Source organism: Spinacia oleracea, chromosome 4 (genome assembly GCF_020520425.1).
Source record: "Spinacia oleracea cultivar Varoflay chromosome 4, BTI_SOV_V1, whole genome shotgun sequence".
Classification (NCBI taxonomy): domain Eukaryota; kingdom Viridiplantae; phylum Streptophyta; class Magnoliopsida; order Caryophyllales; family Amaranthaceae; genus Spinacia; species Spinacia oleracea.
This window is the reverse complement of record NC_079490.1, coordinates 82,644,888-82,716,976: the sequence shown is the minus strand read 5'-3', so window position 1 is coordinate 82,716,976 and position 72,089 is coordinate 82,644,888. Positions and strand designations below refer to the sequence as shown.

The following is a 72,089-nucleotide window of genomic DNA, read 5'->3' as shown; positions in this document are numbered from 1 at the left end:
TGATTTTTTTTTGTTTCGAAGAATGACCTTGATTATTATATGTTTTTTTTATATATATTGCTTTGAAAAATGTACACATATTTTTTGAGACGAGTCTAAGTTTCGACATTTGCTTTCACTATTTGGGCTCTAAAAGTGCTTTGGGCTTGATCTTGATTACAACAGGGCCCCGTGTCTACTAACACGGTTTTAGGTATTTTCCTGGTTCGCGTTTTGAAAGATTTAGGCCTTGGGCTGCATTATCGACTCCCCAGGCCAGGCGTTAGAGATTTCGGCGCCCAGCCTTGGGCGCTGAAAATGCTACCTTAGCAGCCTTTTTTATTTTTCCAGATTTCTCAACGCGTTTCCGAATGGGATCAGGATGATTTCGTGTATATATAGGGGGTTAAGTACGTCTTTCTTTTTCACCACTACCAACCTTCTTCTCTCCTACAATTATCTAGCTTTATTTTTTTCTACTCTTGCCATGTCGATTCCTCCTTTCTCCCTCCAACGAGTTGTTAGGCGCTGGCTTAGAGCCCTTAATTCCACATAAAAGATTTTGCTGAAAGGATACCACTTAGAGGCACTCTTAGGCTTACAACAAATTAACATTGATTATAACTTTCTGTATGCCGCCCTAAACTTTTGGGATTCTGATCACCATGTTTTTGTTTTTCGGGGCAATGAGGTATGCCCTTTGCCAGATGAATTTGCCGCAATCCTTGGTTATCCTACCAATGCTACTCCTGCTACCCCTGGCACTGTTGAAGAGGGTAAAACAACTATAGGGGCTTTCCTAGGACTAGATGATGACACGCTTGCTGAGATCGTTGTGGGTGATAAGGTTAATTTGGCGAAGCTTGCAAAACATCACTTTAGGCCTAGTAAAAATATGACTGAACAGAAATTGAATATCCGGGCACTTGTATTCTGCTTGTTGAACCACTATTTACTATCGAATAACAATGGTGAGTTTGGTGACATAAGGTTGATTCCCCTGATCAGTCAGATGGAGAGTTTCTATTCCATTATGCCGTTGATTGTTGTCGAGACCTTGTTGGGTGCGGATGAGTTAAAGAAAGATGCCAAGTCTGAAACTTTTAAGGGGAGCCCCCTATTGCTGCAGGTAATTGATCGTTTATTTGCGCGCATATAATTTTTATTATTATTTTTTCTTTTCGTTTGCCTCTGCCTGGAGCTGATTTTTGGCGCCCAGGGCTTGGTGTCGGAATTTCTGGCGCCTGGTCCTGGGCGTTGAAAATGCATCCCAGGTCTTATTATTTTTTCTGATCGTACCCGTTTTTTTCGCAGACTTGGCTCATGGAACGACTTAGGCTTCTAGAAGCTTCTGCCGATCCTAAACATTATCGCCCTATAGCCTTAGGCAACCGAAAGTATTTGCACCAAGGCCAGGACGAGGCCGAATGGGCCTCCTATTTTACTCATGGCATATGCTCTATTAAGTGGGTGGTACCGTGGTGGGGTTTGACTAATATGATGGGGGGTTCCGAGACGTTAGTTCATGTTTCTTTGTTGGGATTATCTCGGCCTATTTACATCTTTCCTTACCGAGTCATGCGACAATACGACTTAAGGCAGACTATCTAGTTTGCTGATACGGTACCACCTAAAGTAGCGGTCTTTTCACGAGCACGGGGTTCAAGCGTGGGCTAAGTATTATGGTGGCTTCCCACGTTGGACCGTGACTATAGATGGATTTGTGGGTCTTTCCGAGAATTATAAGTTGTGGATGAGTTTCGATGATAAGGCTGTGAGAACTAAGGCTCGAAATGAAGAGCCGGCTGAGCTTTTGATACCTCGAGGTAGGGCTAAGTATGAAAACCGTAATCCCGCTAACCCTCGCGACAATGGTATTAAGACTGTGAAAGCTCGTCCTGATCGAAAGCGAAAGGAAATTCTTCCCCGTTCCAGTTCTAGGCCTAAAAAGGTACCTAACATGAAGGGGCCTGCTGTTCGCAAAAGAAATGCAAGCTCTCGCGGAGATCGTCGCCGTAATAATGTATGGGTTAGGAAAGTTCAGCCCCCAGTAGAACCAGTGGCTGATCCAATTGATGTCGACAATTCTTCCCCTACTATTGTTTGTGCCCTTGAGGCTGAGCGGGCAATAGTTGTTCAGACTGAAGATGTTTCTGAGGCCTTTGCATCCTTGGAAGTTAGTGTCAAGGAGCCTGTTCTTTTGGAGATCGACATAGGGGCAGCGCAGAAGCCTGTGGGGGTGGACCCTGCGAACATTGCCCTCTACAAAACTCTATTTGATGATCCGGAAGAACTCGAGTAGTGTAGTTCTTGCTAGGGTGTGGGCGCCCTTTATTTATTTCAGTTGTGTTTGTTTTTCATTCCTTAGCACTTTTGTTTTCCTTCTTATTATTTTTAAATATTAATAAAGGCATAATTTTATTTTTCTTGTTTCTTTGCTTTCTTGTTCTCGCTTTGCTTCTCTTTTTTATTCTCTCATTTCCAACACTTATGCACATTATGTTTTTTTTTATTGGACCGAATCCATAAATAGGATTGCCTACGTATCCTTGTTAAATAACTTTAACTTAGAATCAGGTCGCGCGTAGTTCTATCTAGAATGAATTCTAGGATGCCGAATTTGATAAGTATGTTCTGAGATGGAAACATATTATTTGAAACGGTAGAATAGGCGAAGTTTATTTTAATCTGCTGCTTTGCCGTAAGTCGAAATTTGCTTTATGATTTTTTTTTGAGTACATGTATTTTGCGCATCGTTTTTTCATGTGTTTTTTTGTGGTATGTATATCTGAATATGTGAATACGTGTTGTACCCCCCCCCCCCCCCAAGTGTTTGTTATTTTTTCGTGTATGTGCGGATAAAATGACGAGCACTTATGGGTAAACTTCGGCAAGCAGAGAGTTTCAACGCCCAGGCTGGGGCGTTAAAGATTTCGGCGCCCAGCTCTGGGCGCTGAAAATGATTTCTGCGGTGATTTTTGGCGCGTTGCTTCTTTTTCTATATGTTCTTGCTTTTATTTCTTTTTCTTTGTTTTGTTTTACTTTTTATTCGTCAGAAATCAATTTTGACGCTATTTCGGAAGCTTTTTGGACTTTTAGCGTGAGATGCATTTTCGTCCGGATTAATTTTTTCTATTCGTGACTCGAAACGGCTTTGAAAATGGGGTTAGGGTGCGAAAGATATGAAGATCTTTGTGTAGGCTTTTTGGGTGGATTGAGGTGCATGTTGTTAATGAAGGGTATGGTGGGGTTACGTTTTATTAATTTTCTTTTTAAGCAACATTTGCATTTGTTTTGGATTTGATTTCCTTTGGTTTCTTTGGGTTTCACGGGTTAGACCCTTATATGTTTTGGAAATATGATGGGGATGGTGTGGTTTATTTCGGAGTTTTCGGGGATGGGTTTCGATGTCACGATTCAAGACCGAGTGGGCCTTGTTATTGGGCCTAGAGTGGGCCACTTCCTTACATTTTTATATTTGCAAGTATGATTAGTGCTTATTTAATGTTAGAATAAAAGTTTTTAGGGGAAATTTTACGCCTTTATTAATTTGGAAAGTAAGGAAAACACACTGAAATAAATTAGCCTATATTCTAAGGGGTCTTAGGACCATTTCTAGAGCCTTATTCTTTCTATCATCTAAAGAACTACTAGGCGCTTTGCTAAAGTGCTCTCTACGGCTTAAGCCTTGGGTTTAGTCTCGTAGAACCTTGTTCCTTCGCCTGCACTCATCTTAAACTCTATTCCCTTTGTGTTGACCCACTGATATGTCTTCACCCATCCGTTCTCGGCCTCTTCTAGTGTTGGTGTAGGAGCGATTAACCGGGTTGGATGGAAACCTTCATCTTGCAGGGCTAGCGTGGTTATTACAGTCTCGTCCTCCATAGGCCTTGATTCGTTTAAACAACGTCCATAGAGCTTGGTTGTCCAACACTTCAGCTGTTTCAGTCTTGGTGAGGTGGGGTGCCTCATCCAAAGTATGACAGTCATGGAAAATTTCAAATCAGGGTTTTAGCAGGCCATCCTGAACAAAGGGTTCAGGGAAGTCGCAGCATGGGTGTTCTTCTCCTTCTCGGACAAACATACCGTTAAGGGTTCTTTGGTATGGGGAAAGAAGGGTGGCTTGTTTTGTACTGTTTTTGTGAGGTCATCCTCGATCTTTATTCCTACATCATAAACCCTCTTGAAGGTATCAAAGCCCAAGTATCTAAGATGTTGTTTATAAGATGGGTCTAGTTTGTCAATGAATTTTTGGACCAATTCAGTTTCAGGAGGCCTATTGATTAGTTGGGCCGCTTGGTCCCTCCATCTAGCGAAGTAGGTCGTGAAACCTTCATTTTTCTTTTGGAAGAGGACTTCCAGCTCGCGCATGGTGACTTGAAAATCCATGTTTGACGAGTATTTCTTGATGAAGACATTGACAAAGTCCTCCCAAGTGGGGAAGAGCTTAGGGTCCTGGTGGTAGTACCATTTGAGTGGCACAGGTTCCAAGGACAAAGGAAAGGCAGGCAGATACATGGACTTGTCCACACCTTTCAAGTTCATGGCTTTCACAAAGCTCAAGAGATGATCACGGGGATTGTCCGTGGCTTTGAACTTCGGTAAGTCGGATGAACTCAACTTTTCCGGTAGTTTGCCGGGAAAAGGTTCAGGATCGAGGGAGAAATACTTGCTCCCCATAGTTTGCTGCAGAACCATTTTTTCGATCTTCTTCTCGTTATCAAGGTCATGTTTGGCTTGCGCAGCCGCTAAGGATTCGTTTTCCATTTTCAGTTGATTCATAAGTAGGGTCATTTGGGCCATTTGGTCCCGCAGCTCTTCCATGGAAATGTTTGAGGGTGCGAATCGAGGTTGGGGAATGGAAGATCCTTGAAAGGGGGAGTGACGGATGGAGCTTGGAGTTGCTAAACCTTGTGTTGGTGATGTATCTTCGAGACGTACTAACCTTTGATTTTCAGATCGACGCCAAGTGGCAGAACCAGCCCTATGCATAAGACAAGCTAAAGTTTAGGCCCAAAGTTAAGCATTACTTAGTCTAGACTTTTGATGTACTCTTCCTATTGGTTTTCTATTCTTACTCTTGTTGGTACATTTTGGCTTTTCTTTTGGTCATTCTTTAGATTTTCTAAACACTTGCCCGCGTGACATTCAAAGTAATATTAATTGGCATGCTTGGTTTTGGTGTCGAACATTGTCGTCATAGGATGCCTAATGACGACACAAGGAGTTATTTATTTTATAAGTCGTTCTTAGAATTGAGTGCCTTTTTCATACGTCTTCGTAGCAAATTTGTTACGAATTATTTATTGCTACGTATATTTTGTGCGCGGGCACCGAGGCTGCGGTGCCTGGCCAAAAGGCCAAGCAGCAACTTCAGCGCCCAGCAGGGGCGTTGAAATAATTGTCGCCCAGCCAGGGGCGCTGAAAATGCGTCCCTGACTGGTACTCGTATTCTGTTCGTCTATTTTTTTCGTAAATACGACTTAATTTTGCCTGCTTTCCCAATAACGTCCTTTGCGCGTTATGCAGCGTCGTGGGATCCGTTACAGGCCGTCCTGGGCGTCGCTTATTTTTGTGGCGATCGCCCGAGATTGCGGGACACGTATTTAGGTATAACTCTTTGGCCAATTGGTGTTTATGAATGTTTGGGCAATTTTTAGGGTCGTTGGTTTTCTAGCATTATTTGTCACACATAATCACAACACAATCACGTAATTCGCTACACATAACTAACATTACAACATGAAGCAAAAATAATATGTCACGTAGTTTATGATAGGCTTCTATGGGTAATATTTGCGTCGGCTTGGTACTTCTTCTATCGTAGATCCAACACATGCCCCGGTCCAGGTAGTGCATTCAACAGACGAATTTCGTCCCAAGAGGCCAATCACGATGTAAGCCAAGGGGGCATGCACCAATGAGAGGGACCTTAGTGGGCTAGCGATTGGGTTTGGGACGGGTGTACTACTAGCGAAAAGTGCTGAGTGGACAACATTCGAAGCGTATGCACCCCCCGGTTGGCGATGGGTATCCTTAGTCCCAACTCCAGAGATGAAACATGCCAAGGGAGCCGAGATTCGTTATGCGGTTCTGTCCGTTCACATTAATATGCTGATTTTCAGGTCGTCCCAACTTGATAAGGAAATAAACGCGAAGTAGGATCGTTTCACCCTTTGGCTAATTTGATTACCTACGAGCACGAGTATTTCATTAACGTTCCCCAGTTGAGTCGCCACTGTGAGGGGGTCGAAAAAGCACGAGACTAATGCGTGACCTCGTCCCTCGTGGGCGTGACATTGTCAGATCAAGTGTAATTGGATTTCCTGTGAGTTTACACCCAATCGACTAGTAATATAGGAGTCGCCATTCAGTTTTTAACGACAATGAGAAAAACTGACAAAACCCGGTTATCGTGACATAAAGGGAGTGCAATTACGTTCGACCACGACGGCCATAGGTTCCCTTGTGATCCCTGGTGTGGGGATCGCTCAACGTACACCCGCAGGGCAGAGATTGAGAGTTCGGGGGACTGTAACTACCGAGAGGAGTGCTCATCGATAACTCCAGAGGCAGATTATCCTTACTAGCCCAGCATAAATAATTGAAGGGACATGCGTTAAACTATTAAACTATTCTGAATTGATTTTAGCAATATGCAACACATAACACTAAATCGATCGTGATTATCTTATTTAGATTGATTTAAGGTACCTAGCATGATAATTCAATTGTCCAAGGTATTATCTTATTAGGCGTGATAGATCAATCAAGTTAATACTTTGACAATTTTATAAAAGGGTGATGAAAGCGATTAAATCATATGAGGGACACATTACAACGCACCCTTGAAAGGTGCGTTACGGTTCTCAGAAAACTAACCACTTGGCTTTGCTATTTCTCCTTTTATTTAACGAATCTCGGGTTTCTAAGCAGTGTTCCAGTATTTAGGCTTAGTTCATCAGCTACAAGGGGCAGGATGCGTTCTGTTCGACTTTTGGGTCGATTGCGACAAAACGCCGGATCAATTTCGCAGCGTGAGGCTAGGCTTAAGGCTAGAGTCAATACTCAGGTTATGGAATTGTGTGTTGTGTGTTCTTTTCACGTCAGTTTTGAGGCTGTGTTTATAGGGAAAGAATTTGTGGAAAGATAGATTTTAAGATACGAATCCAAAAAGATTCAGGAAATAAAACGGCCCCAGGTATTTTCAGCGCCCAGGGCTGGGCGCCGAAGATTTCGGCGCCCAGACCCAGGCGTTGAAAATAGGATCTGGGCCGAGCCTTTTTGTCAGATTTGGACTCTTAAACACGGAGCTTTTGAGACTTATCCGAGTTTCTTAGTGCGTATTAACTTATGACGGAATGCGTCTGGGCCCGTTACGAACTCTAGGTTCGTTAGGAATTTAATTAATACGTAACTCTTATTTTCGAATTATAGCAGGAATAGAATTCCTTTTGCCAATTCTATCTCTTTTAGGACTTATGTTGGAGTGCAACACCTAATTCTGACAGATTTCTATCTTTTATGACTTTGCCACTTTTAACAACTATTTCTTACGGCAGTTACTATTCTTAGCAGGTTTCTATAAATAGCAGTTTTGGCTGAAATGAAAGGGTGATTGAGATTCGTTATTTTATAGGAGATGCGTTGCCAAGTGGAGATTTATGTTCTCATCATCGAACCTTCCCTTTCGGGAATGGGGACAAAAGTAGGTGTCTACAAGAGGCCTCTGCGTTCTTTCTCTTTCGCCCTCCTCGTCTTTGTATTTTAGCTTCCATCATCGTTCGTTCCTTGAAGCAACAAAAGATTGTAGATTGGCGTTTATGAATTGGCTATTGCGGCTCTAGAAGAGATATAGAAAGTGGCGAAATCCGATTCTGAATTGGCGAGAAGAACTACGTTAGTTTGTATGTATCTCTTCAAATTTTATGTTTAATTTTCACAATTTTTCTGTTTAGGTTTTAAACCGATTATAATGGAATTTTTTTGTGTTGTTTTGAGTTCTAAATTAGGGTTCTTGATTTGGGAATTCGGTTAATTGGGGAATTTGGTTGATTTTTATCATGCGTGTATTTGTTGATTCCAATGGGTAATTTCGGGTTATTTATTAAACATTCAATTGTTCTGGATCAAGTGGTTGTTCGGTGGTGATGTTGAGTTTTAATTTACTATTGTTCTGTTGTTGTTGGTTTATTTCAGTTTCTTGTTTCTATCCTGCTGCTATGTGTTATTTTGTTGCTCTTTGCTATTCTGCTACTATGTTCTATATTGCTATTTTTGGTTTGGATTTGGCATTAGGATGACAATCATAACAGTTATATATGGTTCTAGTCTATATGTGTAACACCCTAATAATTCCTTGCTTTTGTAAAACCATTTTCCAACTTAAAATAAAGGAATTACTAAAGTATTACCGCCACCGTGATAACGGTTAAGGCTATTACCAGAATTACGCAGCGGAATTAAATGTCAACTAACTTTTAAAAACCATAATTAATGAAACATTGAGGCCTCCTACAATTTGGAACCATAATGGCCCAAAACCCAAAATAAAAATAATTCAAACATTTCAAACGTAATTAAAATATTAAATAAAATAGTTTCAAAGAATGAAAGCATGCAACTCTCTCAATCATCCCAAGCCACATGATTTCGATCGTACTTGATCTACCAACCTGCTATATTAATCTACTCCCCAACAATGTAAGTGCAAATGATGGATCATCATAGGGTCATTAAGGCAAAGGCCATGACCAGAAACACACAAAGCACGTAGTCAGCAAAAGCTGAGTACTTACAAGCATAGAGTAAATGAAGCTAAAACATGCATCACTCACTAAGTACTAATCAACATGCAAAAGCCATATAATAACAATTCAAACAATCATGAGATACAAGACTCGACTCTTGACTCGACTCTTGACTCACAATTTAATTAGAATAAGCTTCGAACGGGCCAAAAGAATAATCCACAAAGGGAAAAGGTGATGGGAGCCAACCAAACACCAAATATAATAATAATAAAATCGGGCCATACCGAGTGTCGGGCCATACCGACGGAATTCCTGCGCATAATATAAATGAAACAACGTCTTGTATCATTAGTAAGAGTACGAGCTTTCCGGCAAGACTCCCCCTATTGTTCATACTCAAGGTATATACGTTCCAAGAGTTTTGAAGCTTGTTCCGGTTGCACTTTACGTTTATTAATATTTTAATAAAGGCGAACTCAAGACTCGACAACATGCATACATACAATTAATAAACAACAACCAAAACAATCTTATTTTAATGCTTTAAGACTTGTGATCAACCAAGCGAGACACTTGTGATATTACTACCAAGGTCCTCCTCACCAAAGTGAGACTCCACATCATGCATATTAACATGAGGGTTGTGCCCTTGCACGACAAATCCTAATTCATTTCATACATAGTATTCCCAACTGAACCCTACATGTGCGGTGGCTTACGTGAGCTAACCCTTCACATGTGGTAAAATAAATAGTACGACGAGGTACAAATACATGGCTCAAAGTATGCTAGACATCCCGTACAATAGCATACAAATAATTAATCCATCCCTTGCATGTGAATTGAACCATACATGCATAAACATTGAACAACATGATTGACAATGAAATCCATACTCATAATAATTTCAACATGCTTGTTCAACAATAAATTCAATAAATCCAACATCACAAATCACATGCTCGTTCACCAAAATAAACATGATTCCACATAATGTAATTCACATCATCAACACTCATGTAATATAATTTACAAAAAGGTGTGGTCGCCCTAGACTTGTACGTACCTTGAATACCTAAGCGTAGGGGCCACTTTGCAATAACGAGCACTCAACTAGAAATCACCTCCTATCATCAAAATAATGGACCTTAAATTATTTCCATGTTCATTAAATTTCCAGCAACTTTATAAAAATTAAAACTTCCTTTAGACTTTAGAATTCAATCGTTTTTCAATAATAAAATCGTCTCAATTTGCAAAATCAATCCCTAGTACAAAAACATACTTTTTCCGCCTTTAAATCAATAAAAATCGACACTTTAAACCTTTATTCAAATGTGAAAATATAATTGATTATCATAATTAAAATCATCACCTAATTATGCTAATCAATTGACTCATTAGGTCTAGGTTAAAACCCTAACTTGAAAATCCCAATAACACTAGTTTAATATCATAAAAATCAATGCTTTATTAAATAAACAAATCTGAAAATTCATCCTTTAATAATTAAAACAACCCTAATGAATCACAACACACAAATCCTCAAACTACGGTATTCATAACCGGTTCCCAGCATTTTAATTACTCAAAACATTATTAACATAATAATTTAAAATACGGAATTTAGATAGAATAGGTAAGGAAGAAGAGAATTATACCAATCCGGCCTATAGCACGGAATAACCACAAATTAATGTGATTGGGCGAAAAAGAAATCGAATACGAACACACACACACACAACGCACAACTCGTGTGCGTGCGTGCGCAGCGACGAAGAGGGACGCAGCAGGGTCGCGCGCGCGCGGCTGGGCGCAGCGCGAGGGAGAGAGAGCGAGTGAGCGAGAGGGGTGCTCGGCGTTGTGCGCGAGGGAAGGCGAGGGCACAGCGCGCGCTTGGCGCGAGGGAGCGAGCGAAGGGAGGCGAGGCACGCAGCAGCGTGCAGCACTGCTGGGCGCGGGACGAGAGAGGAAGAGAAGGAGTGTGCGAGTGTGTGGGCAGCAGCGACACACCACACAACAACAACACACGCACGGCAGCGAGAGGGAAGCAGCGAGCAAGGCTCGTGCTTGCTGCGTGCGGACCGAGCCGGACAAGAGGAGAGGGAAAGAGGAGTGTTGGGCAAGAAATCAAAGGGAGGGTTTATGAGATTTTAGGGGTTCATTTAATGATGGGGAGTCCTATTTATAGGCTCCTTATTATTAATGGGATAGGCTTAGGGAATTAGAATTGGGCTTAGGGAATTAAATGATTGGGCTAGCTTAGGACTTGAATTAAATACTTTTGATTGGGCTCGTTTAATAAAACGAATTGGACTTTTCATTTAAAACCCGAAGCTTTAAAATCATTTGCAACTCATTTAATTTCCCGACTCAAGAATTAAATTCGTTTCGTAATTAATTAAAATAATAAATATTCTAATTAAATTAAAATACATTAAATAAAATGCATTTAAATATTATTTAAACGATAATAAATCGTAAAATGCTTTATAAATATAATAAAATATATTTATAAATATTATAAAAATACGAGGTATTACAGTCTACCCTCCTTAAAAGAAGTTTCGTCCCGAAACTTGGGTTCGGAAATCAAAATTCAACTCAAAACTTAAGACTTTCTGAGACTTTCAATACGTTCATTTACAAAAGTTTTAAGTTGTTGTACTCTTTACATGATTAAACAGGACAATAATAAGTGCAAATTCAATAGAAAGCACCAAATTGGGCATAAAATAGGGAAAAACAAGGTAAAAGCGCGAAATTCTACCGCACTTTACCCCCTTAAAAGACACGAGTTACGACCCCGTAACTCAACTAACCTCAGGAAAAAACTCGGGATATTTCTTTCTCATTTCGTCCTACGCTTCCCAAGTGGCTTCCTCAGATTCTTGATTAGACCACAACACTTTGACAATTTTCACATCTTTAGTACGCGTACTACGCACTTTGCTATCAAGGATTTTGACAGTTCTTTCCTCAAAGGTTAGACTTTGGTCTAATTCTATGGTCTCCGGTTGCAACACATGCGATTTATCCGGGATATATTTCCTTAACTGAGATATGTGGAACACATTATGCACTCTATGCAAGTCCATAGGCAAGGCTAGTCTATAAGCTACCTTTCCAATTCTTTCTAAGATCTCATATGGGCCTATGTACTTAGGGCTTAACTTCCCTTTCTTCCCAAATCTCATGACACCTTTCATTGGTGACACTTTGAGCAACACTTTATCACCTATGTTGAACTCTTCATCCCTACGTTTCAAGTCTGCATAACTCTTTTGGCGATCCTGCGCCGCTTGAATCTTTGATTGGATGGTTCGGATTTGGTTCATGGTGTCCTCTATCATTTGAGGTCCCAACACTAAGGTTTCACTAATATCGTTCCAACAAAGTGGACTTCTACACTTTCGTCCATACAAAGCTTCAAATGGTGCCATTCCAATGCTAGCATGATAGCTATTATTATAGGAAAACTCAATCAGATCTAGGCTATCTTCCCAACTTCCTTGGAAATCAATAACGCATGCCCGAAGCATGTCCTCCAAGGTTTGGATAGTCCTTTCAGTTTGTCCATCCGTGGCTGGGTGGAAGGCTGTACTCATTTTCAATGTTGTACCAAAACTCTTCTGCACACTTTTCCAGAAATTTGAAAGAAACCTTGAATCCCTATCTGATACGATATCCTTAGGAACTCCATGTAACCTCACAACATTCTTAATGTAGGCTTTAGCAAGTTGTTCCATTTTCCAGGTTTCCTTCATTGGTATAAACACTGCTGAGTTGGTCAACCTATCTACTACAACCCAAATTGTATCATTCCCAGTCTTTGACTTAGGTAAACAAGTGACAAAGTCCATAGAAATACAGTCCCATTTCCAGCTTGGAATCTCTAAAGGTTGGACCTTCCCTTGAGGTCTCCTATGCTCAATTTTAACCTTCTGACAAGTCAAACATCTAGCCACAAATTCAGCCACTTCGTTCTTCATCCTTGGCCACCAATAGACCTTTTTCAAGTCCTTATACAACTTGTCACCACCTGGGTGCACAGAATATGGCGTATTATGCCCTTCTTTCATCAATCTCTCTTTCAGTTCTCCACACTTTTGAGGCACGCACCACCTGCCTTTGTACCTCAAACTTCCATCATCATGGATTCGGAAATCTATCTCCTTACCTTGCGAAATATTTTCCTTGATTCGTTCCAACTTTACATCACCAGCTTAATTCTCTCTAATCTCATCAAATATTTACGGTTGGATGGTTAAGGCATTCATTATTCCCACAAGGCTTTCACCACTTACTATTTCAAGGTTCAAACGCTGCATGTCCTTACACAGCTCGTTAGCAACTACTAACGCATTAACACTATGACTTGATTTCCTACTCAAGGCATCCGCAACTACATTGGCTTTTCCCTCATGGTACTGGATATCCAAATCATAGTCCTTAATTAACTCCAACCACCTTCGTTGGCGCATATTCAAATCCTTCTGTGTGAAGATTTACTTCAAACTCTTGTGGTCCGTCAATATCCTACACTTCACACCATACAGATAGTGTCTCCATATCTTTAATGCAAATACTATAGCCGCTAGCTCTAAATCATGGGTAGGGTAATTAGATTCATATGGCTTTAATTTCCTTGACGCATACGCAATAACTTTCCCGTTTTGCATCAATACACACCCCAAACCATTCTTAGAGGCATCACTATGCACATCGTATGCACCACTCTCATCTGGTAAGGTTAACACTGGCGCGGTTGTCAATCGCGTCTTTAAGGCTTGGAATGCTTCTTCACACTGGTCACTCCACTCAAACTTGGTTTCCTTCTTCATCAAGGTAGTCATGGGCTTGCCTATCCTAGAGAAGTCTTGAACAAATCGTCTATAGTAGCCAGCTAATCCCAGAAAACTACGAATGTCAGTCACACTCTTGGGTGTAGGCCATTCACTAACAGCTTTGATCTTAGCAGGGTCAACTGCCACTCCTTCTTTTGACACAAAATGTCCCAAAAATGCAAATCTTTCCAACCAAAACTCACACTTTGAGAACTTGGCATACAACTGGTTATCTCTCAAGGTACTCAACACCAATCTCAAGTGTTCCGCGTGATCTTCTTCACTCTTTGAATACACTAGGATGTCATCTATGAAAACCACTACAAACTTGTCCAAATAGGCATGGAATACACGGTTCATTAAGTCCATAAATATTGCAGGGGCATTGGTTAACCCAAAAGGCATAACAGTGAACTCATAATGTCTGTATCTAGTTCTGAATGCAGTCTTTGGTATGTCATGGTCAGCGATTCTCAATTGATGATAACCCGAACGCAAATCGATCTTTGAAAAGATTCCTGCTCCTTTTAGTTGGTCAAATAGGTCCTCTATCCTAGGTAATGGATATTTGTTCTTGATTGTGACCTTATTGAGCTCCCTGTAGTCTATACAGAGCCTCATACTTCCATCCTTTTTCTTCACAAACAACACTGGTGCTCCCCAAGGCGATGCACTTGGCCTAATATAACCGTTCTCCAATAGATCCTCTAGTTGGCTTTTTGATTCGTTCATTTCTGCTGGAGCCATTCGATAAGGTGCTTTTGAAATAGGGGCGGTTCCAGGCACTAAATCTATGGTGAAGTCAATAGGTCGATTGGGAGGCATCCCCGGGATCTCTTCTGGAAATACATCAAGGAATTCATTGACTACTGCAATATCCTCAGGCTGATCCTTGATCACATGCTCTACGTTCCTTATATTACATAAGAAAACTGGGTTCCCTTTACTGACTAGCTTCACGAGTTCCATTTCCGTGATGATTCCTATATTCTTAGGTTTACCAAAACGACGATATGACACTACTTTGCCTAGGCTAGACCTCAAGTGAACCTTCTGCTTCTCACAATCTATTTTGGCTTTGAACTTGGCCAACCAATCCATCCCTAGAATTACATCTAGCTCTCCTAACTCGAATTCGATTAGGTTAGATAAGAATACGGTCTTGGCTATGGTCATAGGCACATCTCTATGGATTTTGGTACACTTCACTACACTACCAGTAGGTATGACTATAGGTACTTCAATCGATTCAGGCTCTTTCAACCCTAATTTCCCCAAAGCATCTACTGATATAAAAGAATAAGTCGCACCAGAATCAAATAGAACTTTAACTGAAACGGAATTAATAGAAAAAGTACCCGCTATGACGTTAGAGGAAGTCTCCGCTTCTTGCCTAGATATCACATTCAACTTTCCTTGGGCAACTCCTTTGTTATAGCTACCTCCATTGGTGTTCCCATTGTTGTTCTGATTCCCATTCTGCTGTTGGTTCCCTCCAGGCTTTCCATGGTTCTGGTGATTGCCATTGCTATTGCCATTGTTACCACTTTGGTAGTTTCTTTGATTTCCACCTACATTTCCCCCATTCCGGTTCTGATTATTCCGGTTATTGCCTTGGTGGTTACCTTGATTAGGCTTTCCATTCTTAGAATAGCATTCATACTCCCTATGGCCTAACTTCTGACAGAATCTACAAGTCACCAAATTCCCATCACAATCTTTTCCAGGGTGATTCATGTTACAGCGCCTACATTCGTAGGTCCGTACTCCATTCCTTCCAGACTGATTTCCACCACCTTGGTTGTTGCGATTACCACCATTGTTAGCCCTAAACTGGAAATTCCCATTTCCTTTGTGTTTCTTAAAATTCCCCTGATTCTGATGGTTATTTCCTTGATTCGAGCTTCCACCATCCTTTCTCTTTTCAGCACTACCATTCTTCCTTTGTTGTAACCCATACAGGTGAGCACCTTTTCCGTACAGGGTGTCTAATGATGTAAAGGTCTCTCCAGACAACAACAACTGTAAGTCCATGGTCAAACCATTCTCGAATCTTTGAGCCCTGAGCTCTTCCGTTGCCACCACTTCAGGTGCAAACCTAGACAGCTCTATAAACTTAGAATAGTATTCCGTCACAGACAGACCTCCCATTTTGAGTTCAATGAACTCTTGCGCCTTTTGCTTCTTCAGGTAGGGTGGGTAAAACTTGTTCCTTAGTGCAGTTTTGAATGCTTCCCATCCAAAGTTAGGTGTGGCTCTAAGGGTAGTTTCACATCGTTGCCACCACAAATCAGCTTCACCTCTCAGGTAGTATACAGCACTATTCACCCTAAGGTTTTCGGGGCAATTCACAGCTACAATGAGTTTATCAAACTCTCTCAACCAGTTCTCCAACACACTTGGTTCAATCTCTCCGCTATAGAGTAGAGGCTTGCTTTGAGCTATTTTCTTAAACATTTCCCCAACCGGGTCATGCATTGGGTTTGCTCTGGTTTGAGCTAGGTCACGAACTACCTTAGCTAGTTGTCTAACCACTTCAGAAATCTCTTGGCTAGCCATATCCCTTCTCCTGAATAAATAAAAAGGCTAACTTTAATATTGGTTGGACATGACATCACTAAGGTACTGGTTCTACAACGAACCTACTCACAACAAGAACACACTTAAGCGCCACCTAGGGGGAAGAGTTGGTGCCACTTTCGGGCCTTCTCACCCCACTATTCGATGCAAGTAAATTTAGATGGTTGCTACTAAACCACCTTGCACATAAAATTTCATTGAAGAAATAACAAATAATCCCTTTGCGATACCCACAAGACTTAGGATTGAGAATTAAACTTAAAGGATAACGGAAAAGGAAATTCTATTCTTTTATTAAAACTCCAATGAATAAGTCTTACATCCACTAATGCCATAACATTTATTCTCCAACTATAATAAACTAAAACCATAAATAGTAGCTTTGCCACTTTATTAATCAACGAAAAATAAAACTAAGGATTACATTTCTCTAGAGACTAACGTCATCACGATGATCATTTCTTTCCTTGTATTGCTCTGGAGTAAAGTCTTGATCATTAGGATCATCCAAGTCTTCTTCCGGATCTGAGTCTTCATCCATAGCCTCATCATTTTGCTGTGGCTCACTATCAACCACATTATTCTCTTCAAGCTCATCTTCAGATCCACTGGATATCTCAATGGTTGGTTTAGGAACTATAGGGTAAGGATTCTCAATCTCTACCACATCATCATCACTATCCTCCTCAACATCACTAGCTTGCTCATCATGGATCATGCCATCCTCACCATCACTTTCTATTCCTCCATAGCCCATACCTAGACCCGCGGAATACTTTCCATCCTCATAGCTAATTTCTGCAACCTCTAGGATAGTAGCAAGAACCTCAGAATCATACTTCCACCTACCATCACTAGTCCCATATTTGTACCAATTAGGGTTACCATCACCATAATGCATGTCACTGAACCTATTCTTGAGGTCTATGTAAGGGTTCTTATGGGGTAAACAATGTATAATCATACTAGCCATCATATCTTTGTGCCTAAGGTGGGGCATATTCTTGGTCGAAGCCAAATAGTCACAAGCAAACACGATCTTCTGAACATACGTGCGAGGAGTCTCATTATCCATCTTCTCTAAGTATCCTAGACTGGTGAACATAGAAGGTAGCATCCTTAATTCCTGAAAATTCACAACTCAAAAGTCTTACTAACGCGTTTCCATATAAATTTCCAACCCCAAAAGGATACAATAAATAGTTCGTGGAGCCATAAAATTTCAATGCACAAATATATGCTCAACATGAAATATGATGCAATTAATCACATGAAGCAAGATAAAACATGGTTAAAACATATAAATGGCACTTAATAATCACATTGTCACATAATATGCATTCTTAGACTAATATGCCCTTCTTAGTCTACCCATTTCTCACTTGAAAATAATATTAATTTTCGAAATTAATCAAGAAATAACTCCTAACTTTGTTGAAATTATTTAAATTAAAATCGAAAAATTATTAAGAATTATTGATTAAATAAATAAATAAATAAATAAATAAATAAATAAATTTTGAATAAATAATAAAGATCCGGAAAATTTAAACATAAATTCGAAATAATATTCGAATAAAATAAATAAATAAATAAATGATTAAAATAATTCGGATAATTAAATAAAATAATTTCAGAAATTAATAAAGTAAATTTGAAATTAATTCGAAAAATTCGAAAAAAAAAAATCGGAAAAATAAAAAAAATCCGAAAGGAAGTTTTTTTTTTAATTAATATTAAATAATAATCCGACTTTTCCACTAATTTCAAACGACCCAAAATAATTGATATTTGACCTTTAAAATATTGAGTACTCAAAATAATACGTTTTGACTTTAGGAAAATGATTTTCGAAAATCCTAAAGTTCCGCAATCGTAGTTTAAAGATTTACCACTTTGCACTATTAGTTAATGCAAAGCAGCTCTCAAACTAGAGCTCTGCAAATACCACTTTGTAACACCCTAATAATTCCTTGCCTTTGTAAAACCATTTTCCAACTTAAAATAAAGGAATTACTAAAGTATTACCGCCACCGTGATAACGGTTAAGGCTATTACCAGAATTACGCAGCGGAATTAAATGTCAACTAACTTTTAAAAACCATAATTAATGAAACATTGAGGCCTCCTACAATTTGGAACCATAATGGCCCAAAACCCAAAATAAAAATAATTCAAACATTTCAAACGTAATTAAAATATTAAATAAAATAGTTTCAAAGAACGAAAGCATGCAACTCTCTCAATCATCCCAAGCCACATGATTTCGATCGTACTTGATCTACCAACCTGCTATATTAATCTACTCCCCAACAATGCAAGTGCAAATGATGGATCATCATAGGGTCATTAAGGCAAAGGCCATGACCAGAAACACACAAAACACGTAGTCAGCAAAAGCTGAGTACTTACAAGCATAGAGTAAATGAAGCTAAAACATGCATCACTCACTAAGTACTAATCAACATGCAAAAGCCATATAATAACAATTCAAACAATCATGAGATACAAGACTCGACTCTTGACTCACAATTTAATTAGAATAAGCTTCGAACGGGCCAAAAGAATAATCCACAAAGGGAAAAGGTGATGGGAGCCAACCAAACACCAAATATAATAATAATAAAATCGGGCCATACCGAGTGTCGGGCCATACCGACGGAATTCCTGCGCATAATATAAATGAAACAACGTCTTGTATCATTAGTAGGAGTACGAGCTTTCCGGCAAGACTCCCCCCATTGTTCATACTCAAGGTATATACGTTCCAAGAGTTTTGAAGCTTGTTCCGGTTGCACTTTACGTTTATTAATATTTTAATAAAGGCGAACTCAAGACTCGACAACATGCACACATACAATTAATAAACAACAACCAAAAAAATCTTATTTTAATGCTTTAAGACTTGTGATCAACCAAGCGAGACACTTGTGATATTACTACCATGTTCCTCCTCACCAAAGTGAGACTCCACATCATGCATATTAACATGAGGGTTGTGCCCTTGCACGACAAATCCTAATTCATTTCATACATAGTATTCCCAACTGAACCCTACATGTGCGGTGGCTTACGTGAGCTAACCCTTCACATGTGGTAAAATAAATAGTACGACGAGGTACAAATACATGGCTCAAAGTATGCTAGACATCCCATACAATAGCATACAAATAATTAATCCATCCCTTGCATGTGAATTAAACCATACATGAATAAACATTGAACAACATGATTGACAATGAAATCCATACTCATAATAATTTCAACATGCTTGTTCAACAATTAATTCAATAAATCCAACATCACAAATCACATGCTCGTTCACCAAAATAAACATGATTCCACATAATGTAATCCACATCATCAAAAATCATGTAATATCATTGACAAAAAGGTGTGGTCGCCCTAGACTTGTACGTACCTTGAATACCTAAGCGTATGGGCCACTTTGCAATAACGAGCACTCAACTAGAAATCACCTCCTATCATCAAAATAATGGAACTTAAATTATTTCCATGTTCATTAAATTTCCAGCAACTTTATAAAAATTCAAACTTCCTTTAGACTTTAGAATTCAATCGTTTTTCAATAATAAAATCGTCTCAATTTGCAAAATCAATCTCTAGTACGAAAACATACTTTTTCCGCCTTTAAATCAATAAAAATAGACACTTTAAACCCTTATTCAAATCTGAAAATATAATTGACTATCATAATTAAAATCATCACCTAATTATGCTAATCAATTGACTCATTAGGTCTAGGTTAAAACCCTAACTTGAAAATCCCAATAGCACTAGTTTAATATCATAAAAATCAATGCTTTATTAAATAAACAAATCTGAAAATTCATCCTTTAATAATTAAAACAACCCTAATGAATCACAACACACAAATCCTCAAACCACGGTATTCATAACCGGTTCCCAGCATTTTAATTACTCAAAACATTATTAACATAATAATTTAAAATACGGAATTTAGATAGAATAGGTAAGGAAGAAGAGAATTATACCAATCCGGCCTATAGCACGGAACAACCATGAATTAATGTGATTGGGCAAAAAAGAAATCGAATACGAACACACACACACACACACACAACGCACAACTCGTGTGCGTGCGTGCGCAGCGACGAAGGGGGACGCAGCAGGGTCGCGCGCGCGCGGGCTTGGCGCAGCGCGAGGGAGAGAGAGCGAGTGAGCGAGAGGGGTGCTCGGCGCTGTGCGCGAGGGAAGGCGAGGGCACAGCGCGCGCTTGGCGCGAGGGAGCGAGCGAGGGGAGGCGAGGCACGCAGCAGCGTGCAACATTGCTGGGCGCGGGACGAGAGAGGAAGAGAAGGAGTGTGCGAGTGTGTGGGCAGCAGCGACATACCACACAACAACAACACACGCACGACAGCGAGAGGGCAGCAGCGAGCAAGGCTCGTGCTTGCTGCGTGCGGACCGAGCCGGACAAGAGGAGAGGGAAAGAGGAGTGTTGGGCAAGAAATCAAAGGGAGGGTTTATGAGATTTTAGGGGTTCATTTAATGATGGGGAGTCCTATTTATAGGTTCCTTATTGTTAATGGGCTAGGCTTAGGGAATTAGAATTGGGCTTAGGGAATTAAATGATTGGGCTAGCTTAGGACTTGAATTAAATACTTTTGATTGGGCTCGTTTAATAAAACGAATTGGACTTTTCATTTAAAACCCGAAGCTTTAAAATCATTTGCAACTCATTTAATTTCCCGACTCAAGAATTAAATTCATTTCGTAATTAATTAAAATAATAAATATTCTAATTAAATTAAAATACATTAAATAAAATGCATTTAAATATTATTTAAACGATAATAAATCGTAAAATGCTTTATAAATATAATAAAATATATTTATAAATATTATAAAAATACGAGGTATTACAATATGCTTGCTAGAAAATCTCTTAGTGGTGTGAAATGATTGAGCACTTAATCCCCATTATTCCAGTTAAAGTCCCAGTTGAAAGTTAAAATACCTGCTTGTGGCATATTAACTTTTACCTAATTTTGTTCCTAGGGAATAAATTCATTCATAGCGCACAAGACAGTGCCTTAAAACAATCTAGATCTCAAAGTCCTAGAAAGAAAATTGTCAACCATAGAGAACGTTAATAGCCACATATCAGAACTCACGAATTAGTAAAGCAAACCTGGAAGTACGCTGATTATACTGTCAGGAGACACAACATCAGTGAACTCATGTAGGGAAGTCTCAACAACAGAAAAATCATTACTGACCAGATTTACTAGATGTTCTTCTATTTGACGAAGCTTCTGTCAAGTTCAAGAAAGGTTAGTAAGTATAATGCATCACTAACAGGAAGAATGCGGTATCAGGAACGACATGCAATAGAACATACAATGCTAAGTGAATAATGTTTTGCAAGCCCACACGCAAGCATTTCAGCACCACTGAGATATTTGCTAGTCAGAGCCAAATATTCTGATGTTATCCTGATAGATGGTTCTAGTTTATATTCTTGCTATGTTATATGTTATCCTGATGTTATCCTGTAGAATGAAATTGTGCTTTAACACATGTATGAATGTGTCTGTATGTGATTTGCTTGATTTGAATTAGTCGTGGCTACTCTTTTCTGATGGTATTATCTCTTTTTTTTTATGGAAGCTGGAAGTCAATTTACCGTAAGAAAGAAAGTATAGGGAGGTTTGTCCACCTCAATTACATCAGAAATAAAGTCTGGTGGAATATCCGAAAAAATAACTTGGTTACACATGACATTAGTAGTTCTACAGTGCTTAGCTAAGCAATCTGTTAATCTGTTCCCATCTTTCTGTTCATACTCCAGTTTCAAAGATTGATTCCTTCTCATAAGGTCCCTGCAATGTTGTACAATCAAGTAATTAACATCTCGAGCTATTGTGTAGACAGGGGTAGATGAAGAATGTGCTCTAGAAAATTAGGACATAAAACATCCCTATAATCAAGAGGAAAATATTTACTGTAGACTGCAGAATTCAATCAACATCAGAAACACATGTTTTCTGCGCGAAATGTTAGATCTTGGTCATGAGTTTGCTGGTCCAACAGTGATTCCGTAGTTTGTCACTATAGTAGAAGTGGCTAATCTATAGATGGTTGATCTTCCTCTTTTGTTTTCTTTTGGGTATATGCATGAAAAATCTGACCATGTGATGTTACTGGGTTCTTTCTGTTAGATATATGGTTGCCAAAATCCTGGTGTAAAATTGGTTGTCTTTGATAAAAGTTACAGAACATGTGTTTGATTAACGTGGTAATTTTCTTTAATGGGAGACTAAAAACTGAAGCTGTACACGGCTGTCACAATCAACTCTTATTTTGACATGAGCATGTGTTTAAAGTCCGTATGTAACAAAGATGGACGAATATCTCTAGTTGTTTTGGCAAGGGTTAAGTTGTTTGCTCATAACTAAGCATTTTCTCATCGAGATATTTTAATGGAGACCATGGTGTTGTAAGTGTGATGGTATCATTGTTTTTGCTGATGAATTGTTTTCTGTACATCTCTAGCAAGGCATTATGAGAATGAAGTATCTTGTGCTGTATTTTTTACACAAGCTAGGAGTCAATTTACCAATATTGTTTGTTGTCTTTGGAGAAGCATAATCAGCTTTGCACGTAGCAGTGAAATCTTATGGGTTAAAGGTAGATTAGATTTTTAATCACAGTATTCAAGGGAGTTTCTAAAAATAAAGCAAGTTTTTTAGTTTGGTTGTTTCATCATGGAAGATAGATGTCTTACAGTATTATGTTATCTAGAATCATACTTTTTTCCCCTTTTCTCTTGATTCTAGAAATCTATTTCAAACAGACTGGAGTGAGCTGTACCTTACACTCTTGCAGTACCAAATCACAGCCAACTTGAAAACCATTTGTTCATTCATAGTCCAATATTATTTCTTCATTGTTTGTAATTTGGGGTCACGAGTTCTTCATTTTGAATTATGTGTTCATATCTTTTTGTTCATGTATGGTTTTAGACATCACCTAAATCTGTTTGTTCAAATTAATCATATTATTTCATTATAACTACATTAATCTGTTTGTTCAAATTAATCATACTATACGAGGGTATTGCAATTGGAGGAGATGTCTTTCCTGGATCAACTCTCTCAGACCATGTATTGAGGTTTAACAACATTCCGCAAGTACCTTCATAACCTATTGATTCTTCTTTATGTGAAACGTTGCATCCTAGGGCTATTTTCTGGTAGGGTTGATTCACCCTCTACCAGGGTGATGATTCGAGCTGAGCTTAAGCTTGACATACTTTAACTTCGCTCGCAGTAGTCCTGACTTCTGACTTGAGTTCAAGTCAACCCCTATCTTGTCGAGCTTGGAATCATTAGGCCCTGCTTTTGACCTCTTGCAACTCAGACTTAAGCTGGAACTAATAAATTGCAGCCAATCATATACTGTTTCAGATTGCTACATTACCTATTATTCTATTAATGATTTTTTTGCCATAATCTTGATAACCTTAAAAGCATTCTATGATTTTTTATTCTATTATTATATTAACCCATTTATTCTTTGATAAAAGCCGCTCCTGACTTTTCCAAGCCAAAATTAGGTTTATTTAGCTCAATTTGTTATGAGTCTGCATTGAGCTTAAGCTGGAGCTGTATTCACTTGACCATGCTTTGGCTAAGCCAAACTTGAGTAGTTGACTAATTTATAATTGGAATGGGGTAATTATCGTACACGAGTAGGCTTGTGGAGATCAGGTAAGGACAGATGTTGGATAGGGTAAGGTTGGAGGGGGGAATCATTAATAATGATTTCTAGAGTGGAGACTTGTTAAAAGAGTAGAACTTAAGATTGTGTAAAGACTGATTGTGGGAAGCCGAAGAGAGTCACATGAGGGGAGATTAGTTCATATTTTGTTGGTAAATAATAAGTAATAACTTTTCTAATTTAATGATGATAAGTTTAATTTGTTCAAACCTATTCGCTTCCTTTCCATGAAGTAGGAGATGGTCGTCCCGTTGTCGTCCCGTTATCGCTTTTGGGTCAATTGGAAACAACCTCTCTACATATGCAGGGGTAAGGTTGCGTACACCCGACCCCCCCTTACCCCGCTTCTTGCAGGAGCCTCTTTGAAGCAATGGGGTGATGACAATGACAATGATGATTTCATTATAATTACATGCATTAATTTTTCTATTATATTGACTATTATTTTTTTGTTTACAGGATGGTAGATAGAAGGAGACTGGTAGATAAAAGGATGGAAGGAAGGGCATATATTGAAGTTATTTTGGACAGATAAATTAAATACTAGATAGGTTCTAGATTGCTTGAACTATTAGTGCTTTTTGGAGATTCATTAGCTTTCTTAATTGATGTATTTATATTATAACAATGATTTTTGTTATGGATATTTTATTTTGATAATAAGTAAAACAAAAATTTAAAACAAATGTTTTCTTTTAGCAGTGTAATATTTTGGTATAATATTATCATTTTAATTAGCTACTAAATAAACGCGTATGAAATTGTTGCTATAAGCTCACATTAAAGTGACGCAATAGTTGTAGCAATAAATGTTGCTATAGACTCACATAAAAATGTCGCAATAGTGTAGCAAGAAACGTTGCTATATAATCATGTAAAAGTGTCGCAATAGCGGTATCAAGAAATGTTGCTATAGACTATAAAAGTGTTGCAATATTAGAGCGATAAACGTTGTCAAAAACCAGTGATAGTGTTGCTATAGATAATAAAAGTGTTAGCCTAAAGACTAAAACCGTGCAAGTATGTAGTGGGACTACATGGAGTTCCTAAGGATATCATGTCAGATAGGGATTTTAGGTTCCTTTCGAATTTCTGGAAGAGTGTACAGAAGAACTTTGGTACGATATTGAAAATGAGTACAGCTTTCCATCCAGCCACAGATGGACAAACTGAAAGGTCTATCCAAACCCTAGAGTATATGCTTAGAGCTTGTGTGATAGGTTTCCAAGGTGGATGGGAAGATAGCCTTGATCTGATTGAGTTTTCATACAATAATAGCTATCATGTCAGTATTGGAATGGCACCATTCGAAGCCTTGTATGGGCGAAAATGTAGAAGTCCCTTATGTTGGAGTGACATTAGTGAAACCGTTGCATTAGGTCCCGAAATGATATAGGACACAATGAACAAAGTTAGGACTATTCAATCCAAAATTCAAGCCGCGCAAGATCGTCAAAAGAGTTATGCATAATTGAAACCTAGGGATGAAGAGTTCCAAATAGGTAAAAAAGTGTTGCTTAAGGTTTTACCAATGAAGGGTGTAATGAGATTTGGAAAGAAAGGAAAGCTAAGCCCAAAGTATATAGGCCCATATGAAATCCTAGAACGGATAGGAAAGGTGGCATATAGACTAGCCTTACCCATGGACTTGCATAGAGTGCACAATGTGTTCCATATATCTTAGTTGAGAAAGTATGTCCCGGATAAGTCGCATGTATTGCAACCGGAGACCATAGAATTAGACCAAAGCTTAACCTTTGAGGAAAGACCAATCAAAATCCTAGATAGCAAAGTGCGTAGTACGCGGACTAAGGATGTTAAGATTGTCAAAGTGTTATGGTCTAACCAAGAATCCGAAGAAGCTACCTGGGAAGCCGAGGAAGAAATGAGAAAGAAATATCTCGAGCTTTTCCCGAGGTTAGTTGAGTTATGGGGACGTAAATCGTTTTCTTTAAAGGGGTAGAGTGCGGTAGAATTTCACGCTTTTTACCTTATTTTCCCTTACTTTAAGCCTAACTTAGTGCTTTTCAGTGAAGTTTCACTCTATATTGTCATGTTGAATTACTTAAAGAGTACAACAACTAAAATTTTTTGCAAGAAAACGCATTAAAGTCTCATAAAGTCTCAAGTTTTGATTTTAAATTTGTGATTTTCGTGCCAAAGTTTCGGGATGAAACTTCCTTTAAGGGTAAACAGTAATACCTCGTATTTTTCGGAATTTTAAATATATTTTAATGTATTTATAATGGATTTTACGAATTTAATTACTTTTAATGTGATTTAAATGTATTTTATTTTAAATAATTTAATTATTAATTATTTACGAAAATCGTATTTTATTAAATAAATTAAATGAATTAATTTTTCGCGATAGTTGGGTCGTATTTCAAAACTATTTTAATTATATACCGAGCCCAATCCAATTCCGTTGGTAAACCCAACTAGGGTTGCAAGCAATTAATTCTAATTAAACCCAATTGCAAGCCCAACTCAATTTCCTAAAACCTAAGCCCACTAGGGGTGGGAAACTTATAAATTTAACCCTCCCTTCTCTTGATCCCCTCACAAAAATTCAGAAAATCTCTCTCTCCCTTTTTGCTCTCTTCGTCCGCCGCTCCTCCTTGCCGCACAACACGAGCTCGCTTCTCGTTGTGCGCTGCTCACCTCGCCTCACCCGCACACACGCAGTTGAGCATTGCTCGATGCTTCCTTGCCTTGTGCTCGTGCGCAACGCCTCTCCCTCGCCCCTCTTCGTGCACGTTGTCGTGCCTCTCGCACATGACCCGCACACTCCCTTTGTCTATCTCTCTCTCTCGCGTCGCACAGCAGCACAACCCGCATGTTGTTGCTGTGCGATGTCGTTATTGTTCTCGAGCGAGCCAGCGCCCAGCGAGGCCTCGCCCCGCGTCGCTACCCTAATCACTCGTGGACGCCCCCCGCTGTAGACACCTAAATCGTGTCTCCCCATTGGGATGATGACGATACCATTATCCTTATTAGGCGGTTGGAGAAACTCCCTGCGGAAGTCCCAATTGCTAAGAACATTTCCAAAGTCCAAGAGCCAAAATCCAATCCCCGAGGCCGTTCCCATTCCGGAACTCGGTACAAAATACAATTTCCAAAAATCAATTTCAAAATCCAAGTACAATCTCACCCAATGGACTATCCCATTGGTTCTACAAGGCCTTTTCCAGTCGAAATGACACTAAGCAATCCAAATTCGGGCGCCGACCCACAAAACCAAGCAAGCCGGGCCTTGTCCCGTAAAACCGAATACAAAAACCCGAAACGGCTTGTTTTTAGACGCAAATCAAGCCTTAATCATCAAGAAAACACTACGTGCCAACTTCGTACAATTCATACGAAGGTACACCATTACAAGCCAAAAGCAAGGACGACATCTTTCGTCCTTGTTTGGCAGCTTCTGCGCCACGTCAGCAGCGCCTAGTGCTGGCAGCTGCGCTGGACGCTGGCGTGAGCTGCCATTTAGCAGAAAATTTTCCTATTTAAACCCCTAATTCTGAGCATTATGGGGGAGGAAAATCGAAAACACAACATCGTAATACAAAAATTGTCACTCAAATCAAAATACAAAAATCCTCCAAAATCACATACAATTTCCAAGTTTTAAGCAATTGGGAGCTCTAAAACGAATTCTTGCCTAAACCTAACTAGGTAATTCCGAATCCCAACCCTAATCTATCATGTTTCCTTGATTATTTCTTTCAAAAATGATTAGTAAGTTGGGACTTTTAATCTTAAAAGTGTCACTTACAACAATCATACATTTCTTACAAAATCCAAACTTTATGTGATACAAAAATGCAAACTTTCAAGATTCAATGATGTTCAAGGTTATTTGTAATCACTTCCTTGAACTAGAATCATCTTCAAAACATGGAGTAATCAAAGATGATGCCTTTCTAATGTTTAAAGGTTTAATCTTTGAGATTCAAGACTCCACTTTTCAAATTTCAAGTTCAAGTTTCAAGATCCAATAATGTTTAGGGTTGTTTATAATCACTTCCCTACACTAGGATCATTTCAAAATAAGAGCATATCAAAGATCAAACCTTTTCAACATTAAAAGGTCCAATCTTTGAGATTCAAGACTCTTAAGTTCAATATTTCAAGTTCAATATTTCAAAGTTCAACATTTCAAGTTCAATATTTCAAGTCCAATATTTCAAGATTCAAACTTTTCAAGTTCAAGTTCTATGTTCAAAATCCAAGACACTTTAGGTCGAGCAACTTACCTTAAAGTAGAGATTTTTGCTTTGAATCCGTGTCGGGCGCACTTATTCTTAAGGAGTCGCTTGGCGTTTGTGAGGGGGGGGGGGGGAAGCACGAGGCTAATGCATGACCTCGTCCCTCGTAGGTGTGACGATTCTTTTTGTTCAATCAAGTGTAATTGGATTTCCTGTGAGTTTACACCCAATTGACTAGTAATATAGGAGTCGCCATTCAGTTTTTAACGACAATGAGAAAAACTGACAAAACCCGGTTATCGTGACATAAAGGGAGTGCAATTATGTTTGACCACGACGGCCGTAGGTTCCCTTGTGATCCCTGGTGTGGGGATCTCTCAACATACACCCGCAAGGTAGAGATTGAGGGTTCGGGGGACTGTAACTACCGAGAGGAGTACTCGCTCGTCGATAACTCCAGAGGCAGGATATCCTTACTAGCTCAGCATAAATAATTGAAGGGACATGCGTTAACTATTAAACTAATCTGAGTTGATTTTAGCAATATGCAACATATAATACTAGATCGATCGCGATTATCTGATTTAAATAGCATTAAGGGACCTAGCATGATAATCCAATTTCCCAAAATATTATATTTGTTAGGCGTGGTAGAACAATCAGATTTAGTTAGTTTAACAGTTCATAAAAAGGGCGAGGAAAGCAATTAAATCATAGAAAAGGGACACATTACGACGCACCCTTGAGAGGTGCGTCACGGTTCTCAGAAAACTAACCACTTTGACTTTGCTATTTCTCCTTTTTATTTAACGAATCTCAAATTATGGGACAGGATACGTTCTGTTCGATTTATGGATCGATTGCGACAGAACGTGTGAACAATTTCGCAGCGTGAGGCTTAGGCTAGGGGTTGGAGTCAATACTCATAATATGAATTGTGTGTTGTGTGTTCTTTTCACGTCGAACTTAAGGGTCTATTTATAGGAAAGAGTGGCGTAGAAAGATAGATTTTCAGGAATTTGAATACGAAACGGATTAGGAAAAGAATCCGTCCCAGGTATTTTCGGCGCCCAGCTCTGGGCGTCAAAGATTTCGGCGCCCAGGGCTGGGCGTTGAAAATGGGGTCTGGCAGAATTCTTTGTCATATTGGACTCTAGAGTACGGAGTTCATTAAGAGACTTAATCCGAGTTATTTGGTGCGTATCAATTTACGACGGAATGCGTCTGGGCCCTTTACGAACTCTAGGTTCGTTATGAGTTTAATTAATACGTTAACTCTTTTATCGAACTGCGATAGGAATAGAATTCCTTTTACAATTTCTATCTCTTTTAGGATTTATGTTGGAGTGCAACACCTAATTCTGACAGGTTTCTATCTTTTTATTCTTATTACTTTTAGCAACTACCCTTTACGACAGTTACTATTTTTAGCAAGTTTTCATAAATAGCAGGTTTCTATAAATAGCAGGTTTCGGGTGAAACGAGAAGGGTGATTGAGATTCGTTATTTTATAGGAGATGCGTTGTCAAGTGGAGATTTATGTTTTCATCATCGAATCTTCCCTTTCGGGAATGGGGACAAAAGTAGGTGTCTACAGTTAGCCCCCACTTTGACTGAGTCTTGTAGTAAGACGATGGTCAAAGTATTAGACGGAGTGCGTCACACAAGCCATGGTGACCTGTTTTTTGCGAGGGTCTCACGAGCCCCCGAGTGATAACATTTGACTTAAGGGTCATCACTTTGAAGTGTCGACATATCCCTCACGTGTCATTGGGATTTGTCAACTGATAGTATAGAAACTTCCTCACTTTGTCATTGGAAGGATCTAAAGGTGCGTAGAGACTCCCTCACTTTGTCATTGGGAGTAGCTACAGATGTTTTCGAAATCAAAGCTGTAAAGTGTAATTGGGTCTGGCCAAGCCCAATCACGAGGTAAAAATGTTTTTAAAGATTCTCATTTTTAGGGTTAGCTAAACGAGAAAACCCCCTTGTTTTTATGGGACGTAAAACGAAGGAAAATCTAGCACATCGTTCTTCTTTTTTTTTGAAAAAACGGAAAACCAATACTTTAATTTTTGGAAAAAAGGAAAAACTACTCACATCGCTCTTTTTTGGAAAAAACGGAAAACCAATAACTACTCACATCGCTCTTTTTTGGAAAAATGGAAAACCAAAAGCTACTCACATCATTTTTGGGAAAAACGGAAAACCAAAGGCTACTCACATCGTTTTTGGGAAAAACGGAAAACCAAAGGTTACTCACATCGTTTTTGGGAAAAACGGAAAATCAAAGGCTACTCACATCGTTTTTGGGGAAAACGGAAAACCAAAAAAAGTTATTGCTGCAGTGACTAAGGACCTGCACGGTTAGTGACGCAGACCCCGCCGGCTAAAGATGGCGAGCCTGTCCGCTAAGGGTGGACACCCCGTCCGATAGAAGTGGAAGAATCTGTTTTTGAAATTTGAAAATAAGGACCTACGCGGTTTGTGACGTAGACCCCGCCGGCTGAAGATGGCGAACCTGTCCGCTAAGGGTGGACACCCCGTCCGATAGAAGTGGACGAATCTATTTTGAAATTTGTTTTGTGTTTATTTTTTGAAAATAAGGACCTACGCGGTTTGTGACGTAGACCCCGCCGGCTAAAGATGGCGAGCCTATTTTGAATTTGAAGATTCTATTTTTTCGAAAACTGAGGACCTGCGCGGCTAGTGACGCAGACCCCGCCCGCTGAAGGTGGGCGAGCCCTGTCCGCTGAGGGTGGACGTCCCTGAATTCGTTTTTTTTTTCTTGATTTGGAACTCGGGTGGTTCGTGGCGCGATCTTGCCTGATTGAGGTGGGCAAGTCCCTATTGCATTTGCTCTTGTGATTTCTTTTGAGAATTTCTTTTTGTTCATTCTTGTAGGAGCGAATTCTTTCGAGGGATGCTCGGATTTAGTTGGAACCTAAATGTGGGTCGACAACGTACTTAGATAGACCATTGTCTTGTGGCTATCATCTTTTCATGGTTTTGAGCTAGTCTTTTCGGCTCAATTTTGCCACTACTTGGGTCCTTGATTAGGGGACTATGTATAAGTATCAACGGCGACCTTTGCCTTGAGGTCGTAAACCGGTTTTATTTTTTGAGACATCCAAACACGGGACTTCGTACAGCGTAGTCTGGGAATATTGTTTTGAGTTTGCATAATATATATTTTCTTTCGAGCCCCCTACGCATTCGTGCTTGACGGTCATTTCTTGTCAAAGGGGTTCCTTGGGGATACGCAACTTGTGATGTCCTTGATCATGTTTGGGATTGTACTCGTAAGTGCGAGCGATCTTTATAGTGGCGTGCTACTCTTGACAAAGTCGTGAGGTGCGACTTTCAGTAAGGAAATCGGCAGTTTTCGAGTCGAATGGATGCGGCAGGGCCCAATAGAAGTTAGGGCCTTTTTTGAGCCTGGGTTCATTTTCGGCGCCCAGGCCTGGGCGTTGAAATTATTCACGCCCAGGTGGGGCGTTGAAAGTGTTGTTTGGGCTGGTCTTTTGATGACACAGTTGGCCTCTTGTTCATTCGTTTATTTCACTTGGAAGTTCTATGTATTCTCTTTTCTTTTGTTTTTTCTTTGTTTTTAGAACGTGATGATTTTCTTGAGAAGCCGTAGCCGATTGGTGGACTACGGTGCTTGTCGCTTTGGGGCGATTATTTTAAGGAACTATTGCTCTTAAGGCGTACAGTTATTGCGATACTTGGGCGAGTCTATATGGCCCGAGGAACATACCTTGAGGCGTAAGACTTTGACCGCTCTTGTTGTTGTATATTTTTCCTTTTGAACGCGTTCGTGAATGTTCGATACTTAGAATGATGATATGTATGTGCGAACGAGCGTTCATAGAATGGCCGTTGTGTGCGGTCCATTAATCAGTTTGCTTGAATCTTTTTTTTTTGAGCAATGACTGATTTTGAATAGTTTGCTTAGAAGCTTGATAGGGTTCAGGCCCATTCATGAAGTGGGCTCAAACATCGTACCCTTTCGATTGTTCAAACATTTGCTTCGAGATTTTTTTTATTGTTATGGTTGTTTAGTAGCTTGGAGCCCCCAAGTATGCATGTTGGGATGCTTCCTTTTGGCGTACGTTTTTTGTAGGTTCTTTCGAGAAAGATGCCCTGGGTTCCGCTCGTGTAGGTGCGAGCTATCCCTTTCGTGGTAGGTAATATTTTGCTACTTTCAATCCTTAATGTAGAAGTCGTGTGGTTTGCATTTTGAATTTGGGGCGATAAGTAGTCTTTGCCTCTTTTACACCTGTTCTTGGTCGTGCCCGCATTAGCGCAATATGCCTTATTCTCTTTTTTTTTAGACTTGTACCATGGGCCGGGTGAACTTATGGTGCGACGTAGGCTTGTATGGCCTAACGGCGTGTCTTAGAACATTCCTCCAGGTGTTGGGATATCGTTATTATTTTTTGTATTGGAGTACTTCACCACGCCTCGTTTAGGTGTTCGAGCAAGTGTAGCACCTTCCGCGTGGGTATGCACGGCTTATTACTTCGTTCGATGCGAGGATTCATAGGTGTTTCTTTCTTATTTTTATATCTAGGCAAAAATTGGCTAGCAGATAGAATCAGCGCCCAGGCTGGGGGGGTAAAGATATTGGCGCCCAGCTCTGAGCGTTGAAAATTATCTCTGGGTATATTTTGACAGTTCTTATCCTTGATTTTTCTTTCGCTTTTGCTTTGGAACGACGTAGACTGTGTAACGGGCGCTTTATAGGGCGAGCGTTAGGTGCAGTAGTTTGATCGGAGTTTTGGTGACTCGCGATTTTCAGTGACCCTTGTTAGTGGGGTGACTTTATATACTCTAAGTAGTGCTTAGAATTTGGGAGGGGTTGTAGCCATTCTAAGGTTCGTTTTACACGATTAAAGCTTATGATTGTGCCCCTATAACATATGTATAGCATTAGCGTCGAGAATTTGCGATGAAATCGTCATTTCGAGCATTTTTAGAGTGTTTTTCTCAAGCCCCCAATTGTAGCTACGGGATTGGCTTGGTGCTATAAGGCTTGGCATACGTTTTAATACATTCATGGTGACATGGATCATGAATAGTTTGAACCAGACTCGTTTAGTGCGAGGTACGTTCGAGTAGTGATTTGCTACTTGTCGTATTGTGCGATATTGCCATGGTCAAGGTAGTCACATGTTGAAGTGTGCCTTGACTAAAAGTTAGGTGCCTTTCTTTACCCATAATCATATTTAGAAATCTTTTTGACTCACTTGCAACATCGAGATAAACGCATACTTATCTTAAACCAACGACACTTTATTATGTTCGAATAAGTCTTTGAAATTTATTTGAAATCCGAGTCCTACTGTGTACAATCCGAGGTGTCCTAAGTAAGTTGACTTATAGAAGGGTTCGTACATGATTACATAAGTGAATAAAAATACTGTTACGATTTTTGGAATGTTGTCTAAGGATTTGCTGGAAGCCAGGGTGCAGGCGTCAAGATGTACTTGTGCCCGTTTGGCATATACTTTAGGCTTTTAGGGCCATCTTTTCCAGAATTGCGGGAATATAAATCGTTTTCAAATTGACTTAGATTTACTTGGTGTATGTCTGCACAAAAGGTCAAGGTATACTTAGTTCTTTCCCTAGCTCTTTCATTTCAATTTTTTAGCCCCCAGTTGCTATTATGTCTTCCCATTAATGATGCTTTTAGATTTCGATTTTAGATGCCCGTGTCATATGTCTGAGTAGGGTAAGCCTTGGTTAGGTGCCAAGTCCTATTGACAATGTCTGATTTTTTTTTCAAAGGAGATTAGCAAGCATTCGAATTACCATGAACGGGTGTCCTGAGTTCGAAGGAACGATGGGGCGATGCCGTAGAACAATCTTTTTCGTTGCAAGCTTACTGCCTTTACTACTTGTTGGCAATCATGACTGTGTCTAGTGGTGAAAGGAGGTCTTTAAGCGAATGACTATGTCTAGTGGTGAAAGAAGGTCTTTAAGTGAGTTAGTCCGCTTTAGGGAGGGTCAAGTCGAGTACTTTAGAGGTCATGGACGCTTGCGCTAGCCCCCATTCAATTGAGGCAAAGCGATCTTTTGAGTCTTGGCTAAGTGCCTAGGAGTGTGAGTGCCCCTTCTGGCAAGGGTACGTGCCCTTATTATTTTTCGATGTGTGCTCGTTTTGGCATCTTGATGACTTGGATTCTAAATTTTTTTTTCTTTCGACATGGGTTGCAAGTAATTAAATTTCAATAAGGGACTCTATTTCTTATTCTTGTTATTCTATAGGCTTTAACGTTTTTGCAAATTGGTTGGACCGAATCATGGATTGCCTACGTATCCGCCTTAAATAGATTTAATTTGGAATCAGGTCTTGCATAGTTCTTAGCCAGAAAATGGTTTCTTAGAATGCCGAATTCGATAAGTATGTTCTGAGATGGAAACATATTATTTGAAACGGTAGAATAAGTGAAGTTTATTATTATTTTAATCTGCTGCCTTGCCGTAAGCCAAAAATTTGTTTTATATTTTTTCCGAGTACATGTATTTTTTGGTGGTACGTATATCTGAATACGTGCTGTACCCCTCCAAGTGTTCGTTATTTTTCCGTGTATGTGCGGATAAAATGACGAGCACTTCTGCACAAATTTTAGCAAGCATAGAGAATCAGCACCCAGGCTGGGGCGTTAAAGATTTCGGCGCCCAGCTGTGGGCGCTGAAAATGACTTCTGGGCGGATCTTTTTTGGTGCGCTAAATGCTCCTTTTTCTTTTAGACTAACTTTAGAGGCGCTTTGCAAAGTTCCTTTTTTTATTATTTATTACTTTTTTGTACTTTTCATTTGTCTTCTTTTTTTATTCGTGACTTAAGACGGTTTGAAAGACGGTTTGAAAGCGATAGGATAATTTGTGTATGTATTGGTCAAGCATGAGGATTATATTTGTTAGGACTCATAATTTGCAGTCTCGAGCTAGTGTCATGAGTTTACATCAACCAAGGCCAATGAGTAGCATGGGGACGGCTCACGGGTATATCAACAGGATGTATCCACACAAGTTATATGGTCATTATGCTAACGGTGGTGTAAGAACAGGTTTGGGCTTTGGAAATAATGGGCATGACTCACGTGTCAATGGCCGTGCGTGGTTTGTAGTTGATAACAAGTTCAAAAACAAGAGTTGAGGTAATGGTTTCTTGGGTTATGGCAATGAGAACATGGATGGGTTAAATGAGCTGAACAGGGACCCCAGAGCGAAGGCGTCTAAGAGAATAAGGATTGGAAAGGGTAGACATCGTAGAATTTTATGATTTGGATTGGTTGACTCAATTCTTTTCCTTCGTTTACTTGGGTAAATTTCGCACTTTGGGAGGTACGGGCTAAGTATTTCATGGCTCGCTCTCTTCGCTCTCCCTTTTCTCTTTCTATTTTCTCTTTTTGCTTGGGATTTCTCCCCAACATAAATTTTTTTATTTGGGCTAAGAGGTAGATGGTTGTGGTTTTTGAGTCACGAGGCGAGACTGAGTGAGCCTCGTTTGGTAGGCCTATAGTGGACCTTTAATTTTAGTAGGCCTAGGGTGGACCGTTAGCTTTAGTAGGCCTAGGGTGGACCTTTAAGTTGTCTTACTTTGCAAGCGTATTTAGTCGTTTCTTAAAAATGTGCAAATAGCGTAGATTCAAAATGTTGTTTTTACCTTATTGAAATTTAACGAAAGAATTACATCGAAAATAATTTTTTACAGTTTTCGGGATTTAATTGGAAGTTGTGGTTTAGGCTCGAACTTTCATTAATCTTTCTGATTATAACCCGTGTATGAATACAAGGAGGTGGCCTAGACTCAAAATAATGACGTGGCGTAAGCCTATAATACTTGACCAAGCGACTCTCAGACTTAGGCTAATTGGACCATAACTTTCGTTGGTTGACACTTTAGATTTTAACCCTTGGGTGTTCATTTGTCACGCGCCATTTTGCTTAATGTTGGCAAGGTAGTTAGTTGGGGAGATCAAATTTTTATTTTTGCAAGACTAGAATCATTAGTGCGGCTTCCCTCTTAGTGTGTATTGCTTTACCCCAATGGTAGCCTTATGGTATGCCGATTTGGGTATTTTCATGGTTGGTCACGTTGCATTCATGGAAAATCTTTTAGTCCGTACTTAGGAGTATTTAAAGGAGCGAGTGGCTCGAGAGGACCATGATAGTCGTGACCCAATGTGATCATAAGCCTTGGGGCCATTAATTTTTTTCTTTGCCAATGGTATTAACACCTTAGGTTCACTTTGGGGGTTGTGCGACTATGGGGGAATGATTTCCAGAATGTGACCGTTTCCATTTTGCAAATACTATAATATATTCTTTTTATTGGTGAGAGAGAGTATTGAGGCCGTGGATTCTTAGCAAGGGATGACAATTACATATGGGTGCTCATTGATTTAAATGTTAGGAAGGGAGACTCAATATGGTTTAACCTTTTGACTTGCAGAACGACACCAAGCATTAGGACCGATTCTATAGATAAGACAACTAAGACTTAGAATTAGATTGTACTTTTGGCATAGCCTAGTCTAGACTCGGATTTTTTTTTTTTATTCGAACATTATTTTTCCTTGAAGACTCCATTTGAACATTATTTTTTGAATACTTTGCCCATGTGACATTCAAGGTCGTTTAATTAGCATGCTTGGTTTTGGTACCGAGCATTGTCGTCGTAGGAGGCCTAACAACGACACAAAGAGTTATTTTTTTTTTTAGTCGCTTTTAGAATCGAGTGCCTTTTCATACGCCCTTGCAGCAATTTTTACGAAAAGTTTTTTTTGCTACGTATTTTCTTCATGCGTGGGCACCGAGGTTGATGTGCCTGACCAAAAGGCCAGGCAGCAACTTCAGCGCCCAGCGTAGGGCGTGAGAAATATCGGCGCCCAGCTAGGGGCGTTGAAAATGCGTCCCTGGCTGGTTCTCGTTTTCTGTTTGCGTCTACTTTTGTTTATGCGACTTTGATTTTGCGTGCTTGCCTAATAACGTCCTTTACGCGTTGTTCAGCGTTTGTGGGATTCGTTACAGGCCATCCCGAGCGTCGCTTATTTTTGTGGCGATCGTTCGGGTTTGCGGAACACGTGTTTCGGTATAACTCTTTGGCAAATTGGTTTATGAATGTTTGGGCAATTTTTAAGGTCGTTGGTTTTTCAAGGATAGTTTGTCACACACAATCATATATTTCGCTACACATAACTAACATTCCATCATGAGGCAATAATAATATGTCATGTAGTTTATGATAGGCTTCTATGCGTAGTTATTTGCGCCTGGTTTGGTACCGCTTCTATCGTAGATCCAACACATGCCCCGGTCGAGGTAGTGTCTTTAACAGACGAATTTCGCCCAAGAGGCCAACCCACAAGTGCAAGCCAAGGGGGCATGCAGGCGAGAGGGACCTAGTGGGCGAGCAATTGGGTTTGGGACGGGTGTACTACTAGCGAAAGTACCGAGTGGACAACATTCGAAGCGTATGCACCCCCCGGTTGGCGATGGGTATCCTTAGTCCCAACTCCCAAGATGAAACACCAAGGGAGCCAAGATTCGTTATGCGGTTCTGTCCGTTCACATTAATATGCTGATTTTCAGGTCGTCCCAACTTGATTGGGAAATAAACGCGGGGTAGGATCGTTTCACCCTTCGGCTATTTTGATTACCTACAAACACGAGTATTTCCTTCACTATCCCCAGTGGAGTCGCCACTGTGAGGGGGGGGGGGAAAGCACGAGGCTAATGCGTGACCTCGTCCCTCGTGGGTGTGACGATTCTTTTTGTTCAATCAAGTGTAATTGAATTTCCTGTGAGTTTACACCCAATTGACTAGTAATATAGGAGTCGCCATTCAGTTTTTAACGACAATGAGAAAAACTGACAAAACCCGGTTATCGTGACATAAAGGGAGTGCAATTATGTTTGACCACGACGGCCGTAGGTTCCCTTGTGATCCCTGGTGTGGGGATCTCTCAACATACACCCGCAAGGTAGAGATTGAGGGTTCGGGGGACTGTAACTACCGAGAGGAGTACTCGCTCGTCGATAACTCCAGAGGCAGGATATCCTTACTAGCTCAGCATAAATAATTGAAGGGACATGCGTTAACTATTAAACTAATCTGAGTTGATTTTAACAATATGCAACATATAATACTAGATCGATCGCGATTATCTGATTTAAATAGCATTAAGGGACCTAGCATGATAATCCAATTTCCCAAAATATTATATTTGGTAGGCGTGGTAGAACAATCACATTTAGTTAGTTTAACAGTTCATAAAAAGGGCGAGGAAACCAATTAAATCATAGAAAAGGGACACATTACGACGCACCCTTGAGAGGTGCGTCACGGTTCTTAGAAAACTAACCACTTTGACTTTGCTATTTCTCCTTTTTATTTAACGAATCTCAAATTATGGGACAGGATACGTTCTGTTCGATTTATGGATCGATTGGGACAGAACGTGTGAACAATTTCGCAGCGTGAGGCTTAGGCTAGGGGTTGGAGTCAATACTCAGAATATGAATTGTGTGTTGTGTGTTCTTTTCACGTCGAACTTAAGGGTCTATTTATAGGAAAGAGTGGCGTAAAAAGATAGATTTTCAGGAATTTGAATACGAAACGGATTAGGAAAAGAATCCGTCCCAGGTATTTTCGGCGCCCAGCTCTGGGCGTCAAAGATTTCGGCGCCCAGGGCTGGGCGTTGAAAATAGGGTCTGGCAGAATTCTTTGTCAGATTGGACTCTAGAGTACGGAGTTCATTAAGAGACTTAATCCGAGTTATTTGGTGCGTATCAATTTACAACGGAATGCGTCTGGGCCCTTTACGAACTCTAGGTTCGTTATGAGTTTAATTAATACGTTAACTCTTTTATCGAACTGCGATAGGAATAGAATTCCTTTTACAATCTCTATTACTTTTAGGATTTATGTTGGAGTGCAAAACCTAATTCTGACAGGTTTCTATCTTTTATTCTTACTACTTTTAGCAACTACCCTTTACGGCAGTTACTATTTTTAGCAGGTGTCCATAAATAGCAGGTTTCTATAAATATCAGGTTTCGGGTGAAACGAGAAGGGTGATTGAGATTCGGTATTTTATAGGAGATGCGTTGTCAAGTGGAGATTTATGTTTTCATCATCGAACCTTCCCTTTCGGGAATGGGGACAAAAGTAGGTGTCTACAGCGTTCGGATCTCATGTGCTAAAATTCAAGTTCAATACCGCACTTTCAATTATGCAAGTTCAATTCCGCACTTTCAATTATGCAATTTCAATTCCGCACTTTCAATTATGCAATTTCAATTCCGCACTTTCAATTACGCAATTTCAATTTCGCAACTTTACTTGCCTAGTCCTTCTAGGCAATGTGGTTTCACCTCCTAGTCCATTTCTAGGTGGTCTTGTACTTTACTAATTTTGCACCTATTTTCCATTGTGATGTTGCTTTACTTGTTTATTGCTTTCATCACCTAACATGCTAAATACAACAAAATACAAGATTACACCACGCTTAACAAAGATAATATCTTGGACAAACCGATCTTAGGTTCCCTTAAATTAACTTTAAAGCAAAGTGGTCACATTACAAAGTAGAAATTGTATTTGTTCTAAATTCAAACCCACATAGTCTAAACTAGGGTATTTTCGAAAATGTTGTGCCACGCATTTGAATCATTTTTAAAGCTCGCGGAATAAGCATCTCGTTCCCTTGCCCGGATCTCACCCATCCGTTTCTAAGATTCAATGCCTTATCCTAATAGAGTCACTTTTTGGTCTTTCCAAACGAGACCCTAAATAATGTTTGGTGGCGACTCCTTCAAAATACAAAGATACAAAGATTCAAAAACCGCCCCCGTAGGAAGGGAAAAAGCAATGAAAATACCCCCTACACCCGCGCTGCACCTATTGCTGTTGTCTGTCCCTTGTGCCGCACACACACAATGTGCTCATGTGTGTTGTGTGTTGGTGTTCCGTATACTCTGTATACTTTTTATCCTAATTCAATTTCGTATTTAAATTATTACATTATTATTAATGATTTTGATTATTTAAACTGATGGGAACGGTTATGAACACTGTATATTGATGTTTTTCATATTTAAAAATCATGAGATTGATTTTAATTCGGAAAGTAATAATTTTCAAATTTAATAAAATATTAAAGTGTCAATTTTTATTATCAACACATGGTTTTTATGATGGTTTATTCCTAGAGTTTTAATCCCAACTTAATAGGCAATTGGTTTACATAATTTAATGACGATTTAAATTATGGGAATCCAACTTAATTTTCAGATTTAATATAAGGCCGTAAACTGTTGATTTTAATGATTTCAAAGGCCAAAAGTCAATGTTTTTGTACTAGGACTTTAATTGACCAATTGAGACTAGTAATTTATTAAGGAAAGATTAATTTCTAATCAAAAAAAAGGTTTTAGAATCTATAATAGTTGCTGGAAATTTAGTAAACATGGATAATAATTAAGTTTCTTTATTTTAACTATAGGAGGTGATTTCTAACTTTGGGTCGTGATTCACAAAATGGCTCCCGTACTTAGGTATTCAAGGTACGTACATGACTAGGGTGTCCACCTATTCCATGAGGATTATGTGATGTTTATTAATTGTGAATCATGTGAACTTAAAGTGTTGAGAATTCATGTTTGATGTGTGAACAAGCATGTTGTGAATTATTTTTATTGAATCTATAAATTCTATGTGGACAATCATGTTGTGATCTTTTATAATCGTTGAATTATGTTAAGCATGTTGTTCAAGTTTATATGCATGCATGAGTGTTTCACATGCAAGTTTTTATGGTTATGTTATCGTACGGGATGTCTAGCATACTTGGAACCTGGTGAATATGCCGCAGTGCATTATTTATTCTACCGCCGAGTAGAATATGTTTGGGAAGTTTATGTGAATTGAACTAATGACTATTCGTGCTATGGGAATACCCCGCTTATTAACCGGCAATGTCGGGTTATCTCAACGGTGTTTGGGAAGGAAGAATGGGAGTAATATCACTTGAGTACTATGTTTGATCACAAGTCCTAAAGGATTAAAATAAAGTGTTATTGCTTAATTGCTTGTATGTTATGCTTGTGTTGAGTCTTGAGTCGGTTTGAACATAAAACATTAACTAACGTAAAGTGTAACCCGAATGAGCTTCAAAACTCTTGGAACGTATATACCTTGAGTATGAACAATGGGGGGAATCTTGCCGGTAAACTTGTACTCCTTGAATGATACAAGACGTTGTTTCTTTTTTTTTGTTTTACAGGAATTCCGTCGGTATGGCTCGACTGTCGATAGAAAGTCCGACTTTTATTTATTTGGTGCTTAGAGGGCTCCCAACACCTTTATCTTTTCCTTTGTGGATATTTTCTTGTACCCGTTCGAAGCTAATTCTTATTAATTTGTGAGTCAAAAGTCGTGTCAAGTGTCGAGTCTTGTCTCCATGATTACTTGTTTATTAAATGGCTTTTGCATGTGGATTGTTATTAATTCGAGTAAAGCATGTTAGGATAGAATGTTACTCTAGCTTGTTCGTACTCAGCTTTTGGCTGACTTCGTGCTTCATGTCTTTCGGTCATGGCCTTTGCCTTAATGACCCTATGATGATCCACCATTGCATTTGCATTGTTGTGGAGTAGATTTCAAATAAACAGGTTGTGAGAGATAACTTGCGGAAGAAGTTATCATGGGATTGTGATGAGAGTTTATATTTTCCTACTTCCATATTTTATAAACTCTATTTTATTTTATAGTCATGACTAAACAACCTATTTAATCATTAATTAATGGATTTTAACGGTTTTTGTTTTGGGTCGTAACGGTTCCGACTTTGTAGTCACACCATTAACTATTTATTATGATTTGAAAGTTAGTTATTTCCGCTGCGTAATTCTGGTAAATAGCCTTAGCCGTTATCACGGTGGTAGTAATATCTTAATAATTCTTTTATATTAGTCGGAAAAAGGAATTATAAATATAAGGAATTATCATGGTGTTACAAAGACCTTTCAATTCACTCATCTCTGTTGGAGCCATTCGGTATGGGGCTTTTGAATTAGGTGCAGTTCCAGGTATTAACTCTACGGTCAAGTCAATGGGTCGGTTGGGCGGCATTCCCTGGATCTCTTCCGAAAACACGTCCAGGAATTCATTTACTACTGCGATATCCTCAGGTTAATCCTTCATTACATGCTCTAGGTTTCTCACCTTGCATAAGAAAACAAGGTTCCCTTTATTGACTAGCTTCACGAGTTCCATTGCCGTGATGATTCCTACACTTCTAGGCTTCCCAAAACGACGATAGGATACTACCTTTCCTAAGCTAGACTTCAAGTGAATCTTTTGTTTCTCACAATCAATCTTGGCTTTGAACATTGCCAACCAATCTATTCCCAAAATTACGTCTAGATCTCCCAATTCAAACTCAATTAAGGTGGATAAGAATACGTTTTTCGCTATGGTCAAAGGCACGTCTCTATGGATCTTGGTACACTTCACTATCTCACCGGTTGGTATCACTATGGGCACTTCAATTCTTTCAGGTTCTTTCAAGCCTAACTTCTCTAAGATACCCATTGATATAAATGAATAAGTTGCACCAAAATCAAATAGTACTTTAACCAAAATGGAGTTAATAGAAAAAGTATCGGCTATGACGTCAGACGAGGTTTCAGCTTCCTGCCTAGTGATCACATTCAGCTTCCCTTGGGCAACTCCCTTGTTATAGCCATCTCCATTGGCATTCCCATTGGTGTTTCGGTTCCAATTCTATTGGTAGTTTCCCCTAGACTTCCCATTACTTTGGCCATTATTGTTGTTGTTACCGCTTTGGTAACCTCTTTGGTTCCCACCATTATTTCCATTGTTCCCTCCATTCCGGTTTTGGTTATTCCGGTTGTTGTTCTGGCGGTTGACCTGGTTGGTTTTCCCATTCTTAGCCCAACACTCAAATTCTCTATGGCCTAGCTTCTCACATAACCTACAAATGATTAGGTTTCCATCACAGTCCTTTCCGGGGTGATTATTATGGCAACATATGCACTCATAAACTCTTGTTCCATTCCCTGCTGACTGGTTCCTATTCCCATTGTTGTTGTGGAAGTTGTTCTTGTTTCCACCATTGTTCCCCTTGAACTGGAAGTGATTGTTCCCCTTATTCTTCTTAAAATTCCCTTGATTCTGTTGGCCACCACCCTGATTCTGGTTACCAACATCCTTCCTCTTTTCACCAACTCTGTTCCTCCTTTGATGTAGTCCATACAGATGGGCAGCTTTTCCGTACAGGGTGTCGAGAGAGATAAAGGTTTCTCCAACAAGCATCATTTGCAAATCCAAAGTTATTCCGCTCTCGAACCTTTGAGCTCTAAGCTCCCCCGTTTCCACCACTTCAGGTGCAAATCTAGACAGATCTATGAACTTGGAATAGTATTCAGTTACAAACATCCCTTCCATCCTTAGCTCGATGAACTCTTGGGCTTTCTGTTTTTTCAGGTATGGCGGATAGAACTTATTTCTTAAGGAAACCTTAAACAATTCCCATCCAAAATTAGGTGTAGCTCTCAAGGTTTCTTCACATCTCTGCCACCATAAATCTACTTCTCCCCTAAGGTAATATACAACACTATGAACCCTAAAGGTTTTCCGGAAAATTCACAGCCACTATAAGCTTATCGGACTCTCTTAACCAGTTCTCAAGTACACTTGGGTCAATTTCCCCTTGGTACATAGGAGGCTTACTCTGGGCCACCTTCTTAAACATTTCCCAAGCTAGATCGAGTCCTGGGTTATTTCTATTATGTGCTAAGTTCTGCACTACTTCAGCTAATTTCCTAACCACATCAGCAATCCCTTGGGTAGTCATGTCCCTTCTCCTGAATAAAACAAAAGACTAACTTTAAGGATTGGGTCAGACACGGCCTTACTAAAGGATTGAACTTAACCAAACAAGTCAAAACATTAGCACAAATAGTCACCAAATTTCGGACTCTAATGGGAAAAGTGGCGCCTACTTTTGGGCCAATTCCCGCTTTCGTTCGCATCACAAAATTTAAGTGGTAGAGAATTTAACCACCTTACAAGTAAAATTTCATTGAAGAAATAACATGAAATCCCTTTACGATAACCACTCAACTTAACTTAAAACTTAGAATTAAGGGTAACGAAAAGAATCTAAAGCTTTTATTACTTCAATGATAGAATACTACATCCTTTGGATAGTACTTTATTCGCTAAACCATAAAAATGAATTACTAGAACCATAAATAGTAGCTTGCTACTTTATTATTCAACTAAAATAAGTACTAGCTATTACAATTGAAAATTTGTAGTTATTCTACTAGCCAGCCTCCCCTACAAATTTGAGGAGAACGGTCTTGATCTTCAAAATCATATATTTCTTCTTTAGGATCAGAATCATATTCCATGTATCCATTATTTTGTTGTAGCACACATTAACTTCCTCATTGGCTTCAGGCTCATCCTCAATATCACTAGCAATCGCAATAGTGGTTCAGGAATGATAGGGTTAGGATTCTCAATCTCAACAACATCGTCATCACTATCCTCATTCATAGGGGTCTCCACATCACTATCAAAATCCATGTGGTTGACACTTTCCACCATATTACCATCCTCAAAACATTGCTCTGCAAGCTATAGAATAGTGGTCATGACCTCCATGTCATACCTCCATCTACCATCAGGAGTACCATACTTAAAGTAATTAGGAATGCCACTGTCGGAATGCATATCATGGAATCGATTCTTAAGCTCTATGTATGGGTTCTTATGAGGCAAACAATGAATAACCATCTCAGACATAACATCTTTATTCCTTAGTTGAGGCAAATCATGGACTGTAGCAAAATAATTGCAAGCGAACTCAATCTTCTTCACATAAATGTGTGGGGTCTCACAATCTAACTTCTCTAGGTGTCCTAGGTTAGCGAACTTTGAAATCGACATCTTAAGTCCTGAAAACAAACAACTAAAAGTCTTACTAATGCGTTTCAAAACAAAATAAGTTCGTGGAGCCATACAATTTCAATGCACAAATATATGTGTAATCATGAATCATTATGCAATTAATCACATAAAGCAACATAGAACATGATTAAACTTAAATACACAAGCACACAATCAATACTTAACACATAGCACTTAATTAAATGCATACTTAAATTAAATGCCCTTCTTAATCTACTCTTTCCTCACTTAGAAATAAATAATAATTTTCGAAAATAATTTAATAAATAACTTCAAATTAAAACGAAATTATTAAAATTAAAATAAAAAATTGAAATAATTAATCTAATGATTTAATTAATTTATTCGACTTTTATCGAAAATAAATAAATAAATAAATAAATAATTACATAACTAATTCGGAATTTTTTTTTTGAAATTTCGGAAATTCCGAGAAAAGAAATTAAAAAAATTAGGAAATTTATTTGAATTTAATAAATTCAGACCAAAAATAAAATTAAATTCCATAAAATTTCAAATAACTTAAATTAATTGGTATTTGACTTTTCAAAATATCGAGTACTCAAATATAACGTTTTGACTTTAGGAAAATAAATTTTCAAAAATCCTAAAGTTCCGCAAATCCTACTCAAATAGTATGAATTACTATCAAGTAAGTTTTTAAATCATAGTTTAAGGATTTACCACTTTGCACTATTAATTAATGCAAAGCAGCTCTACAAATACCACTTTGTAACACCCTGATAATTCCTTATATTTATAATTCCATTTTCCGACTAATATAAAAGAATTACCAAGATATTACCGCCACCGTGATAACGGCTAAGGCTATTTACCAGAATTACGCAGCGGAAATTAACTAACTTTCAAACCATAATAAATAGTTAATGGTATGACTACAAAGTCGGAACTGTTACGGCCCAAAATAAAAACCGTTAAAATCCATTAACTAATAGTTAAATAATTAGTTTAGTCATGACTATAAAATAAAATAGAGTTTATAAAATACGGAAGTAGAAAACATAAACTCTCAACATAATCCCATGATAACTTCTTCCGCAAGTTATCTCTAACAATCTGTTTATTCAAAATCTACTCCCCAACAACGCAAATACAATGGTGGATCATCATAGGGTAATTAAGGGAAAGGCCATGACAGAAAGACATAAAGCACGAAGTCAGCAAAAGCTGAGTACGAACAAGCTAGAATAACATTCTATCCTAACATGCTTCACTCGAATTAATAATAATCCACATGCAAAAGCCATTTAATAACAAGTAGTCATGGAGACAAGACGCGACATATGACACGACTCTTGACTCACAAATTATTTAAGAAGTAGCTTCGAACGGGTAAAAGAAAATATCAATAAAATGAAAGATAAAGGTGTTGGGAGCCCTCCAACCACCAAATTAAATAAAGGCCGGACTCCTACCGACAGTCGGGCCATACCGACGGAATTCCAGTGCATAAAAGCATAAAAACGAAAGAATAGAACAACTTGTATCATTCAAGGAGTACAAGTTTTCCGGCAAGACTCCCCCTATTTTTCATACTCAAGGTATATACGTTCCAAGAGTTTTGAAGCTCATTCGGGTTGCACTTTACGTTAATTTATGTTTTCTACACAAGGTGAACTCAAGATTCAACAACAGGGCATAACATACAAGCAATCAAACAATGACACTTTATTTTAATCCTTTAGGACTTGTGATCAAACATAGGACTCAAGTGATATTACTCCAATGGTTCCTTCTCAAAACACTGTTGAGATAACCCGACATTGCCAGTTAACAAGCGGGGTGTTCCCATAGCACGAATAGTCCTTAGTTCAATTCACATAAACTTCCCAAACATATTCTACTCGGCGGTAGAATAAATAACGCACTGCGGCATATCCACTAGGCTCGAAGTATGCTAGATATCCCGTACAATAGCATAACTATAAAAACTTTCATGTGAAACACTCATACATGCATATAACTTGAACAACATGCTTGACATAATTCAACGATTATAAAAGATCACAACATGATTGTCCACATAGAATTTATAGATTAAATAATAATTTACAACATGCTTGTTCACACATCAAACATGAATTCTCAACACTTTAAGTTTACATGATTCACAATTAATAAACATCACATAATCCTCATGGAATAGGTGGTCACCCTAGTCATGTACGTACCTTGAATACCTAAGTACGGGGGCCATTTTGCGAATCACGACTCAAAGCTAGAAATCACCTCCTATAGTTAAAATAAAGAAACTTAGTTATTATCCATGTTTACTAAATTTCCAGCAACTATTATAGATTCTAAAACCTTTGTTTTGATTAGAAATTAATCGTTCATTAATAAATTAATAGTCTCAATTGGTCAATTAAAGTCCTGGTACAAAAACATTGGCTTTTGGCCTTTAAAAATCATTAAAAATCAGCACTTTAAGGCTTTATATTAAATCTGAAAATTAAGTTTGATTCCCATAATTTAAATCATCATTAAATTATGTAAATCAATTGCCTATTAAGTTAGGATTAAAACCCTAGTAGTAACCAAATCATAAAAACCATGTTTTGATAATAAAAATTGACACTTTATTATTTTATTAAATCTGAAAATAATAACTCTTCTAATTAAAATCAACCTCATGAATTCAAATACGAAAAACATTGTAATACGGTGTTCATAACTATTCCCAACAGTTTAAATAATCAAAATCAATAATGATAATATAATAATCTAAATAAGGAATTAAAATAGGATAAAAAGTATACGGAGTATTTGGGATGACAACACACAACACACACGAGCACCTTGTGTGTGGGCTGGCAGCAAGAACGAACAGCATCAACGAGCAATAGGGGCAGCGCGCATGAGCAAGGGGAAGGGCGTGCACGAGTGCGGGAAAGGAGAGGCGAGTGCGAGTGAGGGCAGCGAGGGGCGATGCTGGGCGAGCACTCGTCACAGCAACAACAACGCACAGCGACAGCACGCCTGGGTTGGTGTGCGATGCGAGCGAGAGGAGCGAGGGGTGCGTGAGGCACGAAGGGAGAGAGGCGAGGGGTGCGTGCACGAGGCACAACACTCGACAGACACAACGAAGGCTGGGCGCAGCACACACGAGCAAGGCAAGGCACGGGTGTGCTCGTGCTTGCGGGTGAGGCCGGACGAAGAGAGAGAGAGAGAGAACCGAACGAGAGGAGAGGAGAGAGAGAGGGTTTAGGAGATTTTGAGGGGATCAAGAGAAGGGGAGGGTTATATTTATAGGTTTCTAGTCCTCATGGGCTTAGGTTTTAGGAATTTGAATTGGGCTTGCAATTGGGTTTAATTAGAAATAATTACTAGCAAGCTTTGTTTGGTTTACCGACGGAATTGGATTGGGCTCGGAATATAATTAAAATAGTTTTGAAATACGAACCAACAATTCCTAAATAAATAAATTCATTTAATTTATTTAATAAAAATATGGTTTTCGTACATAATTAATTATTTAAAATAAAATACATTTAAATCACAATAATTAAATTCATAAAATCCTTTATAAATACATTAAAATATATTTTTAAATTCCGAAAAATACGAGGTATTCCAATACAAATCTAGATCAGTAGCAAAAGGTTATAAACAAGTTTGCGGCATTGACTATAATTAAACATTTTCTCCAATTGCAATGCTTAAGTCTGTTCAGATAATCCTTGCAATTGCCGCGTTCATGACTATGAAACATGGCAAATGGATGTCAAAACTTCCTTCTTGAATGGTATTCTTGAAAAAACTGTGTTTATGACATATCTGGAGGGTTTTGTCGGTCCAAAGAATGCAGGAAAGTATGCAATCTCAAGAAATCCATTTATGGATTGAAGAAAGCACCAAGGAGTTGGAACATACGATTTTGATGAAGCAGTCAGTGCATTTGGCTTCACCAAGAATCTTGACAAGTCTTGTGTATACAAGAAAGTCACTGGGAGTAATATTGCATTCCTAGTCTTCGACGTTGATGACATACTACTTATTGGAAATGACATTCCTATGCTAAAGTCGATAAAGGCTTGGCTTGGAAAGTGTTTCTCAATGAAAGGACTTAGGAGAGGCACATTACATTTTGGGAATCAAGATCTATAGGGATAGATCTAAGAGGATGATTGGACTAAACCAAAGTACTTATATTGATAAGGTGTTAGCTCGGTTCAATATGATGGAAGCCAAAAGAAGCCATCTACCCATGACACATGGTATATATCTAAGCAAGACTCATTGTCCTTAAACATCTGATGAGCGCAGAAATATGAGTATGATTCTATATACTTCGGTTGTTGGATCTATCATGAATGCCATGATTGTACAAGGTCGGATGTTTCATTCGCACTCAGTGCAATGAGCAGGCATCAGTCAGACTCAGGAGAGGCGCATTGGACTACTGCCAAGAATATCCTAATGTACCTGAAAAGGACAAAGGATCAATTCTTGTCCTATGGTAAAGGCTATACGGACGCAAGCTTTCAAATCGACAGAGATTATTTCAAGTCACGGTCTTGTTTGTGTTATGCCTTAGTGGTGGAGCAATAAGCTGGAAAAGAGCTAAGCAAAGCACTATTGCGGATTCTACAACTGAAGCCAAGTACATTGTTGCCTCAGAAGCAGTAAAGGAAGCTGTTTGGATTCGGAAGTTCATAGAAGAACTTGAGGTTGTCCCCTCCATAAAGGCATCAATGGCTTTATATTGTGACAATAATGGAGTCATTGCCCAGTTAAATGAGCCTATGATCCACCAGAAAGTGAAACACATATTGCGGAATTTTAACATACTTCGAGAAATCGTTGAACGGGAATCGAAATTTGCAAGGTTGGATCGGACGACAACGTCGCGGATCCATTAACTAGACCGTTGCCACAAGTGAAGCACAACGTGCATGTAGCAACCATGGGAATCAAGCATATTGGAGAATGGCTTTGATTTTCTTAGTATTGGTTTAGAACATTTGTTGGAACTATGTTTAAAACTATTGGTTAACCATTTAATATTTATGAAATTATATTTTCATATTTATTTAATTTTGGTTTAGTATTAAATGATGAAGTCCAAGTGATTAAAAATAATTTAAATGAGATATCAAGATTGGATTCTTTGATAAAGAAACACCCATAAGTGGATTTGTGTAACACCCTAATAATTCCTTGCTTTTTATAAAACATTTTCCGACTTAAAACACAGGAATTACCAAGATATTACCGCCACCGTGATAACGGCTAAGGCTATTTACCAGAATTACGCAGCGGAATTAACTAACTTTCAAAACATAATAAATAAATAGTTAATGGTCATTAAACAAATTGGAACCTTGAGGCCCAAGTTCAAAATAATAAACCGTTTGAAATCCATTAACTGAAAATAGTAGTCATGACTTTAAATAAGAAAATAGAGTTTATAAATTACGGAAGAATAAACTATCAACTCGAATCCCATGATAACTTCTCCCGCAAGTTATCTCTACGAACCTGCTTTATTAAAATCTACTCCCCAGCAATGCAATTGCAATTGATGGATCATCATAGGGTCATTAAGGCGAAGGCCATGACCAAAAGACATGAAGCACGGAGTCAGCAAAAGCTGAGTACGAACAAGCTAGAATAACATTCTATCCTAACATGCTTCACTCGACAAAATTAAATAGTCAACATGCAAAAACCATATAATAAACAATTAAACATGGAGACAAGACTCGACACATGACACGACTCTTGACTCACAGTTTAATAAAAAGATAGCTTCGAACGGGTAAAATAAAGTATCCTCAAAAGGAAAGAAAGGGTGAGGGGATCCCACCATACACCAAATAATAATAAGTTGGACTCCTACTGACAGTCGGATCCTACCGACGGAATTCCAGTGCACAACGGCCTAAAAAGAAAGAATGAAACAACGTCTTGTATCATTCGAGGAGTACAAATTTTCCGGCAAGTCTCCCCCCATTGTTCATACTCAAGGTATATACGTTCCAAGAGTTTTGAAGCTCCTTTGGGTTACGCTTTACGTTAATTAATATATTATGTTCAAGGCGACTCAAGACACAACATACAAACAATTCAACAATTCAACAATGACACTTCATTATTTTACTTCTTTTAGAACTTGTGATCAAACAAGACTCAAGTGAAATTACTCCCATTGTTCCTTCTCAAAAACACTATTTGAGATAACCCAACATTGCCTATTAACAAGCGGGGTGTGCCCTTAGCACGAATTTTCCTTAATTCAATTCACATAGACTCTCCAACATATTCTACCCCTTGGTAGAATATATATATTGCTCACTGGCAATATTCAACTGGCTCAATGATTATGCTAGACATCCTGTAATATAGCATAATAATAATAACAACTTGCATGTGCACTACTCATACATGCAAACCAACTTGAACAACATGCTTGACATAATTCAACGATTATAAAAGTCCATAACATGATAGTTCAACAGAATCTATAAAGCATAATCCAATTCATAACATGCTCGTTCACATAGATTCAACAATAATAATAACATGCTCATTCTCAATATTAAACATGAATTCATGATAACATATTCATTCCCAATCATCAAACATGAATTCACAACAACATATAAGTTCACATGATTCGCATTCAACACTTCACAAAGTCCTCAAGGGATGGGTGGTCACCCTAGTCTTGTACGTACCTGGAATACCTAAGTACAGGGGCCACTGTGCGAATCACGACTCACTAGAAATCAACTCCTATAAACAAAACAAAACTAAATTATTATCCATGTTTACTAAATTTCCAGCAACTATTTAAGATTCAAAAACTCTTAGTTTAATTAGAAATCATTCATTAATTGGTAATTTAATAGTCTCAAATAGTCAACTCAAGTTCTAACATAAAAACATTGACTTTTTAGCTTTAAAACCCTTAAAAACCAACTTTTTAAAGCTTATAAACAATCTGAAAATTTAAGTTGATTCCCATAATTTAAATTGTCATCAAATTATGTGAATCAATCGCTCAATCAATTAGAAACCAAAACCCTAACAATGGTTTAATCCGAAAACATGTTTAGATTTCAAAAATCAACACTTTATAAACTTATTAAATCTGAAAACTATAAACTCAATCATCAAAACCAATCTCTTTAATTAAAACATAATAATAACCCAATACGGTGTTCACAACCGTTTTAATTAATCTAAACAACCCAAATAATTAAACTAATCACAATAATCAAATCAATTTAAAACTGAAATTTAATATTTTTGAAAACAAAATCTGATTATCCCAATTAACAACACACACCCACACAACAATTAATTGTGTTGTGCGTGTGTGCGTCGAACAAGCAACGCAACAATAATAATAACACACGCACCGCAGCACGCAGGCAGCGCGGCAGCGTGCGACGAAGGCGAGAGAGGAGGGGCGCTGGTGCGGGGCACTCGACAAACGAGCAGCAGCGAGCACGAGGCTCAGTCTTAGTTTAAAAAGGCTCAAGGCGCACTAAGGCGCACAAGGGCCCTGGAGCCTAGGCGCAAGGCGCAAGGCGCAGGCGCGCGCCTTTCGGATACAAGGCGCACAAAAATTCTAAAAAAGCTTGAAATTCAATGTAGAACCAAACTAACATATTTTCTACTCAAAACAACATGGTAATCATATTAGTAATGCATAAATGGACGAAAAGAAGCACAATTAGTTGCGAACATACTGCTAAACGACAAAGTACTTAGTAGAAAGTAGCTTAAAGTTCCACACAAACCACACAATCAACATAAAATAAATAAGTAGAAAGAAAAGCAAACACATGAGTTCTTCAAGCTTGATAGTAAGCATCCTAAAATGCTAGTACTCTATGTCATCATCGTCGTACACATCATCCTCTACTTGATAATCCTCATCTCCCGAGTCTCCACTTGTGTCCTCTTCCATCTCATCATCATCATCATCCAACAACACAACTCTATGAGTGGAGCTACTAGCAATCCCTTTACCTTTATCAACTCTTGATGATGATGCTCTAGTGGCATAGATAGGATCATTAGCTCCGGAGGCTCTATCAACCGCACCCCATGTCAAATCCTCACCATCAAATACAAAATCATCATCATTCTCATTCTCCTCATTATCATCCATCCTCCCAAGTAGCCACTCATTACTTTCATCAATCTCAGTTAAGAGAATGGGATCAATGGTGTCTTTCCTCGTGTACCGGCGAAACAAAGTTCGATTGTATTTCACATATACCATGTCATTCAATCGACTTTGAGCCAATCGGTTCCTCTTCTTAGTATGGAGCTGTTAGAAATAAAGATTATAATTTATAAGTAATTCCTCACATTATCTTATTAAATAATAGCATATTATTATGTAAATTTACTAACGCAAAGTTACTTACAAGTTGAAAAACACCCCAATTCCTCTCACAACCGGTAGCACTACAAGTGAGGCTAAGAACCTTTATGGCAAAATGCATGAGATTGGGAGTTGAATTTTCATACGAAGACCACCAATCCGCTATTGTAAAGAAAGTAAAAACATGTGTTAAAAGTCATAAAACATAAAACTTGATATTTAATTTATGTAGATCAATACTTGTAAGAGTGGTTACCTGGTGATTTGGTCTTCCTTTGCCTAATTGCCATGTTATGGGAAAAGAGTCCGGTGGCATTCCTAAATGATTCCAATTCATTAAGTATCTTGTCTTGAGTTTCCACATCCGGAACTATCCTTGCAATGCAATCATACAAACCCTTCACAACTTCCTCATCAGCAACTTGATCGGGTTTATCATAATGGATTTCCGGATTCAAATAAAATTCAGCCGCATTCAAAGGTTGATGAAGTTGAACATCCCACCTTTTATCAATGAACTCAAAATCCTTTTGATAGTGTTCAACCTTCATTGAAAAAGCCTTAGAAATAGCTTCCTTGGCCCTATCCATGGCTTCATAAATGTAGCCCATTGGAGGTTTTTTCTCTCCATCAACCATCCTAAGCACCTTCACAAGAGGACTTGCCAACTTAAGAGCATGAACAACATTCTTCCAAAAGTTTTCTTGCAAGAGAAAGGATGCTATTTTCTTTCCACCCGATTCCTTTGACCACTTAGAAGCACTCCACTCATGAGAAGTAACCATCTTCCTCAAGTTGGCCTTTTGTTTATGAAATTGAGCAAGAGTGACGAAAGATGTTGCAAATCTAGTAACCGCCGGCCTATGCAAATTTCTTTCATGTGTGAACTTCCTCATCATGTTCACAAGAGGGATATGGCTATAAATATAACCATTCATGAACTTACACTTTTTGAGTGCATTCTTGACCTTTGGAAGTTTTCCAATGTCTTCCAACATTAAATAAACGCAATGTGCGGCACATGGAGTCCAATAAAGATGAGGTCTTTGTGCCATAAGTAGTTTACCTACAAATTACAAAACCAAATATAACCATTTACAAGTTAGAGACAAAGTAAATCTAGGACTTAAATTCAACTAAAAAGTAAAGGGAGAATGATTATTTCTTACCGGCCTTAACATAGTTAGATGCGTTATCCGTCACCACTTGAATAACATTTGCCTCTCCAACTTCTTCAACCATGTCATCTAGCATTTGAAACAACAAAGTTGCATCTTTCATAACTTCTGAAACATCCATGGATTTTATGAAAACGGAACCCCTTGGAGAGTTGACAAGAAAGTTCACAATATCTTTTTGTGCAACCGAATCACGCCATCCATCGGATAAAATAGAGGACCCTTTTGTTGCCCACTCTTTCTTATGCTCCTCCATTTGCTTGTTAGTGTCCTCCACTTCTTTCTTAAGCAAAGGAACTCTAAGCTCATACATACTTGGTGGCTTCAAGCCGGGACCATATTGTCCAACTGCTTCAATCATCATTCCAAAGCTCTCATAATTAACCGCATTGAAAGCAATTCCCGCATCATAAAACCACCTAGCAATATGCCTACAAGTCTTTTCCCTTAACTCTTTGTCACAAACTCCAAAAATACCTTTCCTTTCCTTTCTTCCTTACAATATATCTTTGGGAGTAGAAGTGATAAACATGTCCAAGGGGCCTTTGTGCCTTGTTTTTTTAGGAAGATTGCTAGTCTTTCCACTTGTTTTACCACTACTACCCACTATCTCACAATCTTCCTCTTCCCCATCATCATCAACACCATCATCAAATTGAGGTATGTTTGGCATCATTTGACTATTTGCCTTATCTTGTGCCTTTTTAATCATGAAATTCTTGACTTTCTCCCTTACATGTTCGGGACAACTAGGACATTTCAATGCATTTCTAAATCCTCCAACCAAGTGTTGTTTTAAGCGATAGACTCCTCCTTTTGTTACTTTACCACAAAAGATACATGTCCAATTATTCTTATTATTAGGATCCGGTTTTCCATATTTTTTGGTCGGTTCTTGAACACCGGATGATCCCGTTGATGGAGTGTCGGTATTAGAACCTTCCATAGTAAATTAACAAGCTGAAAATAGGAGAATAAGCTTATATTATGCTAGCTACTGCCTACTCTAAGCAACCAAAAAAAACTTCCTGACTATGACTCATGACTATGCAACTACAAAAAAGTAATTAAAAATAATAATTAAAACTAATAATTAAAACAGAAATTAATAGTAAAAGTTTAAAACAGAAAAAAAAATTAAAACAGGAACAAACATGACACGCGGAAAAGAACAGAGAAGAAGAGAAAAACGGAAGAAAAAAAATAAAAAAAAATAAAAAAAAAATTCAAAAATTTCGAAAATAAATCCCCTCAAATTAACAGGAAAAAACCAAAAAGGAAGAGGAGAAGAGAAGGACAGAAAAACGGAAGAAAAAATTAAAAAAAGAAATTAAAAAATTTCGAAAATAAATCCCCTCAAATTCAAAAAAAAAATCAAAAATAAATTCAAAAAAATCGAAAGAAGAAAGAAGGAAGAAGGAAGAACAAAATTAAATTCAAAAAAAGGAAGAAATAAGAAAGAAGAAGAAAGATAAAAAAAGAAGAAGAAGAGAACAGTAGAGTAGCAGACATACCTGGAGCTGTGGAGGAGAAGCCGGTGTCGCAGGCGGTGGAGGAGAAGCCGGTGTCGCAGGAGGTGGAGGAGGAGCCGAGGAGGCCGACTCGCCGAGAAGAACGAAGAGAGGACAGAGGAGAACGAAGAGAGGAACAGAGGAGATTTGTTTTCTCTCTCCTTGGGTAGGTGAGTAAGTCTCAAACTCTCTACTGACATTGAAATCTGACCGTTAGATGTCACGTGTGGGGCACGTTTTTTCATTTTTAAAAAAAACAAGGCATTTAAACCCTGATAGCGCCTTGTGACTGGAAGCTCTAAAGGCGCAGCGCCTTGAGCCTTGCTGAAGGCGCGGTTAGGCGCGCGCCTGGTGGAGTGTGATGTGCCTTGGCTGCTCTAGGCGCTGAGGGCTGCGCCTGACTGAGCCTTGCGCCTAGGCGCGCCTTGGGCGATCAGCTCTCGCTCGCTCGCGCGCCCTCAGCGTGCCATGGCTTCGCCCATCGCCCATCGCGCACAGCGTTTGACACAAGGCAGGGCTGCTGCCTTGTGCTCGTGCGCCATCGCCTTGCTCGCTGCATTCGTACCGCGTGGGCGACGAGCTCCCTTGCTCGTCGTCGCACGCCCGCACTATACAACACCCCTTAAGGGTAACACGTAGCGTCCATTGCTTTGTGCGTGCAAGTTATATGAGCGAATCGCATAAAATTAAAAATTTTATTTTCAAAATTAATGACAAATTAATAAATCATATTAATTTCATAATTTTAGGGCGAAAAATCGAAAATTTATTAATTAATTGATTTCCGATTAACATGGATTCAAGTCTAGGTCATAAAAATTTAAAATTTAACACAAATTTACAATTTTTATGGTGGTTTTTAATCATAGGTATCTAATTAAATTATTAACTAATTATGAAAATCAAATTAATTCTAAATTATTCCAATTTTCAACAAATTAATCATAATTACAAATTAGACTGCATAAATAACAAGGCTAGGCATTCAAACTTGTTAAACATATACAGTAGGTCAATCAAAAATTCAAGATTTATCAACAAGAATCGCAAATATTTAATTTAACATCTTAAATTTACAAAATTTTGCGTTCGAAAAACTAAAACCTCCGAAAAGACATAGTTAGGCTTCGAATTTGAGAATTCTGGGTTCGACCGAAAAATACCCTTTTTGTCAAAATTTTTGAATGCCTTTTACATGCGGAATTGACACAAAAATCACTCGATTTGGATGAGTAACGAAGAAACTGCCGAAAAACTGCGTACATATAATTAAATAAACGCAATTTGCAATTAATTAACAATTACGAAAATTAATCACCCCTTTTAATTCTTGCAAATTTGTAATATTTAACCATGCTTATGCAATTTAGATTATGAAAATAATAAGAGGCTCGTGATACCACTGTTAGGTTATGATACATATGACAATACATAAATCATGCGGAAAAACCATAAAGCCAGGAAAGCATATTATTTACACATAATCATTTAGCATAGTATAGATGCATACACTTTGTAGCGTGCCTTCCCTAGCTGCGCCCGAACCGAACAAGAACAAGTCTTTAGGACTCCAAGTGTCGTCCCTCCGTAGATAGTCCACAGTACGTCCGGATCCGCCTCAAGATTGACCAACTAGAATCGCCCTTAAGGTGCTTAAGAATTTTCGGCTATTATTGTGCAAGTGTATGGCTGAATTTTCTTTCAAAAACTTACCCTTTGAATACTTCAATCGTTTTTATAAATTATGACCCTAGGCCCTTATTTATAGAAGTTTGGAAAGGGAATTGGAATCCTAGTAGGATACGATTTAATTAAACTTAGAATCCTACAAGGACTCTAATTAATTAAATAATCCTAATAGGAATAGGAATTTAATCATACACCAAATCCTAATAGATTTAGGAATTGTGCATGGACACAAACACACACGCACGGAGCCACGAGGGAGCCCGCACGCGTGCGCTCGGCCCACGCAGCCCACGCTGGGAAGCCTTGGCGCGCTGGGCCTGCCTTTCGGTGGGCCTGGCTCTGCCTTGGGCTGGGCGTTGGCGCGCGTCTTTTCTTGTTGGGCGATGGCCTGGCTTCGTGCTGGGCCTTCGTCCGGCAGGCCTCGTCCGATGCTTATTCGTACGATACGCTTCCGATTAAATTCCCGGTTCCGGAATTCATTTCCGATACGAACAATATTTAATATTTCCGATTCCGGAATTAATTTTCGTTTCGAACAAATATTTAATATTTCCGTTTCCGGAACTATTTTCCGATTCCGATAATATTTCCGATTCTGACAATATTTCCGTTTCCGGCAATATTTCCGATTCCGGCAATATTTCCATTTCCGATAATATTTTCCGATACGTACCATGTTTCCGTTTCCGGCAACATCTACTACTTGGATAATATTTATATTTCCGATACGATCCATATTTCCGTTTCCGGCAATATCATCGTTTCCGGAGTATTCATTTCTTGCTTGTGACGATCTCAGCTCCCACTGAAACCAAGATCCGTCGATTCCGAATATCCATAGATAGAGTATTTAATGCCATTAAATACTTGATCCGTTTACGTACTATTTGTGTGACCCTACGGGTTCAGTCAAGAGTAAGCTGTGGATTAATATCATTAATTCCACTTGAACTGAAGCGGCCTCTAGCTAGGCATTCAGCTCACTTGATCTCACTGAATTATTAACTTGTTAATTAATACTGAACCACATTTATTAGACTTAACATTGAATGCATACTTGGACCAAGGGCATTATTTCCTTCAGTCTCCCACTTGTCCTTAGGGACAAGTGTGCATTTCCTAATTCCTTTGTCGCTCGATGCTTGCTCTTGAACATAAGGTAAGAGTTGTCATCCTTATTATGTCCAGAGGTGTTTCTCGGTTTCAGAGTTCAACTGATCAAATAAACAGATAATCATAGCCTATGATTCATCCGAGCACGGCCATGCATTTCACAGTTTCTAGCTCTCCGAGTGGCCTTGTACAACTTTTAAGCATCTCATCCCGATTTATGGGAGGACAATCCCAATCTTGCGATCTTGAGATTAGACTTCGTTTGATAGGTGATTTCCTGAGCGTTGCCTTTATAGCCTCCTTTTACGGTGCGACGGTTGGTCAACGTCAAAGCAACCAGTTCTCAAACAAGTAATCTCAAATCACTCAGGTATTGAGGATTTAGTGTCTAATAATTTTAATGAAATTTACTTATGACAGATTTTCATCTCTTACAGTAAAGTTTCATAGGTCTGTCCGATACTAGTCTTCCCAAAGTAAGTATCTATGCAAATGATTATGACATTGCCATGTCCACATAGTTCAAGAAACAGAACTACTAGTCATCTTGCATTCTAGTCGTATAACGTTTTCTATGCGTCCAATTTTATAGAAAACTCCGACCAGGGACCACACTAGTAGAAAAAACCCTTGTTGCAGCCCTCTTATTGAAGGGGGCATATAGAAATACGCTTCAACAACCAATCAGTCAACGCGGGTCAAACATTATAAAGAGTTGTTGAAGCGAACATTTTTATTGTTCGCTTCAATAGCAATTGTTGAAGGGGGCATTAAATGTTCGCTTCAACAAATAATACTCGCATATACCCTAATTTTTAATTCTCTCTCCTCCTCATTTCTTCTGTTAGCCTAAAAGATTCAATTCTCTCTCTTCTCTCCCGGTTCAAAACTCCTCAAACCATCCGCCCCTTTCCATGGAAGGTCTATCTTCTCTCCCTCTCCCTCTCCCCCATTCTTTATAATTTCAAAGAAGGTGTCTTCATAACTAAATTTTTCTGTTAATTTTGAATTATTGTTCTTGGGAATAGAGATTGGTTATTGGTGTCAACTTTTGTTCCCGCCGGCTAGGGTTCGAACGCTGCTGCTGGCCCATCTTCATCTTCCAAGAAACCGAAGCGTTTCCAGATCAATAAAATGGAACGCCTTTTCAATTCTCTCTGGGCTTGGGGTAATTATTATTTCTATAACCCCCCATTTTAGTGTCAAATATCTTCATAAACCCTAACTCTAATTTAATGGAGGATTTTCTACTGTTTTTTGTTGATTTTCGGGGTCAATTTTTGGCAGATATTGAGGTCGATAATTGCGCAATTTGTAGGAACCACATCATGGATCTCTGTGAGTTCTTTTTCCTCAATTTTTTAGGGTAATTTATTTTAAAGGTTTTTTTCGAAAATTGATTTTGATTTGTTGATGTTGATTTTGAATAGGCATTGAGTCCCAAGCGAACCAGGCGAGTGCTACCAGTGAAGAGTGTACTGTTGCTTTGGGTATTCTCTCTCCTATTTTTTATTTTTATGAATTCCTCTTGATTCCTGGTCTTTTTTGTTGTGCTAAAACTGAACTTCAAACTAGATATCTTGAATCTAATTGAAGAAAGATTATGAGAATTTGGAATTTCAGTATGTTGCCATATATGTTTATGATTGGCAGCTAATTTTGAGTTTCCCATGTGTTTGGGTGTGTGTGTCTGCCCTGTGTGGTTTCGGATAGGCACTGTGTTTGTGTCCATAGTAGACCATTTTCTTGATGTAAAGATGTAGAGAAATGTTCATTGGGGTGGATTGAATGGAGCGTGTTTAGTAGGATGACTTTTCCTGATATGTATATTATTGTAGCTTTGATAGATGCCTAGATAACATTGTGATGTTGGAGGAACGAAAATATGGTTTTTATGATTACCTCAGCTGAATGATTGGTAAGTTTGAGAGTTTGTTGGTTATTTTTCTTATTAGAATTTTTGACCTAGACAAATCAGGTGAATGAATGTAGCTTGGGACCTGCAACTCTGCTAGAGAGCTACACATGATCATAATTTGTGTGGTGAGCCTGTCAATAAAGCTATGAATATAGCTTTTTCGATAAAATAGGAGAATATTTTCTTTGGATTTGATGCTTCAATAAGTCTTAATTGTTTCTTATTGGAATTTGATGCGTTTCTGGTTACTGTGCTAACAAGGAAATTTTGGTGCTCCAACTGACCATTGGCTGATTATGGCAAAAATAAATTGAATCTTTGAAACTACTTCTATGATACTACGCATATACATCGGACTTTATTTTCTCGATCATTCTTCAAATACCATGAATAATATCTAGAAATTAGGTGTCTTGAATGGTGTTTACATCACCTTTACGTTATGTTATGTTATGTTATTATTTTTCATAACTGCGTGCAATGAATAAGATAGCTTAATATGTACTTGTTCTCAATTGAATTTGATTATGGAGTCTCTAAGCAATTAGCCAAATGAACTTAGTATTTTTTTTTATTTATTGTTGATGATGCGATGTAGTTTGACTCGAGTTTGCTTTGATATTGATCTTATTTAGCAAGTGTCTGATTGAATTTCGGAGATAAAATTGTTAATTGTAGATCGATATGATGAGTCCCAGGTAACTTCTCTTTTCATCTACAACTTAATTACTTAATCAAAGTTTCGTGATTTCATCTATAACTTTGTTTGGATTCTGATTTTGTTTTTTTTTTGAAATATTCAAAATCATGTTACGCAACTGAAGTCAGATCAATTGATCTGCCCCCTCTGGTTCTAAAAAAATTATTTTGGGTAGTCCTTCACTAACATGTAGACATAGTAAATTAGTAATAATATATTAAATTTGACGAGAACAATTGGGTAGTCGTTCACATAGTCTGAAAATTAAAATTAGAATCTATAAGAATTTAAATACTGCCTCTATATATTAAAAAGTGATACACTTGTAAATAAAATTTGGTATTGTTAGCATGAATTCGTATTAGTGTTCCCTTGAATTGTGTTTTGCTACCTCATTGAACGCCTGTTTGTTTGAGTATTTCATTCTAGTATGAGAATTTCCTTGAGGTTATGCAGTTATATAGAATTTTAGATCTAATACTGCTGCTATCTACTAGAAATGAAATAGGCCCGAAAAACAGGCCCAAACAGATAACTATAGTCTACGTAGGAAAAACAGTGAGACACTGTGCCGAGTCGTTCGTAAGGGATATACCAGTTCAATACATATTCTAACACCACCAGCACCTAGCAACTAGTTAAATATGTTGAGTGCGTAGCTTTGTATGTTGAAATGTTATTGAAGTTGGAGTATTACTCATCAATCATGTCATGTCCAAATAATTGAATGGACATGAGGTTTTGACTCATTTTATGTCTTTGTGTTGATGTGTATGTGTGTGTTTGAATTTGGGTGCTTTAGTTTACTGGTCCAGTGGGACCCATAAGGCCTTAATACCAAAATATGCAAGTCTGATTTAAGTTAATATACCCATAAGACCAGTTAAGCCAAGTTATGGTCCACTTTGTTACCATGTCTCCTGGTGTAGATGAAAGTCACCTCACAAGTTCCATCAAGCAGTTTTGATGTCAGCCAAGACATCAGCAAACTCATGGCTGAGGTTGTCTTCAACTCCTTCTAGCATGAACTTGAAAGCCTTAGCATCCAGCTCAACGTGGAGCTTACAGAAGTTGGATCTATGAGCCAAAGCTAATCCTCCTATGACTTCTAACTCCAATTTAGCTGCACTTCTTGCTTGAAGTTTGATAGAGAAACCCTAAGCCAAACTCCCTCGTACGTCATTCTTGAATATCCCTCCCACCCCCTGGATTTTATATGTTCTTTGTGCAAGTAAAAACCTTTATCATGCTAGTGGTGTAGGAGTGAGCTGAGCTATAGGAACTGGTTACATGAATATTCATGTACTCCGCGTGTCTTATATACTTCCTCTGTTAGCCGTAGTGAAAGAGTGTGCTAGAAAAGCTAAACTCAGAGCTGATCAGAGTACTCTAATTGCAACAAGAACAACCACCACAACTGTCGGCGCCAATCACGGATGTCCCCAGTCATATTCTGAAAACCCATTTTACAACCAATTTGTTCAGAATAACAATTCGGTTGGTAATGCTGATGGTAGCTTGTTAGAAGACGAACTTACATATTTGTACAAACCTTTCTTGATGACTTATCATAATGGTCCTGTTATTAGTACTACAATTAAGCTGAAACTGTTGTTGAAGAAGTTTGTGGGATTAATTCAAGTAATAATGATCTTGATCTGTTCATTGATCAGCAAAACTCGCAACATCATCAGCTTCATTTAAGAAATTTCCAGATCAGTCCCAAACAGAGTTCCTCTGCTGTTGGTTGTGTCTATAAGAAGAAGTAACTACCACATTAATTTCGTCTTTATTTAGATTAATCAAAGTGATTAAGTACTTAATTTGCTTTTAATATATTTTTTTAATATTGCAGGAAGTTTAAAGATACTTTGGAAGAACTGTCAAGAAATGATAAATAGGCATGGCGTAATTTTGGTAATGGTCAAGGGAAGCGTAGGCCGAATAATCGAATTGTAGATTCAAATATTATTTTTGTGTGAATTTATATTGTAAAATTACATTAAACAATATTATTTCAATATTAATGTGAATGAAGTATTTATTGTTTACAATTGTTTATTTTATCAGTATTATGGTTCTTCTATTACCTAACAAAGAAAATTAAAGCAGAATATTAGTGGTGGTAGCCCAGCTTATGTGCTGTTGATTAGGATTGCTAGTTGGGGTGGGCAACACAATGTTTGCCTCAACAGGCTTGTCTGTTGAGGGGGGCAATTTAATGTTCGCCTCAATAGGCTTGTCTATTGAGGGGGGGAATTTAATGTTCGCCTCAACAGGCTTGTCTGTTGAGGGGGGCAATTTATTGTTCGCCTCAATAGGCTTGTCTGTTGAGGGGGGCTTTCAAAAGCCCGCCTCAACAAATATCTTTTTAGGCAGGCCAAGCCCGCCTCAACAGATCTCTGACCTGTTGAAGCCCCCTTTGTCGAAGCGGGCCATGTTCGCCTCAACAAGCCCAAAATTCCCCCCTCAACAGGGGTTTTTTCCACTAGTGCCATTTTCAACTTTTGACATTCAAGTTCACTTGATAGACATTTCTTAGTCACAGGACTGGTCCTGACAGTCTATCTTGAATATATCGTCAAATTGAAGGGACTCATCATTTAATAAACCACAAATTAAATGGAAAAATGAATTCTATTCATTTATTGTGAATGATTAACCAATAATGTTTTACAAAGATTTAAACTCTAAAACTTTAAAACATCAAATAAGGACATCAAAGTCATTCTCCAATATGCTTGATTCCCATGGCTGCAGTGTGCGAGTTGTGCTTCGCCTGCGGCAGAGGTTTAGTCAATGGATCTGATATGTTGTCATCAGTTCCAATCTTGCTTATCTCGACTTCTTTTCTTTCAACGAACTCTCGTAGAAGGTGAAATCTACGAAGTACATGCTTGACTCTTTGGTGGTGTCTAGGCTCCTTTGCCTGTGCAATAGCTCCGTTATTATCGCAATACAGGGCTATTGGTCCTTTAATGGAGGGGACTACACCTAGTTCACCTATGAACTTCCTTAGCCAAATAGCTTCCTTTGCTGCTTCATGTGCAGCAATGTACTCCGCTTCAGTTGTAGAATCCGCAATGGTGCTTTGCTTAGCACTTTTCCAGCTTACTGCTCCTCCGTTGAGGCAGAAGACAAACCCAGACTGTGATGTGAAATCATCTTTGTCGGTTTGGAAACTTGCATCCGTATAGCCTTTAAAAATTAATTCATCATCTCCACCATAGACCAGGAAGTCATCTTTGTGCCTTTTCAGGTACTTTAGAATATTCTTGGCAGCAGTCCAATGTGCCTCTCCTGGGTCTGACTGGTATCTGCTCGTAGCACTGAGTGCGTACGCAACATCCGGGCGTTTACATATCATAGCATACATAATTGAACCAATCAATTATGCATACGGAATCCCATTCATTCGTCTACGCTCATCAAGTGTTTTTGGGCACTGAGTCTTGCTTAGAGTTATTCCATGAGACATGGGTAGGTAGCCTCGCTTGGAGTCTGCCATTTTGAACCTATCAAGCACCTTATTGATATAAGTGCTTTGACTAAGTCCAATCATCTTTTTAGATCTATCTCTGTAAATCTTGATGCCCAATATGTACTGTGCTTCTCCTAGATCCTTCATCGAAAAACATTTCCCGAGCCAAATCTTGACAGAGTTCAACATAGGAATGTCATTTCCGATAAGTAATATGTCGTCGACATATAACACTAGGAAAGCAATTTTGCTCCCACTGACCTTCTTGTATACACAAGATTCGTCTGCGTTCCTGATGAAACCAAAGTCACTGACTGCTTCATCAAAACGTATATTCCATCTCCTGGATGCCTGCTTCAATCCGTAGATTGATTTCTTTAGCTTGCATACCTTTTTAGCATTCTTTGGATCCTCAAAACCTTCAGGCTGTGTCATGAACACAGTTTCTGTTAAAACGCCGTTTAAGAAAGCGGTTTTGACATCCATCTGCCATATTTCGTAATCGTAATATGCAGCGATTGCTAACATTATCCGAATAGACTTTAGCATTGCAACTGGTGAAAAGGTTTCATCATAATCCACACCGTGGACTTGCCTGTAACCTTTTGCAACCAATCTAGCTTTGAAAACTTCAAGTTTCCCATCCTTGTCCTTTTTTAGTTTGAAAACCCATTTGCTTCCAATGGCTTGGTAGCCATCTGACAAATCGACCAAATCCCATACTTGGTTTTCAGACATGGAGTCTAATTCAGATTGCATGGCTTCTTGCCATTTCTTGGAGCTAGGGCTCGTCATAGCTTGTTTGTAAGTCGCAGGTTCATCACTTTCAAGTAATAGAACGTCATACCTCTCGTTCGTCAAAATACCTAAGTACCTTTCCGGTTGAGATCTATATCTTTGCGATCTACGCGGGGTAACATTTCTAGATTGACCATGATTCTCACCAGATTCTTCTAAAGATCTCTGAGTTTCATCCTGAATGTCATCTTGAGCATTCTCTAGAGTTTGTTGTTCGACTCGAATTTCTTCGAGGTCTACTTTTCTCCCACTTGTCATTTTGGAAATGTGATATTTCTCCAAAAAGACACCATCTCGAGCAACAAACACCTTGTTCTCAGATGTATTGTAGAAGTAATACCCCTTTGTTTCCTTTGGATAGCCCACAAGGATACATTTGTCAGATTTCGGATGAAGTTTGTCTGAAATTAATCGTTTGACGTATACTTCACATCCCCAAATCTTAAGAAAAGACACATTTAGGCTTTCCAAACCATAACTCATATGAAGTCTTTTCGACAGCTTTAGACGGAGCTCTATTTATAGTGAGTGCAGCTGTATTAGTGCATGTCCCCAAAATTCTATTGGAAGTTCGGCCTGACCCATCATTGACCTGACCATGTCTAGCCCAATAGTATGGATTAAACCCAATAGTTCAGTTTCTCTTTCTCCAACTTTAGAGAAAGGTTGCTTTGTCATTTTGCCAAGTAAACATGATTCGCACTTACCATAATCCTCTAAGTCAAATGGTTCTAGAATTCCTTCCTTTTGAAGTCTTTCTATGCGTTTCAAGTTAATATGGCCTAATCGACAATGCCACAGATAGGTGAGATCTGAGTCATCCTTTTTAGCCTTTTTGGTATTTATGTTATAAACTTGTTTGTCGTGATCTAATAAATAAAGTCCATTGACTAATCTAGCAGATCCATAAAATATCTCTTTAAAATAAAACGAACAACTATTGTCTTTTATTAAAAAGGAAAATCCCTTAGCATCTAAGCAAGAAACTGAAATGATGTTTTTAGTAAGACTTGGAACATGGAAACACTCTTCCAGTTCCAAAACTAGCCCAGAGGGCAACGACAAATAATAAGTTCCTACAGCTAATGCAGCAATCCGTGCTCCATTTCCCACTCGTAGGTCGACTTCACCCTTGCTTAACTTTCTACTTCTTCTTAGTCCCTGTGGATTGGAACATAAGTGTGAGCCACAACCTGTATCTAATACCCAAGAAGTTGAATTAGCAAGTATATAGTCTATAACGAAAATATCTGAAGATGGAACGATTGTTCTGTTCTTCTGATCTTCCTTTAGCTTCAAGCAATCTCTCTTTCAATGCCCCTTCTTCTTGCAGTAGAAGCATTCGGATTCAGAAGTGGGTTGACTAACCTTCCTCTTTTCAGACTTGGCGCCAGTTTGCTTAGTTGGGCTGGCCTTGTTGCCACCTTTCTTAGCATTCCTCTTCTTTCCAGATTTCTTGAACTTGCCCCCACGCACCATAAGCACATCTTGCTTATCACTTTTGAGCGTCTTTTGCGGTCTTCAGCATACCGTGAAGCTCAGTGAGCGTTTTGTCCAGACTATTCATATTGTAGTTCAGTTTGAACTGATCATACCCGTTATGAAGAGAATGGAGGATGGTGTCTACAGCCATTTCCTGAGAGAATTGCTGATCCAGCCGACTCATATTCTCAATGAGTCCAATCATTTTGAGAACATGTGGACTTACGGGCTCGCCTTTCTTAAGCTTGGTCTCAAGAATTTGCCTATGAGTCTCGAATCTTTCGACTCGAGCCAGATTTTGGAACATGTTCTTTAACTCACTGATGATCGTGAAAGCATCTGAGTTGATGAACGTTTTCTGCAGATCTGCACTCATGGTGGCGAGCATTAGACATTTCACATCCTTGTTGGCATCAATCCAACGATTGAGGGCTGCCTGAGTGACCCCGTCGCCTGCGGCTTCGGGCATCGCCTCTTCCAGGACATACTCCTTTTCTTCCTGCATAAGAACTATTTGCAAGTTCCTTTGCCAGTCAAGGAAGTTTTTCCCGCTCAACTTCTCCTTTTCGAGAATTGATCGAATGTTGAATGAATTGTTGTTTGCCATAGTTAAAACTACAATTGAAAAGAATAAACAAATAATAACCATTCACAGTTTCTCTTAATGAACTTAAATTCTAGCATACATGCATAATTCAATGTTCATTAAGCATTTTATTCAAGTTATGTGTTCCGGCAGGTGTGAATAAAATGATTCCAAGATCCTAAAATCCATTGAAGAATTAAGCACAGTTTGTCGACTCAATCCTAAAATATTTTAGGTAAGCAAAAACCTTTTGCAAATAGTCTAGAAACTATTCTTGGTTGATAGGCACGTCTAAGAACTTATTAGGTAAACCTATCGATTTTGCCATGACATAAAAGGACACCTTACTTATATCGTTGAGTTTCACCAAAACTAACATGTACTCACAATTATTTGTGTACCTTGCCCCTTTAGGACCAATAAGTAACACCTCGCTGAGCGAAAACTATTACTAGATTGATGTAAAGGATATCCAAGCAAGTGTATATTTTGGCATGGCACCTTTTAACTCAATTTTTTTTTAAGTTTGGAACTTAAGGTTCTTACTATGTTGGTTAGATTTTAAGTGAACTAAAATCCTTAATCATGCAACATAATCAAGCCACAATCTCATGCATAATTAAGACATATTTAAAGCAATAAATAACTTAAAGCATGCATAAGATAAATGTGATCTAGTATGGCCTGACTTCATCTTGAAGCTTCAACTTCAAAGTCCGTCTCAAAAATCTCCGTGGGAGGCACCATTTTCTTCAAATAGGATAAGCTATAATTAAACTAATTACAACTATTTGATGGTACGCAGACCATATTTGAATTGAAAAACAATTTTGGTACTTTAGACCAATTACATTCAAATTAATGGTACGCAGGCCATATTTTCTATCCTATTTGGGCCATACTAGTCACTTCATAACCTGCAAAACAGTACATATACAATATATACCATTCACCCATTCATTATCATGAATGGCCCACATAGCTGGTTAGTAAAACACATTATGCATCACATAAACATTTGCAGCAATTAATCAAGGGCACCAATAATCTACAAATTATTCAGTCCTTATTAATTCTAATCAAGTTGTTTTAACCTTAAGGATTTGTAGACCTAATCAAGAGTTTATGACTAAAAGGGCTCCCACTTAAACCAATAAATTCATATGCTTTACTAATTTTAAACATAAAAATGTATTTCTAGTCTAACCGGAAACATACAAATTTAATTAAAATTTAAAGCTCATATAAATTTATAATTGAATCCACATATATAATTTATTTTCAGTCGTATTTAAATTAATTCATGATTTTAATTTTAGTAAAATAATTAGAATAAATGAAATTTATTATAATTATAATATTCAAAATTAAAATCCAAGAAAATAACTTAAATTATTAATTTTAAAATTAATTAAAATTACGTAAACTGAAAATTTCAAATTAAAATTTTAAAACTCGACAATCGTGACATGACGAGCACTTGGGCTTGCGCCCAAGCCCCGTCGAGTGCACGACCCATCGATGTCCATGGCACAACGTCGCAGCAGCCACGCGCAAACGCAGCAAGACAAGCCACGCTTGCGCGCAGCCTGCCTGCCCATAGCATCGCAGCAGCTACGATGCTCCTCGCTCGATCGCTCGCTCGCTCGATCGCTCGCTCAAGGCCACGCGTTGTGGTGCGCAGAGCAGCGATCGCTGGGCGACCAGCTCTCGCTCGCTCGCGCGCCCTCAGCGTGCCATGGCTTCGCCCATCGCCCATCGCGCATAGCGCTCGACACAAGGCAGGGCTGCTGCCTTGTGCTCGCGCGCCATCGCCTTGCTCGCTGCATTCGTACCGCGTGGGCGACGAGCTCCCTTGCTCGTCGTCGCACGCCCGCACTATACAACACCCCTTAAGGGTAACACGTAGCGTCCATTGCTTTGTGCGTGCAAGTTATATGAGCGAATCGCATAAAATTAAAAATTTTATTTTCAAAATTAATGACAAATTAATAAATCATATTAATTTCATAATTTTAGGGCGAAAAATCGAAAATTTATTAATTAATTGATTTCCGATTAACATGGATTCAAGTCTAGGTCATAAAAATTTAAAATTTAACACAAATTTACAATTTTTATGGTGGTTTTTAATCATAGGTATCTAATTAAATTATTAACTAATTATGAAAATCAAATTAATTCTAAATTATTCCAATTTTCAACAAATTAATCATAATTACAAATTAGATTGCATAATTAACAAGGCTAGGCATTCAAACTTGTTAAACATATACAGTAGGTCAATCAAAAATTCAAGATTTATCAACAAGAATCGCAAATATTTAATTTAACATCTTAAATTTACAAAATTTTGCGTTCGAAAAACTAAAACCTCCGAAAAGTCATAGTTAGGCTTCGAATTTGAGAATTCTGGGTTCGGCCGAAAAATTTTAGAATGCCTTTTACATGCGGAATTGACACAAAAATCACTCGATTTGGATGAGTAACGAAGAAACTGCCGAAAAACTGCGTACATATAATTAAATAAACGCAATTTGCAATTAATTAACAATTACGAAAATTAATCACCCCTTTTAATTCTTGCAAATTTGTAATATTTAACCATTCTTATGCAATTTTGATTATGAAAATAATAAGAGGCTCGTGATACCACTGTTAGGTTATGATACATATGACAATACATAAATCATGCGGAAAAACCATAAAGCCAGGAAAGCATATTATTTACACATAATCATTTAGCATAGTATAGATGCATACACTTTGTAGCGTGCCTTCCCTAGCTGCGCCCGAACCGAACAAGAACAAGTCTTTAGGGCTCCAAGTGTCGTCCCTCCGTAGATAGTCCACAGTACGTCCGGATCCGCCTCAAGATTGACCAACTAGAATCGCCCTTAAGGTGCTTAAGAATTTTCGGCTATTATTGTGCAAGTGTATGGCTGAATTTTCTTTCAAAAACTTACCCTTTGAATACTTCAATCGTTTTTATAAATTATGACCCTAGGCCCTTATTTATAGAGGTTTGGAAAGGGAATTGGAATCCTAGTAGGATACGATTTAATTAAACTTAGAATCCTACAAGGACTCTAATTAATTAAATAATCCTAATAGGAATAGGAACTTAATCATACACCAAATCCTAATAGATTTAGGAATTGTGCATGGACACAAACACACACGCACGGAGCCACGAGGGAGCCCGCACGCGTGCGCTCGGCCCACGCAGCCCACGCTGGGAAGCCTTGGCGCGCTGGGCCTGCCTTTCGGTGGGCCTGGCTCTGCCTTGGGCTGGGCGTTGGCGCGCGTCTTTTCTTGTTGGGCGATGGCCTGGCTTCGTGCTGGGCCTTCGTCCGGCAGGCCTCGTCCGATGCTTATTCGTACGATACGCTTCCGATTAAATTCCCGGTTCCGGAATTCATTTCCGATACGAACAATATTTAATATTTCCGATTCCGGAATTAATTTCCGTTTCGAACAAATATTTAACATTTCCGTTTCCGGAACTATTTTCCGATTCCGATAATATTTCCGATTCTGACAATATTTCCGTTTCCGGCAATATTTCCGATTCCGGCAATATTTCCATTTCCGATAATATTTTCCGATACGTACCATGTTTCCGTTTCCGGCAACATCTACGACTTGGATAATATTTATATTTCCGATACGATCCATATTTCCGTTTCCGGCAATATCATCGTTTCCGGAGTATTCATTTCTTGCTTGTGACGATCTCAGCTCCCACTGAAACCAAGATTTGTCGATTCCGAATATCCATAGATAGAGTATTTAATGCCATTAAATACTTGATCCGTTTACGTACTATTTGTGTGACCCTACGGGTTCAGTCAAGAGTAAGCTGTGGATTAATATCATTAATTCCACTTGAACTGAAGCGGCCTCTAGCTAGGCATTCAGCTCACTTGATCTCACTGAATTATTAACTTGTTAATTAATACTGAACCGCATTTATTGGACTTAACATTGAATGCATACTTGGACCAAGGGCATTATTTCCTTCAAAAAGGACAATATAAAAGAAGTATTTAGGCTTACTATGAATCAAAGTAAGTCTTTCATAAGTTACAAGATTGGATGTTTGATAGGATATGGTGT

At 38.6% G+C, this 72,089-nt stretch overlaps 3 protein-coding genes across 3 annotated transcripts; 1 reads left to right on the top strand and 2 right to left on the bottom strand.

The window, feature by feature from the left end:
- Positions 1 to 42,932: 42,932 nt before the first annotated feature.
- Positions 42,933 to 45,128, bottom strand: LOC130471664 (uncharacterized). Its single transcript, XM_056841914.1, has 3 exons — positions 44,973 to 45,128; positions 44,712 to 44,816; positions 42,933 to 43,688 (listed from the first exon to the last, which is right to left on the bottom strand). Exons 1-3 carry the CDS (start codon positions 45,126 to 45,128, stop codon positions 42,933 to 42,935), a joined length of 1,017 nt encoding a protein of 338 aa, XP_056697892.1.
- A 7,876-nt stretch (positions 45,129 to 53,004) lies between these two features.
- LOC110790895 (uncharacterized) lies at positions 53,005 to 54,622 on the bottom strand. Its single transcript, XM_021995650.2, has 3 exons — positions 53,771 to 54,622; positions 53,558 to 53,676; positions 53,005 to 53,457 (listed from the first exon to the last, which is right to left on the bottom strand). The coding sequence occupies exons 1-3, from the start codon at positions 54,567 to 54,569 to the stop codon at positions 53,005 to 53,007; spliced, it is 1,371 nt and encodes a 456-aa protein (XP_021851342.2). The 5' UTR covers positions 54,570 to 54,622.
- Positions 54,623 to 55,726: 1,104 nt separating this feature from the next.
- Positions 55,727 to 60,599, top strand: LOC130471663 (RING-box protein 1b-like). The gene is made up of 5 exons (XM_056841913.1): positions 55,727 to 55,755; positions 59,854 to 59,926; positions 60,074 to 60,173; positions 60,293 to 60,343; positions 60,436 to 60,599. Exons 1-5 carry the CDS (start codon positions 55,727 to 55,729, stop codon positions 60,597 to 60,599), a joined length of 417 nt encoding a protein of 138 aa, XP_056697891.1.
- The last annotated feature ends 11,490 nt before the right edge of the window (positions 60,600 to 72,089 follow it).

What these genes read in the sequence shown, in the direction of transcription:
- LOC130471664 (XM_056841914.1), bottom strand. Translation starts at nt 45,128, where the DNA reads ATGTCGATTTCAAAGTTCGCTAACCTAGGACACCTAGAGAAGTTAGAT. An exon ending in AAGATGTTATGTCTGAGATG is followed by an intron (nt 44,817 to 44,972) that starts GTTATTCATTGT and finishes ACTATTCTATAG; the next exon opens with CTTGCAGAGCAATGTTTTGA. An exon ending in ATGAGGATAGTGATGACGAT is followed by an intron (nt 43,689 to 44,711) that starts GTTGTTGAGATT and finishes GAATTGTTTAAG; the next exon opens with GTTTCCTTAAGAAATAAGTT.
- LOC110790895 (XM_021995650.2), bottom strand. Translation starts at nt 54,569, where the DNA reads ATGGCACAAAGACCTCATCTTTATTGGACTCCATGTGCCGCACATTGC. An exon ending in AAGGAAGACCAAATCACCAG is followed by an intron (nt 53,677 to 53,770) that starts GTAACCACTCTT and finishes TCTTTACAATAG; the next exon opens with CGGATTGGTGGTCTTCGTAT. An exon ending in ATTGGGGTGTTTTTCAACTT is followed by an intron (nt 53,458 to 53,557) that starts GTAAGTAACTTT and finishes TATTTCTAACAG; the next exon opens with CTCCATACTAAGAAGAGGAA.
- LOC130471663 (XM_056841913.1), top strand. Translation starts at nt 55,727, where the DNA reads ATGACTCATGACTATGCAACTACAAAAAA. An exon ending in GACTATGCAACTACAAAAAA is followed by an intron (nt 55,756 to 59,853) that starts GTAATTAAAAAT and finishes TTCTTCTGTTAG; the next exon opens with CCTAAAAGATTCAATTCTCT. An exon ending in GAACCACATCATGGATCTCT is followed by an intron (nt 60,344 to 60,435) that starts GTGAGTTCTTTT and finishes GATTTTGAATAG; the next exon opens with GCATTGAGTCCCAAGCGAAC.